The following is a 58588-nucleotide window of genomic DNA, read 5'->3' as shown; positions in this document are numbered from 1 at the left end:
AGTACTTAAATCAAGGATTCACAAACTTACACCTATAATATATCAAAATTGTTGTTGTATGGACACACTTTCTGTGGCAACATCACAGATGTAAAACTGAAGCGATCAGAGATTCCACATGAAAGAATTTAGGATAGAATGTACAACCCCTGGCAAAAATTACGGAATCACCGGCCTCAGAGGATGTTCATTCAGTTGTTTAATTTTGTAGAAAAAAAGCAGATCACAGACATGACACAAAACTAAAGTCATTTCAAATGGCAACTTTCTGGCTTTAAGAAACACTATAAGAAATCAAGAAAAAAAGATTGTGGCAGTCAGTAACAGTTACTTTTTTAGACCAAGCAGAGGAAAAAAAATATGGAATCACTCAATTCTGAGGAATAAATTATGGAATCACCCTGTAAATTTTCATCCCCCAAATTAACACCTGCATCAAATCAGATCTGCTCATTGACATTGACCCTATGTGTCTTTTTGCAAGGAATGTTTTTGCAGTTTTTGCTCTATGGCAAGATGCATTATCATCTTGAAAAATGATTTCATCATCCCCAAACATCCTTTCAATTGTCCAAAATATCAACATAAACTTGTGCATTTATTGATGATGTAATGACAGCCATCTCCCCAGTGCCTTTACCTGACATGCAGCCCCATATCATCAATGACTGTGGAAATTTACATGTTCTCTTCAGGCAGTCATCTTTATAAATCTCATTGGAAAGGCACCAAACAAAAGTTCCAGCATCATCACCTTGCCCAATGCAGATTCGAGATTCATCACTGAATATGACCTTCATCCAGTCATCCACAGTCCACAATTGCTTTTCCTTAGCCCATTGTAACCTTGTTTTTCTTTGTTTAGGTGTTAATGATGCCTTTCGTTTAGCTTTTCTGTATGTAAATCCCATTTCCTTTAGGCGGTTTCTTACAGTTCGGTCACAGACGTTGACTCCAGTTTCCTCCCATTCGTTCCTCATTTGTTGTACATTTTTCGATTTTTGAGACATATTGCTTTAAGTTTTCTGTCTTGACGCTTTGATGTCTTCCTTGGTCTTACCAGTATGTTTGCCTTTAACAACCTTCCCATGTTGTTTGTATTTGGTCCAGAGTTTAGACACAGCTGACTGTGAACAACCAACATCTTTTGCAACATTGCGTGATTTACTCTGTTTTAAGAGTTTGATAATCCTCTCCTTTGTTTCAATTGACATCTCTCGTGTTGGAGCCATGATTCATGTCAGTCCACTTGGTGCAACAGCTCTCCAAGGTGTGTTCACTCCTTTTTATGATGCAGGTGTTTGTTTTGGGGATGCAAATTTACAGGGTGATGCCATAATTTTTTCCTCAGAATTGAGTGATTCCATATTTTTTTTCCTCTGCTTGGTCTAAAAAAGTAACCATTACTAACTGCCACAATCTTTTTTTTCTTGATTTCTTATAGTGTTTCTTAAAGCCAGGAAGTTGCTATTTGAAATGACTTTAGTTTTGTGTCATGTCTGTGATCTGCTTTTTTTCTACAAAATTAAACAACTGAATGAACATCCTCCGAGGCCGGTGATTCCATAATTTTTGCCAGGGGTTGTAGATATATGTCACATGAGAGTTTTGCAGGATATCTGCGGGACAGGTAAGAGAACGCTCAGTCACAACTGCTGCGTTAGTTGTTAAAAGCAATGTTACTTGCAGTTACAGCTTTATTGCTTGGTTTCCCAAAGTGAGTCCAATGGGACACTTAACATTTTATCATAGCACTATTACATTCTTCATATGTCTTTTTCCGAGTTGTAAGTTACAAATTCCAAGTTCCCAGTTTGCATCAATTGCATGTCCTCTGCAAAAACTCATGGAGCAAACTTACTAAACACTACAGTACTTTTGAGATAGAAAAAAGGGTACTTTACAATAACTAAATTTCAACATGAAGTAAATTTTGGCAACTCTGTAAGAAAATTTAAAGGGGATGCACCTTTATGTAACAGTTTCAGTTCTTCACCAAGTTCCTTGAAACATTCCCCAGAGATTTTGGTCCATATGCCATGGCATTGTATGAGCACAGACCTCTGAGCAGAGCCAAAAAAGACAAAACAAAAATGAAGCTGAAGATAATCAGCCATAAGCTAGATGGTAGATGCTATTCAGTTGAGTAATTTCCTTTAATTCCTCTTTTTTTTTTTATTTGTTTTTGTTTTTTGAGCAGTGACTGTATTGTGTCAAGCCTGTTTAATGAGTAGCCACTCCTACCTCTGTCATTAATACCAAGCTTTCTCGTGCCATGCGAATCACCCATAAATATAAATTGCATACATTCTGTGTAAAATGGCATCACTCCATCTCCCCCTCTAAATGAATCCCATGATAATCAGGTTTAAGGGTGATTTATGGCCTGTACGGCCCTTCATAGATAACATAGCATTTGATAAATCACATCCTCTGTAGATAAGAATGAAAAACCTTGGTGTCATATCAATGGCATTCAAATACGCTGTTCTTCTGAACAATGTCTTGAACGTCCCATTTTCCTCAAGCTTTCAAAGAGAAAAGCATGTTCAACAGGTGCTGGCTTCATCCTTAAATAGGGGACACCTGATTCACACTTGTGTTACACAAAATTGACGAACTCACTGACTGAATGCCACACTACTATTATTGTGAACACCCCCTTTTCTACTTTTTTTTACTAATAGCCCAATTTCATAGTCTTAAGAGTGTGCATATCATGAATGCTTGGTCTTGTTGGATTTGTGAGAATCTACTGAATCTACTGGTACCTTGATCCCATGTAACAATAAGAAATGTGTGTGTATATATATATATATATATATATATATATACACACACACAGGTGATGAGGTGCAAATAGGAAGCAGGTGTGCGTGGAATGCTCCAGAATGGGGGAGTGGCCAGAGAGGTGGAGCTGCCCACCACCAAGAGTCAGAGGGGACAGACAAGAGAGGCAGAGACAGAAAGACCAAAGCAGAAAAACCCCAACGAGGGAATACACACACAGAAAAGCAACATAACTTAATCAAACCATGAAAATAAAACTAGACCCCAAATCCTGAAAGAAACAAAGAAAAATGTTTTGCCAAAATGGATATCGGGTATATCACATCTGTCACATTCATTATTTCATGTACAGTAGTGTTCAGAATAGTAGTAGTAGTGTATATATATATATATATATATATATATATATATATATACAGTTTTCCTAGTCCTTCGCCAGATTGATGCACACTGTGCCTTCTTTCCAGCTCTGTATTGTTTTCTCATCTTGCTTGCCTCTAGTGTATTTTTGACCACCTGCTTGTTACTTCGACCACACCTTAGCCTGATGCTCCCTGTACTGTTGCTCATATTGGACTGCCTAAATGTGTACCGGACCCCGTTTACTTCCACAGTAAACCATTTTACCTACAGAGCTTTGTGCCCGAGTCCTGCATTTGCGTCCTGTCAAACCCGTCAGCCAGACCTGATAGTTTCTTTGTTTTTATGTACTGTTTATCATTTCAATTCCAAAGTGATGCAGATGGTTGAGATTACATTTTGTCTTTGAGTCCTAGAAATGTGAATTCTATCAGCACAACAAATGATTACCAGTAAGTAATTTACATCATCTTCCACTATAAACAGCTTTGTTCATTTTTCTTTGATTCAAGTGGCTTTTATTTTTCACCCTTTTTTTGGAAACTACAAGCATTTCTTGGAACCTCATGTGCTATATGGACTTGAAATGGGCTGTAATCCTTTCCTGCACTGTCATGTGATATCTGCATTGCATTTATAGTGATCAAAATATATCACAAATCCTGTTCTCTGTGATGAATGTATTTAATCAGTGTTTTGTATATTCAGACATAAATGTTGATTGTCCTGCAGTGTACATACACACAGTATTCCAAAAGTTGTTGTGTGTTGGGGGGTTTGGCTGGATATTTTGGTGTTGTTTTCTTTTCTTTGCTCTCCAGGTGGTATGCAAACTGGTTTTTTGTCTGTGGAGAAGGTGCTGGCAGAAGAGTCCTTCACCCTCATCAGCATGATTTGCAGCACCTGTGGATGATGCTCACGTGCAACCTTAAAGACTTTCAGCTGAGGCAGATAATGAGATGGCGTTCTGCATTTAAGCCATGAGTGATTCGAGCAGAATTGCCGGGAACACGACCTTGTGACGTTTGTGAGACGCTGAGGACCGCGCCTGGGTTTGACACATCGTGCCTGTGAAGGAGGACGGGTGAGGGACACATGCTGTCAGCACACATCAGAGGTGATTGATCGTCTGAATAAGTGTTAATAGTAATTTGGTATTTTGTTACGCAGTATGTTTGAACATTGATGAGAATTGTGCAGCTCGCTTCTCACGGCCGTGGCGTGCGGACTGATGATCCTCCACCTGTTGTGAGAAGCTGCTCATTTACATAAAGCTTAAATTCAGACCTGAATGTGTTGCTGATAGTGTGTGCCTTTGAAGGATATTAGTTGTAGCTGTTGACTTACCTCACCTCTTCTATCCTTCACAGAGTCAGTTTGTCGTGTCCACCTGGGGGGTGTTTGGCGGTGAATGTGAGTCCAGAAGCGCCGGGCTTCGATCCCTTTGGGCGCTGGAGAGCGCGCCGTCCTTCACTCCGCCAGACAAACGCACTTTTATGTTGTACACCGAGTATTGCACAAGAGGGGGATAATAAAATTGTTTTGTTTTTTGGAACCGCTTTCTGGTTATTTAGCGCTGGGTTCAGTCAGACGCAGGTCCGCTCCTCAACCCGCGTCGGCACATAACAGTAGTTCCCGGCCATTCTAAAATGGACCCAGTGGCTCCATTTGCCGAAAGAGTTCAAGAACACTTGAAGAAAATATGGGAGCAATTACAGCATCTCGCAAACCAAATTAAACAAACAGATGCCCGCGTTACGGAGCTTGCAGCGCAAGCCATTCCGCTTCCTGCTGCTCCAGCTGCGGCACCGTCGATACCGGTGCAGGTAACTCCGTCACCCAGAGATTCGGCTTCCGAACCAATTATTTGTCATCCGGAGCCTTATGCGGGAAATGTTGAAGCTTGTACTCCGTTTTTGATGCAATGTTCTCTGGTTTTTGCTCAGCGACCGGCTTCCTTCTCATCTGATGGTAGCCGTGTCTCATATGTGACAAATTTGCTCCGAGGTGACGCCTTAGCTTGGGTCACTGCGTTGTGGAGTAATAACTCTCCATTGTTAGGATCCTTTAAGGATTTTTCCTGGGAGTTCCGATTGGTTTTTGACCATCCGCTGAAAACAAATACCATTGCCCAACAGTTGCTGAATCTCAGGCAGGGGAGGCGGAGTGCGGCGGATTATTCTGTGGATTTCCGAATTTTTTCTGCTCAGTCCAGTTGGAATGCCGCAGCTTTAAGAGGAGTGTTTGTGGATGGTTTAAACAATTCATTAAAAGACGAGCTAGCAGTCCGTGACGAACCAAAAGATTTAGATGAGCTAATATCTTTGGTTATTCGTCTAGATGATCGGATAAAGGAGCGTGGACGCGAGAGAGGGCGGACATCAGAGCGGGTCTTTTCATCTCGGGGCTTTCCCCGACACAGATCTGGGCTGCCTCTTCTTCGCCCCACTGAGACTCCTCCGAAGGGACCTCTGGCTCCTCTTGCGGATGAGCCCATGCAGCTCGGACGAGCTGAAGCCGCCATATTGCCCCGTCACATAAGCGTCAAGAAAAATAGTGATGACGTATCTCCAGGTGTTCTGGGACAGGCATAATAATGGACACAAAAAAAAAAAAATTTATTTGGGCTGTTTTTGTTTTCTTGTAAGGGGTTATAAATTGTTTGGGGATTTAGAGGCGGTTCTGGTGAACGACTGGCAGTTCGGAGCTCGGCTGGACTCAGCCAATCGTTGGTTTTTATTATTTGAATTTAGGTATTTTCTGTTTGGGATTGGGTCGTTTTGTTTTGTTGTTTTTTATTTCCCTGCTTCCCTAACCCCAACCTCACTCGCCCTAAGACCGTTCGTCTTGTGGGTTGTGGGGTGGTGCAGGTTGGTCACGCTGAGTGTTTCTCAGAAGACCTCTGCACCTGGGGGGGGGGGGTTGTCAGGGGCGTTTTTTTGGGTTTGGTTAGGGCCCGGTTCCACTCCAGCCTCGGTGGGCCTTTCACTGTTCGTCATTGGTGTTACCGGGGTGTGGTGCAGCGGGAACATACCTCAGTTGGAGGGGTGGGCCGATCTGTTGCCGTTCGCCATTTCGGTAGTTCCGCCCCTCCCGATAGGCTGGTGGTATGGTCGGGTAGGGGCACCGGACGTATTTCCGGTTTTCCGCTGCGCTTCGGGGTTGGGACCGGGTTAGTTTTTCCTGTTTCCTTCCCCGGCTTAGTAATTTTGTGCCGTTCGCCAAAATAGGGCTAACGACTGGCTCTGGGAGTGATCTGGGGTCTTTCGGGGTGCTGGGGGAGGTAACAGGGTTTGCCGGTTGTTTTATTTGCCCCCGGGGTGGTTTAATGAAGTCCGCCGGGGGTTGGATTTTTGTGTTTCTTATGTTTCCTTCCAGGTTCCACCTCCAGGGTTGATGGGACGGTCCTCTGGGGGGGAATTGGCTTGTGGGGCCGACTAGCCAAGTGTGGCCAGGTCTGGGGTTCCTGGGTAGTGGGGAGGGTGCCTCCTGGGGTTGATGGTACGGTCCTCTGGGGGGCGCTGTTGCTCCATGTGTACCTGGGGACCTCTGTGGGATTCCGGCTTTGGCTGTTTTCTCCTGGAACTGGCGGTAAAGGTCTTCTGGGGGGTGTTGGGCTCTGCAAGTCGTTCTGGGGGGGTTGTTTGTTATTTTTCTTTGTGAATTTATGTTTGTATTGTGTTATTGGGGCTGTGTTGGGTTGTTGGATTTGGGTGTTTTTCGTTTCTTCCCGGGGTTGGATGGGACTGGGCCCTGGGGAGGGTTTGGGTGGGTTTTGTGTTTTTCTTGTATGTTGGGTTGTATATGGGACTTTTTTGGGGTTTTGTTGATGCCAGCCGGCCTTCCAGCCGCGGTGCCCTGTACTGCCGTCTGCGGTGGACCTTGGGAGCGTTACGCCGTCTGCTTCCTGACGTGGACCCCGGAGGGAGGTGCTGTTCTCGGGCCTGGTCTGTTCGGTCGCCGGGAGGCTTCCCGTTGATGGGGGGGTACTGTTGTGTGTTGGGGGGTTTGGCTGGCTATTTTGGTGTTGTTTTCTTTTCTTTGCTCTCCAGGTGGTATGCAAACTGTTTTTTTGTCTGTGGAGAAGGTGCTGGCAGAAGAGTCCTTCACCCTCATCAGCATGATTTGCAGCACCTGTGGATGATGCTCACGTGCAACCTTAAAGACTTTCAGCTGAGACAGATAATGAGATGGCGTTCTGCATTTAAGCCATGAGTGATTTGAGCAGAATTGCCGGGAACACGACCTTGTGACGTTCGTTTGTGAGACGCTGAGGACCGCGCCTGGGTTTGACACATCGTGCCTGTGAAGGAGGACGGGTGAGGGACACATGCTGTCAGCACACATCAGAGGTGATTGATCGTCTGAATAAGTGTTAATAGTAATTTGGTATTTTGTTAGGCAGTATGTTTGAACATTGATGAGAATTGTGCAGCTCGCTTCTCACGGCCGTGGCGTGCGGACTGATGATCCTCCACCTGTTGTGAGAAGCTGCTCATTTACATAAAGCTTAAATTCAGACCTGAATGTGTTGCTGATAGTGTGTGCCTTTGAAGGATATTAGTTGTAGCTGTTGACTTACCTCACCTCTTCTATCCTTCACAGAGTCAGTTTGTCGTGTCCACCTGGGGGTGTTTGTCGGTGAATGTGAGTCCAGAAGCGCCGGGCTTCGATCCCTTTGGGCGCTGGAGAGCGCGCCGTCCTTCACTCCACCAGACAAACGCACTTTTATGTTGTACACCGAGTATTGCACAAGAGGCGGATAATAAAATTATTTTGTTTTTTGGAACCGCTTTCTGGTTATTTAGCGCTGGGTTCAGTCAGACGCAGGTCCGCTCCTCAACCCGCGTCGGCACATAACAAAAGTGTCTGAATACATCATTATTACAGAAGTGAGTCATAAATATAAGATGTGAAGTTTTCCAGTTCATACACTATAAATATTTTTTGTACAAAATATTAAGACATATTTGTGCTTCGAAAATAATATTAATAATATACAAAGTGACAAAACACAAATTCTGGCCCTCTGCAAGAAATGGATGGATGGATGAATGGCCCATTTCCTTAATGACTCAGAGTGTTACTGATATTCCAGCCTTTTTAGCACAGGTGCACTTGCATCTCCTACAAGGCTGAGTGAGTGATGAGTTCAGGTAGAAGTGTGTAACGGGGATAGAAACCGTGGATCTGAGCGGGTACTGTCCAGTGTGACGGAGGATCCCAATGATCTCAGTGGAATTCGAGCTGATAGGTCGGGGGGGGGGGGGGGGGGTTATGATTGACAGGTCTGGCCTGCCTGCTCTTGGAGAACCATCTCATCCTTACGGAGGGGGAAAGTGTCGATTGTTGTGAATAGTTCGGCCGATGTGATTGGGAATGGGTAGCGCTGCTTGTCCATACCATGTTTGTCCACCAACACCATCTGAAACGACCTTTGAGAAATCTGCAGCAATAACCTGCAGGAACACACATGAACATACATGTTATGTGTTTGTGTTAAAAAGTGATTCATTTCCTAAAACTGCTTATTCCAATTAAGGGTTATGAGGGACTGCAGCCTATCCCAGTGATCACTGGACAAAAGGGGAGGTACGCCCTGGACAGGCCATCAGTCTACTGCAGGACCGATACACATTAGACAAACTCAATCACATACACTGACAATGTAAAGTCACAAATTCACTGAACCTGCATGTCTTTGGAAGTGGGAGGAAGCCACAGCAGGTCTGATTCAAACCCAGGACCTTCTCACTGTGAGGCAACAGAGCAAACCACTAAGTGGTGCTCACATTGAGGAAATCAGAGGGCTGCAAATAGGCACTGCAGAGGGACCACATTACCCCTCATCCCATGGTAATTATTGGCAATTTACAAATTAAATTTATGCTACAAATTTTTTCCAGTCACTTTAACTTTCTGATCTTAAAATCTGCTTAGTTCTTGATCTTGGTGTATGTAACATACATACTACGTTTGGGAACAATATGGTACATGGGTCGGGTCTGGGAGCGTGCACAAATGCCACATGTTGCAGCATCCACCACACTGTGGAGCAACTCAGCTCCTGGATCACAACCACCCAGGCAGACATTGAGCTCCTCCTCATGTCTTGAAAGTAGCCATCTGTCTGCTGCAGCCAAGTGAAACATGGTCATCCTCTTGGCCATTTTCCAGTTGCTGCGTCATGCCCAGAGAAATGCATGACGTGGCCAAAATATGGTAGCTGACATTTGTTCCTTCTCTACACAACTGGTGTGCCTCACCCGAGTCTCCCAAAGTGACCATTCAATCATTTGAAGAAGAAACCAAGTACCAAAGACATCTCCTCACCCCCTTTGGTTATTGGTTAGCATCAAACTGTCACAACCATACAGTAAGACAGGAAGCACCAAAACCTAAAAGACTTGGACCTTCATTCTTCTCTATAGATATTGATATCACCAAACACCTCTGTCCAGTGACCTCAGGTCTCCATAAGATAATCCCAGGCATTGCTCAACTGAAAGGATGAGGACCCAGACATATGAACATCACTGCTAAGTTAAGTGGAAGAAGATGAAGAGGAACCTTTATTGTCGCCGTGCCATTAAAAAAAAAAATGACTCATTGGATGAACTCAATTCAATTATGTGCAGGATTTCCATCTAACTTAAAAAACTTAAAAAATACACATCCATGCAATTTAATTTAATTTAGTTGGGACTACATATATTTTTTACAAAGAAATCCAAGCCAAACCATCAATTTTTTTTGAGTGAAATTGGTCCTCTGCATTTAACCCGTCCTAATTACAGTGTGACACAATCCAACCACTAGGGGCAGTGGGCAGCCACAGTCTGGCACCTGGGACCAACTCCAGATGTAGAGATGCTGCCTTGATCAAGGAGCAGAGAAAGGAGCAGATCCTAAATAAGTATGTTTTGTCTCTACAAATTTGACTCTTTCACTGCATACAGATAAGCTTCTGATGTCTTTATCCAGGACAGCTGCAATTACATATGCTACAATTGTTGTGGCCTGGAGAATTGGTCTGGTTTCTTTTTGTTTTTCTCCCCTCCTTCCTTTGCTTTTCCTGCCTGTTGAAGTGATCGTTATCTACACTTGTGGTTGCGGCACACCTGCATCAATCAGCGGCATCCTACTTCAGCCTCACCTCAACAGGAGGACATCACTAGATCTTTCCGTCTCCAGAGTGGTAACACTGGCCTTCTGTTTAATCTCAGCCCATGATTGTATCTTCACTTCCAGATTGTGTTTGGGATATTTTATTCAAATTTTTGTGTTTCTTTTTCTGCAATCCATAGCCACCACCACCAGCTCCAATGACCCACCCGGCTTCCCGCGCCTGCAACCCCTCCTCCAGTGCCTCCACCACATTCACCATATCCTCAGCATCATAAAAATAAACTGTCCTTTATCATTACTGCCTCGTTGCATTTGAGTCCATTTCAGTTCCCGGTTCTCTTGTAAAAACAATTCCACACCCAGCTTCACAAGAGCCACAATCAGATTGTGAAAAGGTCACAGCATCACAGCACCTTGTGAAGTCAAGGTTAGTAAAACTTCAAATCTCTAAGAAAGTACAACCCTGGCCAACACCCAGTCCACGTAAACACTGAACAGAGTACAGGCAGCCCAGTCTCACGGATTGTCGTGATTCAGCAGCACGAAATATACATTAATCAATTGGTTCGTCATGTCACGAAAAGTGCAAAATGTTCATCATGGCAGCACGAATTCATTATAATTCATTCCGTGATGGCTGCAGATAATTAAAAGTCCAGTGGGGGGGGGGGGGGGGGGGGGGGTTAGGGTTAGGGTTAGGGGTAGCAGTAGGGTTAGTAATAGTGAGTAAAAAAAAAAACAAACCCCGTCACGAAAATTTGAATCATTTCGTGATGGAAGGACAAAAAAAATGTGAGACTGGGTTGGTGTAGGAGCCACAACACATCACTGAGAAATGCCAGTCAGAGGCTGTGCCCCCCCCCCCCCCCCACTCTGCACAGCATTCACATCAACCGGGTATGGGCTAGCCATGATGTTCAGCAGCTTGTTGGGGATCCTGCAAACTTTCAGGAAGTCCCAGAGAGGAGAATCTGGTGTGCACATCAAACGATATGTTCATAAGCAATTTTGGAGGAGGGATGGGGGTGGGGTGGGGGGGGGCAGACACTCACTTCCAGTGACCGTAACCTTTGACTTTGCCAACCTTCAAATATAGCTTCAAAATTTCACATTTGATTGGTTTACCTGTTTTCCACCAAATGTGCAGAAAAATGTGTATGTATGTGAAACAACATATGACATATGGATATGACAACAACACAGCTTAAGACGTATTAACTAAAATACTAGACTTCTCAGTGGGTCCTGCCAATGACATGCTGCGGATTTGACAAAGCAAAAACTAGAGGTGGACTCCTTTGTGTGCATCCCTCTGCCATTGCTCAAAACACCAAACCCAGAGATGAGAGGACTGTTGAATCTAACTGACAAGTCATCAGGGTGGTATGTCTTAGTAGATGTCATATGAAGACTGAAACTGAAATAAATTGGACTGAAATAAATGCTGGAAGCTTGTTTTTTGTGTCCGTGTGTGTATGGACTCTTGAGTACCTGAGCTGCAGAGCCAGGCCTGGGGTAAGAAGCCTGTGTTGAATACGGCCAACCTGCGCTGGATATGTCCCAACCAACTCAATGACGCTCACGTGCCTCAGGTCCAGTCCACACTGAGCATGCTGTTTGCAGGAAACACATGTTTTATTGATTTTCCTCCATGTAAAACAAAAGGAGCACAACCCATAATCACAGAGACTTTATATACACTCAACAAAAATATAAACGACAATATCACCATTTCCCTCAAATATTGTTCACAAACCAGTCTAAATATGTGATAGTGAGCACTTCTCCTTTGCTGAGATAATCCATCCCACCTCACAGGTGTGCCATATCAAGATGCTGATTAGACACCATGATTAGTGCACAGGTGTGCCTTAGACTGCCCACAATAAAAGGCCACTCTGAAAGGTGCAGTTTTGTTTGATTGGGGGGGATACCAGTCAATATCTGGTGTGACCACCATTTGCCTCATGCAGTGCAACACATCTCCTTCACATAGAGTTGATCAGGTTGTCAATTGTGGCCTGTGGAATGTTGGTCCACTCCTCTTCAATGGCTGTGCGAAGTTGCTGGTTATTGGCAGGAACTGGTACACGCTGTCGTATACGCCGGTCCAGAGCATCCCAAACATGCTCAATGGGTGACATGTCCGGTGAGTATGCCGGCCATGCAAGAACTGGGACATTTTCAGCTTCCAAGAATTGTGTACAGATCCTTGCAACATGGGGCCATGCATTATCCTGCTGCAACATGAGGTGATGATCTTGGATGTATGGCACAACAATGGGCCTCAGGATCTTGTCACGGTATCTCTGTGCATTCAAAATGCCATCAATAAAATGCACCTGTGTTCTTCGTCCATAACAGATGCCTGCCCATACCATAACCCCACCGCCACCATGGGCCACTTGATCCACAACATTGACATCAGAAAACCGCTCACCCACACGACGCCACACACGCTGTTTGCCATCTGCCCTGGACAGTGTGAACTGGGATTCATCCGTGAAGAGAACACCTCTCCAACGTGCCAAACGCCAGCGAATGTGAGCATTTGCCCACTCAAGTCGGTTACGACGACGAACTGGAGTCAGGTCGAGACCCCGATGAGGACGACGAGCATGCAGATGAGCTTCCCTGAGACGGTTTCTGACAGTTTGTGCAGAAATTCTTTGGTTATGCAAACCGACTGTTTCAGCAGCTGTCCGAGTGGCTGGTCTCAGATGATCTTGGAGGTGAACATGCTGGATGTGGAGGTCCTGGGCTGGTGTGGTTACACGTGGTCTGCGGTTGTGAGGCTGGATGGATGTACTGCCAAATTCTCTGAAACGCCTTTGGAGACGGCTTATGGTAGAGAAATGAACATTCAATACACGAGCAACAGCTCTGGTTGACATTCCTGCTGTCAGCATGCCAATTGCACGCTCCCTCAAATCTTGTGACATCTGTGGCATTGTGCTGTGTGATAAAACTGCACCTTTCAGAGTGGCCTTTTATTGTGGGCAGTCTAAGACACACCTGTGCACTAATCATGGTGTCTAATCAGCATCTTGATATGGCACACCTGTGAGGTGGGATGGATTATCTCAGCAAAGGAGAAGTGCTCACTATCACAGATTTAGACTGGTTTGTGAACAATATTTGGGGGAAATGGTGATATTGTGTATGTGGAAAACGTTTTAGATCTTTGAGTTCATCTCATACAAAATGGGAGCAAAACCAGAAGTGTTGCGTTTATATTTTTGTTGAGTGTATATTGCTCAAAAAAAAAAAAAAAAAAAAAAAAAAAAAATTAAAGGAGCACTTTGAAAACACATCAGATCTCAATGGGGGAAAAAATACCTTTCCAGATATGGACTGGGTAATGTGTTTGGAATGAAAGGACGTCATATCATTTAATGGAAATGAAAACTGTCAACCTACAGAAGGGCTGAATTTAAAGACATCCTGAAAATAAAAAGAAAAAAAAATGTGGCAGGCTGATCCATTTTGCCAAAATTTCTTTGCAGCAATTCAAAATGGTACTCAGTAGTTTGTATGGCCCCCATGTGTTTGTTTGCATGCCTGACAACACTGGGGCATGTTCCTAATGAGATGACAGATGGTCTCCTGGGGAATCTCCTCCCAGATCTGGACCAGGGCATCACTTAGCTCCTGGACAGTTTGAGGTGCAACCTGGTGGTGTCAGATGGATCGAAACATAATGTTCTAGAGGTGTTCTATTGGATTTAGGTCAGGTGAGCTTGGGGGCAAGTCAGTGGTATTAATTTGTTCAACCTTCAGGAACTGCCTGCATACACTTGTCACATAAGGCAGAGCATTGTAGTGCACCAGGAGGAACCCAGAACCTACTGCACTAGCGTAGGGACAGACAATGGTTCCAAGGATTTCACCTGATACCTAATAGCAGTCAGAGTGCCTTTGTCTAGCTTGTAGAGTTCTGTGCGTCCTTCCAGGGATATGCCTCCCCAGACCACCACTGACCCACCACCAAACCAGTCATGCTAAATCATGTTGCAGGCAGCATAACGTTCTCCACAGCATCTCCAGATGCCTTTCATGTCTGTCATGTGCTCAGGTTGAACCTGCTCTCATTTGTGAAAAGCACAGATCGCAAGTGGTGGACCTGCCAATTCTGGTGTTGTACGGCAAATGGAAATCAAGCGACATGGTGCCAGCCAGTGAGCACAGGGCCCACTACAAGATGTCAGACCCTTGGGCCACCCTCAAGTCTGTTTCTGATTGTTTGGTCAGAGACATTCACACCAGTGGCCTGCCGGAGGTCATTTTGTAGGACTCTAGCAGTGCCCATCATGTTCCTCCTTGTACAAAGGAGATGATACTGGTCCTGCTGATGGGTTAAGGACTTTCTACGATCCTGCCCAGACAGCAAATAGATCCGGGCCAGATGTAGTCCAACATCTGGTACCAATCCTGAAAACAGATCCGGTCCAGACAGTTTTTGCACCCTGGCCCAGATCTGGCACGGCTCCGCTTTACAGTTCTGGAACAGATCCGGACCAGATCTGAACTGGAACCGCAAAACACCAACCGGGACAGATGTGGTCTGCATCACAGCACCGTGGCAGGAACATGGGGCATAACGATAAGCAATTTTATCTGCACTCGGTACAAACTATCCATTAGCGGTTGTAAACTCAGTACTCTGTAATCGTGATCGTCACTGAGGCTTTTTTAAATGCTTATTGCAAAGCGGTTTTTTTCTTTACGACAATCAAGTTTTATAAGTCCATGGACACTGATCTGTGTGTTATAGATACAAATCAGTTTCCTCTGATCCACGGAACTTACCCCTGTAAAACTTGTTCCTGCCACGGTGCTGTGATGCAGTCCACATCTGCCCCAGGGCCATGCCAGATATGGTCTGTAAACGGTTGGTCTTTTGCGGATCTAGTTCAGATCTGGTCCGGATCTGTTCCAGAACTGTAAAGTGGAGCCGTGCCGGATCTGGGCCAGGGTGCAAAAACTGTCTGGACCGGATGTGTTTTCAGGATTGGTACCAGATGTTGGACTACATCCAGCCCGGATCTATTTGCTGTCTGGGTGTCCAGCTCTCTTGGAATAACTGCCTGTCTCCTGGAATCTCCTCCATGTCTGTGCTTGGAGACACAGCAAACCTTCTGACAATGGCACGTATTGATGTACCATCCTGGAGGAGTTGGACTACCTGTGCAACCTCTGTAGGGTCCAGCTACTGCACCATGCTACCAGTAGTGAGACTGACCCTAACCGAATGCAAAACTAGCGAAAAATCAGTCAGAAAAGACGAAGAGGGAAAAATATCACCTGTGAAACCATTCCTGTTTTGGGTGTTGTCTCATTGTTGCTCCTCTAGTGCACCTGTTGTTAATTTTGTTAACACCAAAGCAGCTGAAACTGATTACCATACCATATATATATATATATATATATATATATATATATATATATATATATATATATATATATATATATATATATATTTAAATTTTATAATTTCATTGCACGTTCTTGAACTGTCCATTTGGTGCCAGTGTTCAGCAGGTGGCAGTACAGCACACTGTGTTCCTTTTCATATGAACTCCGGAACAATGTTCAAATCATGGGTGTTTCAAAGTTTGCTGTGAGTATAATATGCAGTTGCTAATTGTATCATCCCCATTCACACATTAAAACATTATTTCTGGATTCTGGTTTTACTTTCCCATTATTTTAAATATTTTGTCCTGCATTTGGCAAAGCAGTGAGCATTATGCTTCTCCCTGTGGTTGCTAGCTTAAGTTATTAGCTCATGGGAAGTGCTGAGTCACATCCAGAAGGTGGCAGACCTACACAACCTCTTTGGGCTAAACAAAGTTTTTTTTATTATTATTATTATTATTATGATTATTATTATTGATCTGTTGCATTATAGTAAACTAAATTTTATCCATTTTTCCGTGTTATGCCCTTTTAAGTGGAGACATACAATTTGTACAAGCTGGTTTGGATGTACTCGTCTACATTTTTTTTTTTTTTTTTTGCTGTACAACTTCTAAGCCGTTACGCAAGGAATAAAAATGTCTTTTTTAGGTACTTGGCAGAGCATTTGAGGCACATACCACATGCCACAGAATGCAGATTGAATCCCGGCCTGGGTGATCTTTGCTACATATAACTCCTCACTCCTCGTCATTTCTTGTCTGTCTCACTGTTGCTACAATAAAGGCAGAAAAATAGCCAAAAAGTATATTTAAAAAGTGTTCTTTTTTTACATTTATAGAAAAGGCATTTTTGGCTAATCTTTAGCCTGCTACCATGCTAAGAACCCCTGGTTAGCATGTATATAGTTTAGCATAGTAGTACAGTTATGTCAAGATGTACAATAATTGCACAGTCCAAGACAGTAAGGTTCTCCAGCGCGTGATGAAGACCTCACAGTACATCTCTGGGGCAGCTTTCCCCTCACTGCAGGACATTTACCAAACCAGAGTCCTACATAGGACACAGAACCTCATCAGAGACAGTACACACCCCCAACACTCACTCTTCACACTCCTACCATCAGGCAGACGCTACAGGAGTCAGGTCCAGGACTACTAGGCTGGTGAACAGCTTCTACCCACAGGCCATTTAGCTTCTCATTAACTCTCTTACACACTGACCCCTCCACCACCTGAGTGACTGTTATTTCACAGTCATCCATGCACCTAATGACTCCTGCACAGTAGGAATGCTGCTTAAAACTACACACTATTGCACAAAATTGCCAATACTGCATAAACTGCACAGCCACACATCCTCTAAACTGTACATCCTTTAAATTGTGTAGTATATAATACATTCTTCAGTCTAATAATGTACATTTTATAATGTGTTTTCTTTTTTAAAATCATCTGATATGAACTTTTTACATGCAAATTTTCTAGGGAGAATGAACAGAGTAAGAATGTCATTGTGTGGTATAACTAACTGCCTGTTTTTACTGTGCAAATGACAATAAAAAACTCTTATCTCTTAAGTACTCTTAGAGCTAAAGCAATTGTTCCTAATGTTCCTAATATCAATAAAAGCAGCATTAAAAGTTAATTGAATAACTGGATAATTTAATAGTTTTTTGAATCACTGGGATTTGTTTTATATAGTTAGACAATGCCTCATTTCAACCAGAAGAGTGTTGTAGCCTGAAAGAAGATGAAGCAGCTTAAAGTACAAAAGACGGCCTAACAATGGCAAAACAATGCAGTACTAAAAGTGCTAACTAAACTAAATATGCTGTCAAGTGCACTATATGTAAAGTGGGGAAGGAATACCACGAAATTTCACCAAAAAATAACCATGCATGTTAGACTATGGTTAAGACTGTGCAGAATAGAGGGGGAGAGTTCAGCTTGCTGACAGTCTGGTGGATAAAGTTGTTCTTCAGTCTTGTGGTGTGGACACAGAGGCTCCACAACCTCCCAGATGGAGGCTGAACAGGTCGTGTGAGGAGTGGTAGGAATGATCACCCGCAATGCCAAGTGCTTTGTGAGCCAAACAGGTGTTGTTGATGTCCAGGAGGGAGGAGGGTGAGACATCAGTGATCATTCCTTCTGCATTCAATGTGGGCTCCAGGGATTTCTGGTTGAAGGTGAAGCAGTTTCCAAACCACACAGTGATGCACCTGGTCAGGATGCTCTCAGTGATGCCTCCGTAGAAGGAGCACACAATGGCTACCGGGGCTCTGGTTTTTTGCAGTTGGCAGAGAAAACAGAGGCGCCCATGGGGCTTCTTGGCAAGTGATGCAGTATTGTTGGTTCAAGAGAGGTTCTCAGTTACTTGCACCTCCAGCAAGTGTTGATTATCAAAGAAGGGTGCTGGGAGTGCGCTTTCTGAAAGTCAACAACAATCTCCTTTGTCTTCTCCGTATTTAGAGAGATTATTGTTACTGTACCACCTGGTTAGTTGGCTCACCTCATGTGGTTTGTCTCACCATTTTTGGTGAAGAGACCCACCAGCCACATCGTCTGCAAACCTTATGAAGAGGATGTTGCTGTACTTTGGTGAAGAGCAGGGGGCTGAACACACTTCCTTGTGGGACCCCAGTGCTCAGTGTGATGGTGCTGTGGTGGTGGATGTGTTGCTGCAAACCCAAACTACCAGTTTCAGTTTAATAAACTAAAGTTAGCTAGCTAATGCTAACATTTGCCTTATGTATTAGCGAATATAAGGAGGCTTGACCTACCTGATCCTACCGTGGAGTAGCAAGCTCATTCTAAGGAACAGTTCTACTGCCAAAATCCTACCAGGAGTAAGTTAACCCTCTGGGGCCGACGCCATCCTATACGACGGCTAAGACCAAGCTTTACTACATTATAAATAACTTTTTAATGATATGAGATAGAAACTTGCTTTTTTTTGCAGTTAATTCAGCGGACTTTCGAGCCAGCCATTGGCCATCTTTGTACTCCTCATAGAAGCTGTGTGATGATGTGCACAATGTGAGTGTCCAATCGGAATTGGTTCACCGTCACATGGTTTTCCAAAATCCAATTATAGGGCAGATTTACCTCACGTGAAAAGCCAAAGATCGTTTTCAGGAGTGATAGTTGGCCCATTTGAATAGCCCCCTGGGTGCTCCAATGAGTACATACTATTAGTACATACTCAGTGCACCCTGCGCTATTACGCACAGTGATCAGTGAAAGCAGGAGCAAACGGTGAGCCTCTGATGACAATCTCACGTGCTCAAACAAAGAGTGTGTAACTATCAGGATTGCTCCACTAGTTTGCATGTGAATGTTACTGGATAACTCTGTTGCTTTCTCTGCGTAAAGCACTGTTTACCATATCAATGGACAACAAAACGCATAGACAATTTTGTATATATTGTTTAAAATGTGCATTTGTGTTTATTGTTTGAACCTTTTTGTTGTACAGGCTTTCACACAAGACCTCAAATTACCTTTATAAAGTGTCAAAACAGTTGTTTATTATAGTTTGCTGTGTGTTTTGAATAAATGTGTGTGGAAAATTATTATTTGCTTTATTTTTTCTTTGCCTATTTTTGATTGTAAACCGTTATTACACTTATAAAACACAACAAAAACATATATATTCCGAAAGCACAGGTTGTCCTGAAAAAAAGAGACATAAAACTTGATTGTGGGATGCAGGGAGAGCTGTTAACAGCAATAATAAAACATTTATGCCAGGCGAGTGAACTGTCCAAAAAATGCCCTCGGACCCCAGAGGGTTAAGGCTCACCTGATATGTCTAGATGACACTGACCAGTTGGGGCTGGATTATGCACGATTGTCTGAAAATGGTCGCAGGCTTGTACACAGCTCTGACTTAATGCTTTCTGATGAGTTGGTGTGATATTCAGACCCAGAATAGCCTTATCAGAGTAGGTGTCAGCATAGTTTATTCATGGCCTTGACATTTTCGGTTCATTAGGAGACCGCATCGTTTATTTGTCCCAGTTAGGCAGACAGACAGGGACACACACACACACACACACACACACACAATCACACACAATCAGCAGTCATCCATGCAACCGGCAAAAGACAGGACATAAATCACTGCAACATTGACTTTTATTGCGTCATTATGTCTTCACCTCTGTCCCCCTCACCCCAGCCCCAACGCAATCAGACACTCCACACACAACCGTTTCTCTGTCTGTGAGTCGTGTCTCACCTGTAGGTTAGTCATCTGGAAGCGGTAATTATGATTGGCAGCTGTAGGAGCTGAGATGATGAGGAGCCGTCGTTTCTCATAAAACTGGTCCAGAAGTGCAGCAGCGGAACGCACGCCCACATTAATGTTCATGGCTGTGATGAGACAAAAGTGACAATGTGTGACGCAGAGTAGATGACGGCCAGCTAATGGAAGAATGATTTAATATAACACATCGCATGAGACACGGTTGTGTTTCATTTTCAGGATGCTAAGCAGATGGATTCAAATGACTGATTCACCAGCTACACTGACATGTTCAAAAGTAAGACAACGTTTCATATGGGTCATGAATAAAACTGGATTCACTTGCTTAACACTAATTCATTGGTCCAGCATTCACCGAAGAAAAACAGAGCTGTAATAACATTTATTTATTCATTTATTCCATCTTTTATTATAAAATAATGCTGAATTTATGTGGAAATGATTGTTGTTAAAAAGCTTCAGATATCTGTCGTTGAGATAGATGATGACTGGAGTGCAGTTTGAAGCAGAAACAAGGTGATAATCGTTGACGCACAGAAATGACGCATACGCAGCGGTGATTCATTTTGAAATTATTCCGACCGGACTCTGTCTCGACAGAGAGATGCTCAGCATTTCAAGCTGTGTGAATAGAACGGAGGACGATTCTCGTTTCTTGGCAAGCCAAGCCAAGCCAACAAGCCAAGAGTCCCAGTTAGTGACTTTAATACACACAAAAGTGACTCATGATATTTTAATGGCTTTGCGAGGGGTTAAGAAGCGGACTTACCGCTTCTGAAGAGCAGCGAATCAAAGAGCCACGAGTCATTGAATCGAAGCATTGCTTCAATGGTTCACGGCTTCAAAGTGGAGTCGCGCTGATTACAGAGCCACTGCAGATCAAACCCTGAATATCCGACTTTATTTGTACGTCCGTATGACTCTGAAACTCAAAAAAGCCGTATAATTTACGGACTATAGGTTAACATGAAAACCAAAGCTGTGTTCACCGCGGGGACACGTTCGGCACTATTCGGGATTATTCAAGATTTTTTTTTTTTTTTTTTTTTACCAATGATGAACGATGCGTAAAAAAATTTGACCGATGCAACTGCATCGGTCCAAACCGGTCTGGATCCGGACCTGTATACACTAGTAGAGTTCTACCTTTGAAATGGAATGTATTGTAGAAGACATATTTTCATGGGTCTTTTGAAAAGTTCTCTGCTTCACCAATTAATAAAATATATCACAGAACAATGTGTTGTTGCACTCTTTTTCAAAATAAGCCTCCCCCAACCCCCTAACGTCAATACAGGTGGACAGCCAACATCGCTGTCACACCCTGAACCTTTGAATAATGCCTCAATAACATCATCACCACGAGAAAAAGAAAAAAAAAAACAGCTCTGCAGGCCTGATTTCAGTTTAGGAAGTCAGATGAAGCCATTTCAGGTGATTAAGATTCAGGAGATGTCTACCACATGTGGGATATGGACGGGGCATTGGCTTGGCAGCACACCCACTCAGCACTCTGTATGTCTTTAATTGCTTTTTCCAACTGTCCAAATTCTGACAGATGAGTGAGTTGATTCATGGCTTTTGTTCTACCTACTAATGTTCAAAGGGACCCCAGCCAGAACTCTCAATTTTCCCTGACTTTCCTTGTTTCTTAGTGAGGCTGCAGACCCATTAGTTGTAGTTAGTCAGATTTTGATTATCTTGTGGTGTTTCCAAGGCTCCTCCTCCAGCACGAGTATCCCAGAATCCTTTGCGCGCAGGGGAGGGAGGCTTGATAATGGCTTAGCTTAATGCTAACTTTAACATTGAAAATGCTATAGACATGCTAACGTGTTAGCATCCGTCCCATTTTTAATAAGTTATAAAATACATCTATCAACTGTTTCAGAAGACCATAACAGGTCAGTTTAACATAAAAAGGTAAATATTACTCACAGACATATGCTCTTTAGGTTTTCAGCAGGGAAAAATTAAGATAAAGTGAATTAAAACAAAGAACCAACGAAGCAGCAGACCAAAGATCGAAGCACTGCTTCATTGGTTTAAATTTCAAAACAAAGCTGTGCTGCAGAAACGGTTGATTATACAGACCCGTTGCAGAGTCTGTAATCAATGTAGAAAAATGATCATTTTCCTGACAAACACCTCCAAAAACAACAACCACTCTGAAGGACCGATAAGGGAATCACTAAGCAAAGAGGCTGTTGATGTCGATGGATCTACTCATTTCTTAACGATACCCGAAAAGAACCGGTTCCCGACACACAACCCTAAAAGCAACACGCTTTATTTAAAAAATTAAAACTCACATTAAAGACTCACGATTATCTTCGTTAAACACCTAAATACATATTTTGGTTGAACTCACCTCCATAATGACACAATGTTGCAAACAAGTTGCTGCAAACACTTCTTTACACTGACAATGAAATCTCAGCCTCCCAGCGAGAACGTGATTACGTGCGACATTTGACACTGTAAAGGCATCAATGGAAAGCTCACATGATTTGTATCTACGTGTAAACGCGTTCACCTGTATGCCGTACTCACGTGCACAGTTTGTGTCAGAGCCGGACCAGGTGAGGCTGGACTGGCACACTCGAGCAGCGCTGCCCTGCAGTTCATAACCTCCAGTGCACGTGAATTCACACATGGCACCGTAGTTATCTCCGTCACTGTCACATTTCATGTAGGCATTGTCTGGCGGAAACAGCGGACTGCAGCGGCGGACTGGAAAGGAGCAGAAAAAAAAGCACATGAGATGCACAACAGAGGAAAAGAAGAGTGACCACACTCTGGATGTGGTGGCTATCTGGTGTAAATGCACAAAATCACAACCGCCATGGGCCGTTCAACAATGGAGGAGCAACAAGAGAACAGTGGCGGTGATGCAGAAGCACTTGTGTGCAAATTAGCAAACATTAGCCCAGAAATGTTTGATAAACAATGTAATGTGAGCCTAACATGACTAATGCTGATGTTAGTTCACTAATCTTATTGATTTTGGATAGACAAGTCTGGCAGCATGTGCTGGTGCCATGCATCACCGCATCTACCACACCATGGCACCGCCCTGGCACCTGGATGGTAACCATCCTGACAGACAACCAATCCATCCCCATCTCTCCACAGTAACCATCTACCCACCGCAGCCATGTGTTTGTCTGTCTGTGTGTTGACCCAGCGATAGACTGGTAGCCTGTCCACGGTGTACTCCACCTCTTGCCCAGTGACTGTTGGGATAGACCTCAACAGCCCCCCCCCCATGGACACACTTATAACATTTAATTGGAATAAGCAGGTATAGAAAATTAGTTAAAGATATCTGCTGCAACCAGGTGAAACTTGAGCAGCCCGTTGACCTTCTCCAAGCTCCATATTTTGTCTGGCAACACTTAAAGACTTAGTCCTGATTTGATACTTGTATTTTCTGAGATAATACACTTGCACAGGCCACACTGCAAGTACGCTGATGTCAAGTTAAGGCAAGTTGCCACATCGACCACAACACGGAACCACCCCGGGTCATGGATGGCAACCACCCAGGCAGACAACCGGGCCATTCCCACATCTCTAAAATAGCCATCTATCTGAGTCCAAGTCTCACAATCACTCATTAAGTCAGGAAGCACCAAGACCCTAAAGACTCGGATATTTGTTCCCCTGCAAAGATAGCAGCATCACCATAAACCTCTGTCCAATGACCTTATGACTCCATAAGATCTTCCCAGGTGTCTCTCAGTCTCAAAGGCCGACATACCCAGAGATATAAATGTCACTGCCAAGATAGCTGAATGCCTCAAGTTCAACACATTACACGAAAAAGTCAATCCAATATACGGTGCATCCAGAAAGTATTCACAGCGCTTCACTTTTTCTGCACTTTTTTTGTTATGTTACAGCCTTATTCCAAAATAGAGTAAATTCATTTTTCTCCCTCAAAATTCTACTCACAACACCCCATAATGACAACATGAAAAACTTTTTTGAAAATTATGCAAATTTGTTTAAAAAAAAACCCTAAGATATTATGTGTACGTAAGTATTCACACCCTTTGCTCAATACTTTGTTGATGCACTTTTGGTAACAATTACAGCCTCAAATGTTCCAAAGTAACTGGAACTGCAGGCTCGTGTTGTTTGATCATTAAACACAATGCGAGTGCAGTGTGCAAAGTTCATGTCAAAATGACCAAGATCTCTCAAACAAGATAAATCAAATCAATTTTATTTATATAGCGCCAAATCACAACAAACAGTTGCCCCAAGGCGCCTTATATTGTAAGGCAAGGCCATACAATAATTACGGAAAAAACCCAACGGTCAAAACGACCCCCTGTGAGCAAGCACTTGGCAACAGTGGGAATGAAAACCTCCCTTTTAACAGGAAGAAACCTCCAGCAGAACCAGGCTCAGGGAGGGGCAGTCTTCTGCTGGGACTGGTTGGGGCTGAGGGAGAGAACCAGGAAAAAGACATGCTGTGGAGGGGAGCAGAGATCAATCACTAATGATTAAATGCAGAGTGGTGCATACAGAGCAAAAAGAGAAAGAAACACTCAGTGCATCATGGGAACCCCCCAGCAGTCTAAGTCTATAGCAGCATAACTAAGGGATGGTTCAGGGTCACCTGATCCAGCCCTAACTATAAGCTTTAGCAAAAAGGAAAGTTTTAAGCCTAATCTTAAAGTAGAGAGGGTGTCTGTCTCCCTGATCTGAATTGGGAGCTGGTTCCACAGGAGAGGAGCCTGAAAGCTGAAGGCTCTGCCTCCCATTCTACTCTTACAAACCCTAGGAACTACAAGTAAGCCTGCAGTCTGAGAGCGAAGCGCTCTATTGGGGTGATATGGTACTACGAGGTCCCTAAGATAAGATGGGACCTGATTATTCAAAACCTTATAAGTAAGAAGAAGAATTTTAAATTCTATTCTAGAATTAACAGGAAGCCAATGAAGAGAGGCCAATATGGGTGAGATATGCTCTCTCCTTCTAGTCCCTGCCAGTATTCTAGCTGCAGCATTTTGAATTAACTGAAGGCTTTTCAGGGAACTTTTAGGACAACCTGATAATAATGAATTACAATAGTCCAGCCTAGAGGAAATAAATGCATGAATTAGTTTTTCAGCATCACTCTGAGACAAGACCTTTCTAATTTTAGAGATATTGCGCAAATGCAAAAAAGCAGTCCTACATATTTGTTTAATATGCGCATTGAATGACATATCCTGATCAAAAATGACTCCAAGATTTCTCACAGTATTACTAGAGGTCAGGGTAATGCCATCCAGAGTAAGGATCTGGTTAGACACCATGTTTCTAAGATTTGTGGGGCCAAGTACAATAACTTCAGTTTTATCTGAGTTTAAAAGCAGGAAATTAGAGGTCATCCATGTCTTTATGTCTGTAAGACAATCCTGCAGTTTAGCTAATTGGTGTGTGTCCTCTGGCTTCATGGATAGATAAAGCTGGGTATCATCTGCGTAACAATGAAAATTTAAGCAATGCCGTCTAATAATACTGCCTAAGGGAAGCATGTATAAAGTGAATAAAATTGGTCCTAGCACAGAACCTTGTGGAACTCCATAATTAACCTTAGTCTGTGAAGAAGATTCCCCATTTACATGAACAAATTGTAATCTATTAGACAAATATGATCCAAACCACCGCAGCGCAGTGCCTTTAATACCTATGGCATGCTCTAATCTCTGTAATAAAATTTTATGGTCAACAGTATCAAAAGCAGCACTGAGGTCTAACAGAACAAGCACAGAGATGAGTCCACTGAGGCCATAAGAAGATCATTTGTAACCTTCACTAATATAGATACTTGTCCAAAATTCTGTATCACTTTCTAGGAACTTACTCTGTTAAAATGTCAAACAGCACAGAAATCATGCAGTCTTTTTTATTATTATAATATACTATATACAGTATATGTATACATACACACGGTGCATCGGGAAAGTTTTCACAGCATTTCACTTTTCCCACATTTTGTTATGTTACAACCTTGTTCCAAAATGGAGTAAATCCATTTTTCCCTGAAAATTCTACTTCCAACAAACCATAAAGACAATACAATAAACTTTTTTTTAAAGTTTTTTAAAAATAAAAAACTAAGAAATCACATGTACATAAGTATTCACACCCTTTGCTTAATACTTTGTTGATGCACCTTTGTCAGCAATTACAGCCGCAAGTCTTCTTGAATATGATGCCACAACCTTGGTGCACCTATCTTTGGGCATTTTTGTCCATTCCTCTTTGCAGAACCTCACAAGCACCATCAGGTTGGATGGGGAGCGTCGGTGCACAGACATTTTCAGATCTCTCCAGAGATGTTCAATCAGATTCAGGTCTGGGCCACTTAAGGACATTCACAGAGTTGTCCTTAAGCCACTCCTTTGATATCTTGGCTGTGTGCTTAGGGTCATTGTCCTGCTGAAAGATGAACCGTCGCCCCAGTCTGAGGTCAAGAGCGCTCTGGAGCAGGTCTTCATCCAGGATCTCTCTATACATTGCTGTATTCATCATTCCCTCAATCCTGATTAGTCTCCCAATTCCTGCTGCTGAAAAACATCCCCACAGCATGATGCTGCCACCACCATGCTTCACTGTAGGGATGGTGACTGGTTTTCTCCAAACATGACGCCTGGCATTGACACCAAAGAGTTCAATCTTTGTCTCATCAGACCTGAGAAATTTGTTTCAGCTGCCTTTTGACAAACTCCAGGTGGGCTGCCATGTGCCTTTTACTAATGAGTGGCTTCCATCTGGCAATACAGGCCTGATTGGTGGATTGCTGAAGAGATGGTTGTCCTTCTGGAAGGTTCTCTTCTCTCCACACAGGAATACTAGAGCTCTGACAGCGTGACCATCGGGTTCTTGGTCACCTCCCTGACTAAGGGCCTTCTCCCTGATCTCTCAGTTAAGATGGGTCACCAGCTCTAGGAAGAGTCCTGGTGGATCTGAACTTCTTCCATTTACAGATTGTGAGGCCACTGTGCTCATTGGGACCTTCAAAGCAGCAGAAATGTTTCTGTACCCTTCCCCAGATTTGTGCCTCGAGACAATCCTGTCTCGGAGGTCTACAGACAATTCCTTTGACTTCATACTTGGTTTGTGCTCTGACATGCACTGTCAGCTGTGGGACCTTAAATGTAGACAACTGTGTGCTTTTCCAAATCATGTCCGATCAACTGAATTTACCCCAGGTGGACTCCAATTAAGCTGTAGAAACATCTCAAGGATGATCAGTGGAAATAGGATGCACCTGAGCTCAATTTTGAGCTTCATGGCAAAGGCTGTGAATACTTACGTACATGTGATTTCTTAGTTTTTGTTTTTTTTTTATAAATTTTCAAAAATCTAAAAAACCCCAACTTTTTTACATTGTCATTATGGGGTATTGTGTGTAGAATTATGAGGGGGAAAAAAATGAATTTCATAAATTTTGGAATAAGGCTCTCCCCTTTGGTTGCTCCCTTGCTTGCTCTCGGAGTTGCCACAGCAAATTCGAGGTGGGTCTGCATGTTGCATCGGCAACACGTTTTACACCAGATGCACTTCCTAATACAACTCCACATTACGTGGAGAAATGCGGCAGGTGTGGGGTTTGAACCCGGAACCTTCCACACTGAAACCAAGTGCACTAACCACTTGGTCACCACAACGTGGAAAAAGTGAAGCGCTGTGAATACTTTCAGGACGAACTGTATACTGTATGTTTAACAGCTGAAAATGTCAATGCATTAAAAAAATATATACCTGCAAACCAATGTGACCTCCTTGCACAAAAAGAATTTCCTCATGTCTCATTTAATAATCATGAAAGCCAAGACTGGCATCCGTCTTATGATCAGAAAGCTTTTATATTTGCTTTTAGACACTCACCTCGCACTCTGACTGTGAAACGGCAGCTTCCTTTGTTGCCTGCTCTGTCAAAAACTGTATAGGACAACTTATGAAGTCCCTCTGGGAAGTCTGATTTTGGAGGTTTCCCTTTCAGTATAACACTGGGGTAAAAATAAAATGGCACCTTAATCAATACTGAACTGTGACCAGAATGTCAAAGCATTCAGAATAAGGGATTAAAACAAGTAAGCTGAAGCAAAGTGACAGGACCGACTCTGTAAGGATGCCATCTGCAGTGTCCACACCCTCTGGTGTGTTCCAAGTCACCCTTGCTGTCAGTTTCCCAGGTTCTGCCCACTTATCCTTCACACTAGGGCACTTTATTTTTGGAGGATCCATATCTGGAAAGACAGAACAAAAGCTGTCACAAGAAACAAAAAGAACTACAGGGATTCTTACATATCTTTGACTTGTGTTTCATTGCAGATGTTATGAACCCAAAATTTTTCAGGTTTTGTGTGATCAACTTCATTTCATTTGTTAATATACATTCATTCATTCTTGCATTTCAGACCTGCAACACTTTACAAAAAAGTTGTGATGGAAGCAATTTAGGGCTAGTAATGAGTTAAAAAATTTAATTATGTTATTTAAACTGGTGATGTCAGCAGGTGATTGTAATCATGACTTGATATAAAACAGTATCCATGAAAGGCTGAGTCTTTGAGGAGTAACGGTGGGCAGAGGATCTCCAGTTTGTCAATAAATTTGAGGGGAAATTCTTGAAATATTTAAAATTATGTTCCTCAAATAAAGATGGGAAGTGATTTGTATATTTATCCATTTACATTGCATAATATCATTCAACTATTCAAGGAATCTGGAGGAATTTATGAGCATAAAGGGCAAAGGTGTAAGCCTAAACTGAACACCTGTGATCTCTGATCCCTCACATGGCACTACATCAAGAACCGTCATTCATAGCTGACATAACCGCATGTGTAAGGGATTACTTTGGGAAACCTTTGTGAAGCACTACAATACATAGATACATTCACAAATACTCCCTAAAACCTTATTGTGCCAAAAAAAAAAAAAAAAAGAATCCGACAACATCGGGGTTGGACAAGTGACTTGTGGTTAGCTGAATCAGTATTCCAGGTCTTTTTTTTTTATTATTATTAAGAAATGATCACCTGGTGCTCTGGACCAAAGATGAAAATGACCATCCAGACGGTTATCAGCAACAAGTCTAAAATCCAGGGTCTGTCATGGTTTGGGGTTGTTTCAGTGCCCTTGACAAAAGTAATTTACAAAAAAAGGAAGTTGTCTACGCTTCTGCCAAGCACAAAAATCCGGTGCAAGTCAGGTATGGACAGACCAGTAGAAAAGGAGAACAGCTGGTGCAACACAGAAGTAAGTGCAAAAAAATTTATTAAGGTGCCAAAAACATCCTATTACGACGGCGTTTTAGGGCCACATTGAATTTCTTTTTTTAAACTTCAAGAATAAAGTCATATTATTACAAGAATAAAGTCTTAATTTTAAGACTTCAAAAATAAAGTTGTAATATTACGAGAATAAAGTTGTAATTTTACAAGAATAAAGTCGTAATATTACAAGAATAAATTCATAATTTTACGAGAATAAAGTCATAATATTACGAGAATAAAGTCATAATATAATATTACGACTTTATTCTCATAATATTACGACTTTATTCTCGTAATATTACGACTTTTTTTAGACTTCGAGAATAAAGTCGTAATATTACGAGAATAAAGTCGTAATTTTAAGACTTTGAGAATAAAGTCATAATATTACGAGAATAAAGTCATAATATAATATTTCGACTTTACTGCCTTCAAGATGACATCTTTTGCAGGGACATCCCAGTATTTTTCAATATTGCTATGCAAAACCACATTCTGCGCACATTAGAGAGGTATGGCTGCAGAAGAAGGTGGTACAGGTACTGGATTGGCCTGCTTACATCCTGACCTGTGCCCAATAGAGAATGTGTGGAGAATTTTGAAATGAAAAGTGCAACAATGACCCTGAACTGTTCCACGCCTTAATATGACTGCAGTAATAATGAGACAAAATAACACCTAAAAAGCTTCATCGCTTGGTCTGCTCAATGTCAAAACATACCATACCAAAATTATTTATGAAGCACTTGAACACAACCACTGCTGACACAAAGTGCTGTACATTAAAACATCCATTAAAACATACATTTAAATAAATGAACATGAAATACAGTTTAAAAACTAAGTCTCGCTGGGGCCGAAAGCCAAGAAGAAAAAATATTGGTTTTTAAACGAACTTTACAAATGGGCAGTGAAGGAGCCTCTGTAACAGACAAGGGCAAGCTGTTCCATAATTTAGGAGAAGCAATAGAGAAGGCCCTGTCCCCTCTGAGCTTCCTTCTGGATCTTGGTACTTCTAGGAGCACCTGGTCAGCTGACCTAAGAGACTGACACGGTACATAAGGATGAAGAAGCTCAGAGAGGTAAGGCAGGGCAACACTGTCAATTTTTCAATTTTCAGTTTCAATTTATTTTCATTTATATACCACCAAATCACAACAGAGTTGCCTCAAAGCGCTTCACACAAGTAAGGTCTAACCTTACCAACCCCCAGAGCAAGCACACAGGCGACAGTGGTAAGGAAAAACTCAAGCAGACCGGACTCAAAGGGGTGATCCTCTGCTTGGGCCATGCTACAGACACAAATTACAGAACAATTCACAAAAAAAAAAATATATATATATATACAGGACTGTGAAGAGATTTTTAAAATGTACCCTAAAATATACAGGTAGCCAATGAAGTGAGGCTAATACAAAACATCTTTTAAGTGTTGTGAGAAGGACTTGCAAAATTACAAAGTCTCAAAAGCTTACCATCCCAATTTTTCTTGGAATGTGTTGCAGGTCTTAAATGAAGGAACGGATGTATATAAATGAAATTAAGTTGACCAGACAAAACATGAAATATCTTTAGTTCAGGCTGTCTGCAAAGAAACAGAAGTCAGCATAAATGTAATTTTCAATTTGCATTTTCCATTCCATCCCAGATTTTTTTGAGAGTGAGAGAGACGGTTTACATTCGACAGTGTGTGCTTGAACTAAAATCAGTATGTTTGTGCATGCACTCTTACCCACACATGTGCTTTCTCCAGCACTCCAAACCTTATTATGCAGGCAGATGGCTGTTTTGTGGCCCTTCAGGGTGAATCCAGGAGAGCAGAAGAACTCACAGCGAGAGTTGAAGTAGCTGCCGTCTGAACACTTGTAGCCGCCGTTAACGGGCATATTGAGTTTGGGACAGCGGATCTCTATCAGAAAGAGCTCAGTCTTATGGAAGTGCTTATGTACTGCCCATTTGATATATGATTACAGTTATCCCTTATCATGAACAGAAGAGCACTCTGTAGAATGCCAAAACCACAAATCACTCCTTGAAATGTTAAGATTTCTTGGTTTTGCACTCAAATTTTATACTTTCTGATAGGTAGAAGTATCTTTTTCAGTTCGCCCTATTGGCGTATCCCATAATGCCTTGCGCGCCAGAGAGACGCTGCAGTCAAACAACATAGAGAATCCACATGACGACAATTGTAAATGAATATTATACTACAAAAATGTAATTTTTTATGCTTTTCGTCATGTTAATAAGAGACTGCATGCATGATACCCTGAAAACTTGCTAAAACAATTATAACAAATAATCCGTGTCTGCTACATTTAATCTGTGTGGAATTTAATAAACGCAAACTGAATTTCAGACATATTATATATATCAGTCTGGAACAAAGAGGACAAACAGTGTTGTAAAAAACAATAATCAAGACATTAAAGAGCAAATTTCACTTTCCCCCAGAACGACATGATCAGGAAGCGAGCGTAGCTCACAGCAGCTCCCATTGAAAATAACGGAGAGACAGCCTGTGATTCTCACATGTTTACATAAAATAAACACAATAACAACGTCTATAAACCCAGAGAATATATTCATGACAGTTTTAGGCACAATATAAAAATAGTTTTATGTTGTGATGTTAATGCTGTTGTCCGTGTGCAGCGGTTAAAGTGCAGCCTGATCAGAGCATCTCAATGCAGTTCTCAGTGTTACTGAGATCTCGCAGCGCGGCAAACTCTCTGAGGTTTTGCGAGATTTGAAACGTAAATAGGGCGAATATGTTTTGTCAAAATTCATTTGATAATAACTTATGATAGAGAATGGCCATATGCTAATTATCTGATGTGAAATTCTCAGAGATAAATACAGTGGTGTTGAAAGTTGTTGAGATGTTTGAGCTGCATGGGGAACAGCTTCTTTCATACTGCTGCACCACAAGCGGTGCACAGATAATATAAAATATTAAACAATGATAGAAGGACTAGGTAGAGGATCTAATGAATGCAGTTTGTTTTGTTATGGTTTCTGTATAATAGCTTATGGTGTTGACCTTCATATATTGTAATCACATTTTGTGCTATCTACTAATATAAGCAGCAGATTGGTCATCATTTGATCATTGATGGTTTTGAGTATACACTCAAAAAAAAAAAAAACAGACTAATTGGATTGGAGTTCCATCTAATAAATATATGTAGTCTCAGGTAATTTAATTAAATTACCTTGTATAGGTGTGCTTTTTTTGTTGGGGCTACATATATTTAGTAAGTAAGTCCCTTTGGTTGCTCCCTTGTTTTTTCACTCAGGGTTGCCACAGCAGATTCAAGATGGATCTGCATGTTGAATTAGCACACATTTTACACCGGATGCCCTTCCTGACACAACTCAACATAACATGGAGAAATGTGGCAGGGGTGGGATTTGAACCAGGAACCTTCCGCACCAAAACCAAGTGCACTAACCACTTGGCCACCACCCCTAGGGATGGGCTACAATGACAAAATACCCCTCATCTGGGGAGAGATGTGAGCAATGTGAGCGGAGTTGGGGATGAGCCGGAGGCGAAGGTGATCCTCCGCCATCCTCAACAAACTGGATCATCCGCTCATATCGCTCCCCAGATGAGGGGCGTTTTGTTTTTACCTCAGCCGGTTAAAGTATTTTTTCGAAAATGATATGTTAAACAAGACTGGGGATCCATTTTGTGTGGAACTGTTGTCCTTCCACCGGCAAAGATGGCCGAAGGAAAGTAGTTCGGCACAACATGGATTCACTACAATGGATATGGGGGTACTGGATCTCATAGTAAACCCGTGGATCCACATCCGGCTGAGGTATAAATATATTTATTAGATGGAAATCCTGCACATAATTGAATTGAGTTCATTCAGTGAGTTGTTTTTTTGTGTGTGTGTGTGTGTGTGTGTGTATACTCAAGGTTCTTGAAATGGAGCAATGCTTCCAGCTAGTGGACATTTCCTATTAATGCAGATTCCTCCAAGAGCTCTATTATTGATATATTTGGACATCGGAAAACACCAGGAAGAATAGCTTCTGTTTTAATGTAGCTAATGGTTGAGCCATATGCATAATTACATAATACAAATCAGTGAATTTGTCCTGTGGTCTAAACCTGTCTAGCAGTCTTTATAAAAGTGTTCTCACTCTGTGACGAATAAACTTCTATTTGTTATAAGGCTTTAATGTTAAAGAACATGAACATTTCTTGACATGTTCCAGCTCCAATAGCTACTTTTCCTGCATTCATTGAACTCAACAGTCAGACAGCCCTGCTGCAGTGGACACACACCTGCATCGCATTAGCAATCCACAACATTTTAAATTCTCTGTGTTCCTCTCCTTTTCTTGCTGAATCATTGATTGTTCATGGAGTCCATGTGTTTCTCCTGTTCATGGTTTTCCTCCCTGTTTTTATTCTCTGTCTGTACTAGTTCCTGCTCCTATATTTACTGTATGTCTGCTTTGCCTTTGTAGTGTGATGGATCTGTTTGTTTTTCTGTTTTGTTTTTAATACCCTGTTTCTTTAGCGTGACTATACATTCAAATTTTGTATTCAGGATTTCATGAGACCTTTGTCCTTTTCTTGTTATCGTCCCTATTGATTAATAAATATTTTGACAGGAATAGTCCATAATTTTCCCTGAAACCACATTACTAACAAACCGTAATGTAGCATATGTAGAAATTATAGTACTTTTGCAAGTGTGGGTATTTAGATGGCGTGTTATTCACACAAACATCACCTTTGTGGTCTAATAAAATCAGCCCTACAAGGGAAGCTTAGTGACCTCTTGTAGCTAGTATTGTGTTGTCACTCTGTAATTTGTCCAAATTATACCTTTTTGGAATCATTATGATCAGACAAGTAATGTGATATAGTTTTCAACATGATTGGAGCATTTTTTTTTTAAAGTTTGACCTCTGTGTAATTCTTCATTGATCCCTACCTGGTTACAGCTACCACTCTGGGATGGCTATCATACATTTTTGTGTAGGCCATGATACACTGAGGCTGGATTCAAAGTGTCTTTTTTTTCCCCCTTAAGTGGTACCGAAAACCTGTTTGGCCCATGGACTATCTGGGTCGGGAAGAGTTATTGCACCAAGTGGACTTGTACATGAGTGGGGGTAAGTTGGAACATGAGATCAATAGACAGATTCGGGCTGTCTGACATTTTTAAGGACGCTGTACCGGACCATTGTGGTTTAGAAAGAGCTGAGCCAGAAGGCAAGCGTCTTTATTTTTCACTTGATTTATGCTCCTACCATCACCTATGTCCATGAGCTCTGGGTAATGACCGAAAGAACAAGAAATGTGATTCCTTCATTGGGTATCTGGGCTTATACTCTGTGTCAGGGTGTGACGCTTAAACATCCAGGAGGGACTCTGAGTAGAGCATCTGCTTCTTCACATCAAAAGGAGGCAGCTAAGGTGGTTTGGGCATCTGGTGAAGATGCCCCCTGGTTGTCTCCCTAGGGAGGTCTTCCAGGCATGTCCTAGTGGGAACACGCAGGACATGCTGGAGGGGTTATATTTCCTAGATGGTATGGGAAGGCCTCGGGATCCCCTGGGAAGAATTAGAGGACTTGGTTGAAAATAGTGAAGTGTGGACTGAGCTCCTTGTTCTACTGCCACTGCGACCTGGATCCAGATAAGCGACAGAAAATGAATGAGTGATTATCAGTTTCCTTGTACCTCTCTGGCTTGAAAATAAGTGGTCGTTGCGGTCCTACGTACATGTGATATCATCTCAAATGGATGTCCGTGAAGACACTGCAGTAGATGAATTGCCAAAATCTAACTACAACAAACTATAAAAATCAGAATTAACCAACGTTGGAAATACTACACAGGTTGCTGATATCAATCACCATGACTGTGACAGGAGGTCAGACTTGCGGAAACTCAGTGTATTAAGACATTCATGTTTCTGGAGGCTTCTCTGAATAATCCCATGCCATAATTTACTACTAAAAGTGCATTTGTGTAACCGACCCCTGAATCCTCACCTCGACAGGCGGAGTTTGCAGACCAGCGTTTGTTGGCCATGCACACCACCTCCGAGCTCTGGGCCTCATATCCTCTCTTACAGCGGATCTTACAGCGTGTGCCCATTACATTTTTGTAGTGCTCTCCTCTGGGGGTGTGACAGCCAATGTCACCATGCTTGACCTTCAGAGGCGCACACCACGGGGTCCCTAAAATGCAATGGTAACATTTTTATGCTTTTAGTGTACATCCTTGAACTCACAATCAAAGTGGAAGACAACTTTGTTAACATCGGTATTCAGACTGTAATGCCCTTGAAAAGCTGCATCACTCAAGAACTTACCTGAAGAGCGTAACAGCCTAGAGAGAAAACCTTTTTTAAGTCGAAACCCACCCATCGTCTGAATACAGACAGATACAGTGGATTTCCCATTACCTTATCCGTGACTCCTCATAATCCAACAGTGTCTCATGAGGCAGAGGAGATAGTCTTGCTTGAGGAAAAGGCAGATAATCATGTTTAGAGAGTACTCAGGTTAATGCAGTCTACACAGATAAGACTGTGCAACTCCTTATTTCCACTTACAGTAGTGTTCAGAATAATAGTAGTGCTATGTGACTAAAAAGATTAATCCAGATTTTGAGTATATTTCTTATTGTTACATGGGAAACAAGGTATCAGTAGATTCTCACAAATCCACCAAGCATTCATGATATGCACACTCTTAAGGCTATGAAATTGGGCTATTAGTAAAAAGGGGGTGTTCACAATAATAGTAGCATCTGCTGTTGATGCTACAAACTCAAAACTATTATGTTCAAACTGCTTTTTTAACAATCCTGTGAATCACTAAACTAGTATTTAGTTGTATAACTACAGTTTTTCATGATTTCTTCACATCTGCGAGGCATTAAGTTTGTTGGTTTGGAACCAAGATTTTGCTTGTTTACTAGTGTGCTTGGGGTCATTGTCTTGTTGAAACACCCATTTCAAGGACATGTTCTCTTCAGCATAAGGCAACATGACCTCTTCAAGTATTTTGACATATCCAACCTGATCCATGATACCTGGTATGCAATATATAGGCCCAACACCATAGTAGGAGAAACATGCCCGTATCATGATGCTTGCACCACCATGCTTCACTGTCTTCACTGTGAACTGTGGCTTGAATTCAGAGTTTTGGGGGTCGTCTCACAAACTGTCTGTGGCCCTTGAACCCAAAAAGAACAATTTTACTCTCATCAGTCCACAAAATATTCCTCCATTTCTCTTTAGGCTAGTTGATGTGTTCTTGGGCAAATTGTAACCTCTTCTGCACATGTCTTTTATTTAACAGAGGGACTTTGCGGGGGATTCTTGCAAATAAATTAGCTTCACACAGGCCTCTTCTAACTGTCACAGCACTTACAGGTAACTCCAGACTGTCTTTGATCATCCTGGAGCTGATCAATGGGTGAGCCTTTGCCATTCTGGTTATTCTTCTATCCATTTTGATGGTTTTCTGTTTTTCTTCCACGCGTTTTTTTTTTTTGTCCATTTTAAAGCTTTGGAGATCATTGTAGATGATCAGCCTATAATTTTTTGCACCTGCGTATGTTTTCCCCTCTCCAATCAACTTTTTATACAATCTACGCTGTTCTTCTGAACAATGTCTTGAATGTCCCATCTTCCTCAGGCTTTCAAAGAGAAAAGCATGTTCAACAGGTGCTGGCTTCATCCTTAAATAGGGGACACCTGATTCACACCTGTTTGTTCCACAAAATCAACGAACTCACTGACTGAATGCCACACTACTATTATTGTGAACACCCCCTTTTCTACTTTTTTTTACTAATAGCCCAATTTCATAGCCTTAAGAGTGTGCATATCATGAATGCTTGGTGGATTTGTGAGAATCTACTGAATCTACTGGTACCTTGTTTCCCATGTAACAATAAGAAATATACTCAAAACCTGGATTAATCTTTTTAGTCACATAGCACTACTGTATAACGACTGATTGAAGGTATCTGCTGTTCTTTATTGAGCATTCCCTACCTCCATTTCCATCACTCCAAAATTGCCTTTTCATTGTGTTGTATTTGAAACCCAAAAGGTGATTTTAGTTAGATGAAACCACCGACGGCAGTCTTACTATAGTTGCAGCCGTGAGGAATTCAATTCTATCAAAGCACAGAATGTGCTTTCAACTCTCCTCCTCCAGTGCTGGATATCTCCACCCATCACGGCAAGGCTTGTTTTAAAAATTCCCTGTTTGATGCCAAGTTTGAGGGACCACAACGGTTCATACTGCAATAATCGAAGTCTGCAGTTTATTTTCTCTTGGCTCGGGACAAACGTTCACCCCTGTGGACTGTCATATGCACACACTCCAAGACGGGAACAGCAGGCTAATTTCCAGTTGGAACAGAAATTAGTATTCATAGCACAGCAAACCTCCCTCGTTCTCTCTCTCTGTCATTCTCTTTGTGAATATGTGTGCATTGGCAAAGTCCCCACAATCACAAAGAGTTTGGTTTTGCCTTGAGTGCAAATGTTTGTGTATTGAACTGATGCAAATTTAAAGATGATGGTTTGCCCAGTTAAATGCATAAATCAGCTGGTGGTGAACCTCATCAATTAAATAGATGCCGTATATTTTTTGCCTAAAATGCTGCAGTCTGTGTACTTCAGTGTGTACTTTTTTTTTTTCCCTTTTTTTTTTCTTTTTTTTTTAAATCTGGGGGGAAACATGATTGTCTCCCGGTTTGCTTTGTTGCTTTTTCTAAGAACAAAACTCTCAACAACAAATATGTTCTTCACCTAACTGAAAAAACAGATGAGAGAAAAATGGTACTTTGTCTAACTTTATACATCAAGAATGGAAGAATAACAATGTACGCCAGCAACGTGCTGCTGAGCAAATGTTATGGAATAAAAAATTTTCTTGAGTTATTCTTTAATCCAATATCATTTAGGGAATGGCTTAAAATGTGGAGTTGGCAAACCTTTCCCTAGTTACTGAGTCTGAATTTAGACTTCTCAGTTTCCAATGCGGCAATTACTGGGAACATGGGATTGTATCAATTACAACCTCCATCCATTCAAGCTAGCTAGTTTTTAAAAATCCATGCTAACTTTATTTCTTTAAACCTCCTCTGTGATAAAATGTAGGAGCTGCTAGCAACTTCGATTGCAAGGACTATCTTGTGGCTTGCTAGCTGGACTAGCTAGCTTGGATTTGTTAATGTTTTTTATGCCCTGCGTGGCGCTTGCGAGGCAGGGCATGTAGCATCCGGGTTGTCCGTCTGTCTGTCCGTCTGGCCGCAATTTGTTCGCCACAACGTAGCTCGGCACCTATTGCTCGCAAAAACTTCATATTTGGTGGGTACATGCCTTGGAGGAGTACTTTGCATGGGTTTGAAGGCCAGTGACCATGACCTACTTTTGAAATGCACCAATGGTCTCAACTGTCATATCCTTTGCCGCAACATAGCTCAGCTCCTTTTGCTCACAGAAACTTCATATTTGGTGGGTATTTGCCTTGGAGGAGTAGTTTGCAAGGGTTCGAAGGCCAGGGACCTTGACCTACTTTTCAAGATCACCAATGGTCACAACTCTCATATCCTTTGCTGCAACGTAGCTCGGCACCTTTTGCTTGCCGAAACTTCATATTTGGTGGGTACATGCCTTGGAGGAGTACTTCGCATGGGTTCAAAGGTCGGTGGCCTTGACCTACTTTTCAAGGTCACCAGTGGTCACAACTGTCAAATCCTTCGCCTGAAATTTGTTCGCCGCAATGTACCTCGGCACCTATTGCTTGCAAAAACTTCATATATGGTGGGTACATGTCTTGGAGGAGTACTTTGCATGGGCTCGAAGGCCAGTGACCTTGACCTACTTAAAAAAAAAATACCAATAGTTGCATTTGTTCGACGGCTACCGACTTTTTATGATCATGTTGGCCACATCCTCTAAATAAATATAATGTCAATCTCCAATTTTTCCGCTGTGTATCCCAGTTTACATCAAACACATGAGGGTTCAACCAAATACCTACCCCACACATGTACATATTACTGCACTTTACATGGAAAATAGTACTGCGCGTGGGGCATTTCGTGATGAATGTCTCTAGTTTGATTCTCCTGTTAGAACAGTTAGATGTTTTGACGTAATAGGTTTAAACAATAGCTCAAAAGCATATATTAGTTTGTTTTACGGTAAGTGCCAATTCACTATTGAATGCACAATTCTTATATGGATACTGACAAATTCAAAGCTGGGGTTAATTTTTGAGGTACCTCATAGGTACAAACAAATGTCAAAGATGCAGTCTGTTTACTACGTGACCTATTTAGTATGTCAGCATGATCAAGTGGTACAATTATATTGTTCCAGTTTTTGTTTGTTTGCTTTGTTTGTAAAGTTTTAGGTGTTGATGGCTCCACCTTGCAAAATTTGGATATTCAGTTTCAAGGCACGTGTACGTCAGTTTATTCTGCTCATACTTTGTAGACTCCATACATACATATATATATGTACTTTTGACATGCGTGTACAAAGTGGGTGAGCACTTAGCATGTAGTCACCTTTATATCTACGAGAATACCAGTCCTCATCGCCTTCATAAGCGTACTGTCCTGATCCTGAAAAGGAAAGAAAATAAGAAAAGCAACTGCAACAAAGAAAAGAGCTGCATCCAAGATGTTTAGCAATGCCTGAAAGCATTTTGATTTTTACTGCCTAACAGCAGAAACCAAGACCAGCTTTGAGAGTATTGCTAAAAATCAAACCCGGAGGGGCTGAGCTGGATCTTTTGGACAGGACACATGCACAGATGAGCCTCAAAGGATCCTTTCTTTGCAGCTGGTTTGGAAAAATGAATCTGCTTAACACAGTCATTTTTTTGTTTTCACTAAAACACCTTTAAACAACATATAAACAAATAGCACAGATTCAATAGGAAGACCATTGCAGGTCACAGCAAACTCATTTGTGCCTAAACTAAATTCATTCATGGGTTTAAGATTCAAAATGGCATCTAAAATGGCCACCAATCGACCCTTATCATTAAAATACATAGTAGGAAGTTGTTTAAAGGTGTTTTAGTAAGAAAAACCCTATTTGGGCGGCCATCTTGGACGCCATCTTGGATAACTGGCTTGAGGCCAGTTTTATTTTTGGGAGCATCTTGATTGTGTTTTAGGGTCATCTAAGGAACCTAAAAAAGTTGGTTTTGTTTAGTCCTGGGGGGTGCAATGGTAGTGGTTGTAGCTCCCCTAGTATTTGCAGGTCCACATATGGAAAGACAGTTTCACACCTGCATGCACACCTACGGCTAATTTAAAGTTTCCAATTCATTTAACGTGCATTTCTTTAGATGTGGGAGGAAGTCGGAGGAGCGGGAGGGAACCCATGCAAACAGAACATGCAAACTCTACACAGAAAGGCCCCAGGTGGGAAGTGATCCCATGTCCTCTTGCCTTTGGAATGTGCTCCTCCATGAGGACAGTTTGTGCTGTGCCCCAGTGATGACACCCTGCATCCCACGGTGCTGGGCGACCCACTGCCTGCAGCTCCGATGACTGCGTGCTCATCTCAATAATGCACTTTGTTTTTGATGCTATTTTGGTTTTTCTGTTTCTTGTTTCTTCAGCCTGGTAAAAACGTTGTAAAAACCTTGTAACTGTTAGAATGACCTAAACACTAGGTCACCCCTCTGAGTCTGGTCTGCTTGAGGTTTTGTCCTCAATAGTATCAGGGGAGGTTTGTCTTTACCACTGTCACCTGTGCGCTTGCTCTAAGGGTTGGTAAGGTTAGACCTTACTGATGCGAAGTGCCTTGGGGCAGCTTTGTTGTGATTTGGCGCTGTGAGGCAAGAGTGCTAACCGCTTAGCCACTGTGTTGCCCTCATTAGCATGTATGCAACAGTGAGCTGATGCGTTTTCATAAGCTTAGAATGAGCCCTTCATATCTACACTGGAGCAGGTCCCCTCATGGAGGCCACCGTGTTGCAATGCCATGTTGATACAGTGGGACAAAATTACTCCAATTTTCACATTTTCAGTGAGGCCAGATAACTGAAGAGGAATCAGTGTCTGGTTGCTAATGCAGGCTAACAAGTTTGAGAGCCCTCATTTTTTTGTGAAATGGAAGATCATGACATGAGATGGCAAGAGAGCATGAATTATCTTCGCTAAGAAACAAAAACGTGACCGGCAACGGCATAATGTAATCTGCAACTTCACCACTAGATGAGACTAAATCCTGCACACTGTAGCTTTAACAGTGGGGGGGAACAAATGTAAGAAAACATTTTTGAACTACAAAAGCTGAAGCATCTGAAAGAGAAGTGATTCCCAGTGGTGGCTCGAATGTAAGTCTGAGGAGGACACAGAGGAGTGGATCTGGTAAGACAAATGTGAGGGGAATTGTAATGAGTCAGAGGGATTATCTGAGGAAAACGGAAGGGCTGTATGACACAGATCAGGCCAACAAGCAATAAAAGTGAGAAGAAAATATGACAAGAAGAGGTTAAAACAGGAGGCTTTAAAAAAAAAAAAAATCCTTGGCCCTGTAATATTTCAAACCTCAATGTGAATGTGTCCTCTGTTAATGTTCCAGAGTGGACACAAGAGAAGACTGTTCCGCCCTCCTGGAACTTCCAGTGTCCTATATCAGCCACATGTTGATCAGTGAACCTGATACCATGAGTACATACTTACCCTTCTCATTCCTGATTTGTCATCCTGGCTTTTGTGTCCCTTTTTTACTAAAAGCATTCTGGACCAAAATCATTCGATGCAGATTCACAACCAAATCTGAGAGGTTTCAGTAGTCGGCTCACACAGCATAAAATCTCCCGAGCAAACCCACATACCAAGTGAGACAGATTTAACTGTCGAACGGGGGAAAACTGTGGCGTCTGCCTCTTGATGGATGGAGAGCATCAGAGAAAGGCATGAAAACTAATTACAGCTACGTGTGAGACTGGAAGTGTCTCCACTTCATAGTGAACATTACTTACAGCTCAGTGTGCCAGCAGCAGAAGAAAACCTCACCTTTGTAACAAATTACAGATGTTCCAAGTAGACAGGAAAAAATCACTTACACCAGGGAAACTACTCATTTTTGACAGACCGACTTCATCTGTTACTATGACACATCAAATGAAGATTTAAAAGCGCCCGCCCTCATGAAAATGCCTCGTAACTCACAGGCTGAGTCACTCATATTTAGCAAACTTTAGATGTTCCACAGGGGGAATCTCTAGCTTTATAGTCCAATCTGAGAGACCTGAAACTAGAGGCTTGTGTCTAGAGGATCCTTGCATGGCAACACACTGACGTGGTGTGAATGTGAGTCATCATTGTAAAACACTTTAGTCCAATTACCATTTTGATCATATCCATCTACTCATATCAGTGTACATAAATGGGAAGCACACATTCATCCAAAATGGTATGGCTGCAGGCACGAGAGGCTGCAAGTATGAGATTTTTTTCATGCGTTGGTGCTACAACCCCTGGCAATAATTATGGAATCACCGGCCTCGGAGGATGTTTAATTTTGTAGAAAAAAAGCAGATCACAGACATGACACAAAACTAAAGTCATTTCGAATGACAACTTTCTGGCTTTAAGAAACACTATAAGAAATCAGGAAAAAAATTGTGGCAGTCAGTAACGGTTACTTTTTTAGACCAAGCAGAGGGAAAAAAATATGGACTCACTCAATTCTGAGGAATAAATTATGGAATCACCCTGTAAATTTTCATCCCCAAAACTAACACCTGCATCAAATCAGATCTGCTCATTAGTCTCCATCTAAAAAGGAGTGAACACACCTTGGAGAGCTGTTGCACCAAGTGGACTGACATGAATCATGGCTCCAACACGAGAGATGTCAATTAAAACAAAGGAGAGGATTATCAAACTCTTAAAAGAGGGTAAATCATCACGCAATGTTGCAAAAGATGTTGGTTGTTCACAGTCAGTTGTGTCTAAACTCTGGACCAAATACAAACATGGGAAGGTTGTTAAAGGCAAACATACTGGTAGACCAAGGAAGACATCAAATCGTCAAGACAGAATACTTAAAGCAATATGTCTCAAAAATCGAAAATGCACAACAAAACAAATGAGGAACGAATGGGAGGAAACTGGAGTCAACGTCTGTGACCGAACTGTAAGAAACTGCCTAAAGGAAATGGGATTTACATACAGAAAAGCTAAACAAAAGCCATCATTAACACCTAAACAGAAAAAAACAAGGTTACAATGGGCTAAGGAAAAGCAATCGTGGACTGTGGATGACTGGATGAAAGTCATATTCAGTGATGAATCTCGAATCTGCATTGCGCAAGGTGATGATGCTGGAACTTTTGTTTGGTGCCGTTCCAATGAGATTTATAAAGATGACTGCCTGAAGAGAACATGTAAATTTCCACAGTCATTGATGATATGGGGCTGCATGTCAGGTAAAGGCACTGGGGACATGGCTGTCATTACATCATCAATAAATGCACAAGTTTATGTTGATATTTTGGACACTTTTTTTTATCCCATCATTTGAAAGGATGTTTGGGGATGATGAAATCATTTTTCAAGATGATAATGCATCTTGCCATAGAGCAAAAACTGAAAACATTCCTTGCAAAAAGACACATAGGGTCAATGTCATGGCCTGCAAATAGTCCGGATCTTAATCCAATTGAAAATCTTTGGTGGAAGTTGAAGAAAATGGGCCATGACAAGGCTCCAACCTGCAAAGCTGATCTGGCAACAGCAATCAGAGAAAGTTGGAGCCAGATTGATGAAGAGTACTGTTTGTCACTCATTAAGTCCATGCCTCAGAGACTGCAAGCTGTTATAAAAGCCAGAGGTTGTGCAACAATATATTAGTGATGTGTTGGAGCATTCTTTTGTTTTTCATGATTCCATAATTTTTTCCTCAGAATTGAGTGATTCCATATTTTTTCCCTCTGCTTGGTCTAAAAAAGTAACCGTTACTGACTGCCACAATTTTTTTTTCCTGATTTCTTATAGTGTTTCTTAAAGCCAGAAAGTTGCCATTTGAAATGACTTTAGTTTTGTGTCATGTCTGTGATCTGCTTTTTTTCTACAAAATTAAACAACTGAATGAACATCCTCCAAGGCCGGTGATTCCATAATTATTGCCAGAGGTTGTATGAGCGGGTAGGACACCCCAGCAGCACCATGTTGTTGGTGTTAATATTTGTAATGGAACAGAACGACTTCATGACAGGTTTCATAAAACAAACTCTACCAATGTAAAATTCTTGATTTTTTTTTTTTTTTTTTTGTGCAACTCAAAGTCGGCTTTATTGTCAAATATGTTATACATACTCGACATACAGCACAGATGAACTCATGCTGCCATTTTGAATTTTGGCAGAAATCACCCGTAACATGATGTAAATCCTACAAGATCTTCTGTATCATAGTCACAGAGAGTAAAAGTACAGATATGATATGAGTAATCATCTTATGGCGCTACTGAACTGAAGGAGAGTCGTCAGCAGAGCTGTCAGGAGAGGCATCAGTCCCATCATTAGGAGGGACAGCTGCCCTGTCATTAGGAGGGTGCTAACTAGAACACAATAGGTACTAATTATAGCAATTAGTCACTAGCCAGTAGCAGTCTGCCTCTCAGTAAGAGGGGTCTGGCTAGGTTTAAAACTCCAGGCTTCTGTTATTCTTCTCTACAAGAGTCAAGACAGAAGTCAGACGACCTGAGCAAGAATTTTAGCTGAGGAAGCTTCTGCGATTTGAAGCGAAACGTCCTTGTGTCAAGCAACCCAGTCCAGTCGAAGATTCAAGCTTCTCTACTATGGAAACCACCTGGACAACTGAGAGCCTTCACAGAAATACTACTGCAATACATTTATCATGGGTCACATTTTGGCTCTGGTTCTGTTTTTGTGGTTTTGGTTAACTGTTGCAAGTCATTCTGAGTTATTTCTGGTTAGTTTCCCTTCATGTCAATTAGTGATGTTAATTGGGCAGCACAGTCTTGTTTGAGGGCGGACGCTAAAGGGTAAAAATATGACACAATAATCCTACATCCTGGGACAGCCAGCTCAGAGTTTTAGGGCAAATTACACAGCAAACAAAGTGAAAATGCAAAGGAAAAAGTGATGATGTCTTGGTTGTGTACTGTTGACTGTTGGGTTGTTGAACTTCACATTCATGTGTCCTCTGGGTTTGAGCAGCATCTTTTTATAATCACTGTTAGAAATATTAAGTCATTCTCAGTTATTTGTGGTTATTTTCCCTCTGTGTCATTTAGTGATATTTACTAGTCAAGCTCTTGTTTTGATTGATATTGTGACTTCAGGTTTTTGTCTTACATGTTCACATGTTCCCAGTCTTCTGGGTTTAAGTGGTCAGCTGCCACTGGAGCGACTCCTACCTTCCAGATTGTATTAGGTTCCGCCCTGCTTTCTAGCGTTCCAAGTGACTGTGTTTCTTGATTCCACGTTACTGATCTTTGCTTCTGTTCCAGACTCCTCTTTCTTTCTGACTATTTTGGCTCAGATATAATGTTTTGACTCCATATTACAGACCTTCAACAATAAAGGAATAAATCCATCAAAAATATTATTTAACCACAGACATCATATTAAAAGTAGAGATGGGTAACCCCGTCTCCCACAAGTAAAAGTCCAACCACTTATTTGTTCCATCCACCCACAAAACCAGCTGATTCTAATTAGTTCAACTCTATGGGCAGGTAGAAGAGCTAATTAGTGAAATCACTAATTTTAGGTACACAGGTAGAAACAATACATGGTAGGACTTTTACCCACTGAAAGCTGGATTACCTCTCATTGAAAGCAATGCTACTTTTTTTCAGGCACGTCTTGGCTTGTTCAGATTAACTTTCCTGGGCTTTATGAAGGGTGTGTTGTTTCTTCAGGACAATGCCCCAGCTCACAAGTGGTTGCCATGGCTGCTGTGTTGGACTATAGCTTCAAATTGATTGACCACCCACCATGCTCTCCAGATTTCACCCCATCTGACGTCTGTCTTTTTCCAAAAATTTGACTCCGAAGAAAGATCAGAATGAGGTTGTCATATCTGCCACCAAAGACCTTTTAGGACCATAATGACGAAAACCGAGTGTGTTGATCTCAAAGATGACCATGTTGAAAAATGAACCATCTCATCCTACAAGAGCATCATGGTTTGGAAGAAGAACATTTCAGCTGACCCTAGTAAAATACCATCCAAACACTCTCAAAGCAGCTACGGATAATGCAAACCTGCTAACATCAATCTGTTAGTTTTCTTTGACTGTAGATGGTGCACATCTATACTTCTGCAGTTTCTTTTCTTGCCTGTATGGGGTCAGTGCTGCAGGTCTTCATCTTGCGGCAGTATTGATATTCACATCAACAGCGTTGTTTCCTTCTTACTTTAGCGAAGACTTTATCCAGGTGGAGAATCGGTGATGATCTGAGGTTAATTGATCTCTGAACACACTGAGGTGAGAACCGCAGTGTGTTCATTATTATATTCACCTTCATCTCTCCTACTTCAAAGGACTTCCTCAGCAAGAAAGGATCAAACTGTTAAAACAGGCCGGAAAGAAACTCATCTTTTTGGCAACTCTCAGGGAGTGAATAAGCTTTAAATTACAGCGCCTGGTATTCCAATTAGCTTTTGCCTCCAAGCGTGTAATACAAAGTGCCATCATTTGGGGGCTTATTATATGTAAATGTTGGAGTATAGCTTCAGGCACAAGAGAGCAGAAAAGAAAATACAGTGTTTTCCATCTCTCAGTCATCATACCAAGATGTTTCTTGCTGTGGTTATTTCAAGCCTGTTTATATACCAACAGGGCTTTCAACCATTAATCACTATTTTACAATGAACAAGCACCTCCTTGGGTTTTTAGAAACTTTACAGTAAGGTACATAAATATCTGAGTGTCTACATGTTAGAACACATCAAGAAATAAATCATACTGTACAAAGAAGATAGTGACGAGTGGTTCCTGCACATTATCAGCTAGATAATTTGCATTAAGTCTTGGTTAAATTGGATGACCAATATGTACTCCGGGGTTCATTTAATTTATTTATGATATAGGACTTATTGTTAAGGATTTAAGGCAAGTTTAAGTTGAACTACCAGTATGCAGACCTGGGTTTGTTTCCTGGTCACACTGTCTGCATCTTAGTACTTCATGTAACACCCCCCCCCCCCCCCCCCCACCACCACCACCACCTCTAAAAGGGTACCAGCCTTGGCTGCAAGTAACCTGTGATGGATTGGGGGAGTCATCTACTCTCACCTGCTTCACAGTCCAAAGACAAGCACCAGCATCAAAGGGTCTTCCAAAGGACTTCTTTTTAAGGCTATTAAGGATCTATTAAGTTGGTCTATGAGTATAGAGACCTGGGTTCATTTCCCAATCATGCTATTTGTCTGCATCCTTGGATAAGATATTTCATCTCCATTGTCCTAGCCCCCCCTCCCCCAGCTGTAAATGGGAACCATCCTTGGCTGGGGAACTACCCTGCAATGAACTGGTATCCCATCCAGGGGGAGTCATAGATTCACTCTATGGAGTGCCTGCAGACTTCTAGACCTTATCAACTCTGAGTTCAGTTCTGTTGTGATTCTACACTACATAAATACGAAAAAATCCTTTTATGACCATAGTTCTAGTTCTTGAACACATGTCAAGGATACCTTTCACCACTAAATTTAAGATTTTTATGTCAGGACCATTAAGGAAACCTCATACATACATAGATGAAATATATAAATAAAATCACACATCGCATTTCTACCGATTACATCACCTCATGATTCTTGACCGTCTGTGACCTTGATGGGTTAAATACAGCCAATATGGATTAGAGATCTGTGTGTCAAAGATAAAGTGGTTTAATCTGGGACAGATTTGGTCAAATTGTGAAGGCTGCACAGAACCAAATATCATGGTATCACTAAATCACGAAGAAATAATTTATACTAAAGTTGCAAAGTGCAGCTGTTGTATTCTGAGTGTCTGAGTTCTGTTTCTCTCAATGAAAGTCCAGATTTCTTGCTACGTTAGGGTTTCATTGCCCTTCGCTAAGTGCCATGTAACTGGGGCAGACAGAAACATGCAAAAAAGAACTTTGATATTACAATATAAGTGTCTTTTTTTAATTTTATTTTTTTTTTTGTCTATTATTCTTGCTTTCGATGCATCTAAAACCAGTCAAAATGACTCACAACATGCGCCCCACGGGTAATAATTGAAATAATTAAATATTTTTTTGTGTATCATTCCTCTTAACGTGTTCATACAATTATAACAATTACATGCTTGAATTGCCTCAGATTGCAGGAAAATGCACCTTCAATTTTGAAATTTTCAAGGGGGGCATGCCCCCCCCCCCCCCCCCCCAGTCAGTCCCCTTCTTATAAGAAAGCTGGATCCACCCCTGCTCTGACATGGTGTAACTAAAGACTTACAGTAAGTTGTCTGCCACAGTACTTAATGGCACTTCCTCAGGTTAATCGCTGTATTTGTATCTGCTCACATGACCCACATCAGTGCCAAAAATATGCACCAAACACGATGTTGACATGTTAACCACAAAGAAGGAATGCAAAATACAATGCTATCTTAAATATGAAATCCCCAGAGATTCCAACAGTTTAAAAACCTACTTCACCAATGACCAATTCTTTCAATTCATTCTAAACATTCTGGGATGTTTAAGTTCACAAAATTATTGACATACAAAATGCATAACCCTGTAAAGTAAACTCAAAAATGTGCACACACATTCATATATTCTCAGAAGCGCAGATCAGGGTGCTAAGTGACGGTTTTTGAGCTGTGTGCATCTGCTTGGCGGCTTGTGTTCATGTTGCAGCCTGTAAAGATAAAATGACGGCGGTGATCCGCACACAAAAATGTGACCGCGCTTACACAAACACACATTACCATCGAGGCTTTGAACACAAATCTGAGTATAGGATTAAATTCATGTTAAAACTATCATTATTTGTTTTAAATCAGCAGCGTGGCAAAATGTAGTTAGGGAAGCTGCAGGCTGCAGTTACGCTCCACATTTGTTTAAAGAAGCTTCTACAAGCTTATGCAAAAAGCTGCTTCACACTTTGAGTGGATTTCAGTCAAACGTTACAGGACCTTAGCCAAACATAATGATACATTTACATGTTACTGGAGCATCTCCAAGGACATTTCAGGCACTCATTTCCCAACATGAACACCAAGTCCCTCAATGTAACCCAGAAACCCTGAGCTAACTGTCCTGTACTAAAAGAAATTTGGCTTTTGCTGCAGTGAAGAAATACGAGGTCTGTTAGAAAAGTTTCCGACCTTTTTCTTTTTTCAAAAACTCTATGGATTTGAATAATGTGCGCATGCATCAGCCAAGCTTGAACCTTCGTGCGCATGCATGAGTTTTTTCACGCCTGTCGGTTGCGTCATTCGCCTGTGGGCAGGCTTTAGCCCCGTTTACACAGACGGTAAGAGCTCCCGGAAGCGTCCCGGAAGAGTTTTTGGCTTGGTCTTAAGGATCAAACGCCGTTGTTAACGCCGGCACTAGGGGGCGTGGCTTAGTTCCGGCTTTACCGGGAATCGTCGAAAAAATTATTCAACATGTCGAATAATTCCAGGAGCGCTCCCGGAGAATTCGCGTGACGACGGAGACAACGCGAACAACGGTGTTTGATACTTTTTAATCGCTGTTTCATCCTGCCCCTTCCTGTAGTGCCGCAGTTTACACCGCTGTAATTGGCGGCCGGCATTGGATCCCTAATCAACGGTGTGTAAAATGGCGATAGAGCCCACATCGGCGTCCTCAAGGGCGTTTTAACCGGTGACAGAGGCAGACAAAACGGCGGCGTTAGCAGACAGTACGCCGTTCTAAACACCACCTCCCGGTTAACGGCGTTCCAAACGGCCGATAGGTGGCGGTCAGTATAAAAACGCTAGCGCGCTGCATGCAGGCCTGTCACTTGCGGCCAGCTCCAGATATTTTTGCAGAGAAGCTCCAGTATGCCTCCTAAAAGAAAATTGGCAGCGGCAAGGACTTACCAAGAGGTCTGGTTCAGAAGCAGAGGGTAGCCCTGTGGTGGAGACGAGTAACACGTTGAGGAGGGGAAAAGGAAGGAGAAGAAAAGGCTGAGGATGATCTCCCTCCCCCTGCAGTGACAGAGGCATGTATTCCTGCAGTTTCAGCCTATTATACTCTGGGGGCGTTGCCTATATGCAAAAGTTCCTGGAGTAATGCAGGATTTGCCTGGATAAAACCAGCGGTACACAGGGCATTATCGGCGGCAGCAGAACACCGCCGTTCTCACGCGCGTCTTAACCTGCGATTGTAAAGGATAGAACTGGGTATTAACCCCCGTTGCCTGATGTGTGCCGGATGCTACGGCGTCAAAACGCTGCTTTATTAGGCGGATTTAGCGGCATTTTATCCGCGTATTTGCGGCTAGTACGGCGGTCAAAACGCCGGCGAAATGCTCCACCCCTTTCCACCGCAAAAACAGCCGGAACTACCGCGAACTTCGGTCTACGTACTACCCGCCGACAAAACCGTCTATGTGTAAACGGGGCTTTAGAGTGAGCACTGGTCCACCCCCCCCACCCCCCCCATCGGATTTTCATTGTCAGGGAAATGGCTGAGCGACTGCCGCTTTGCTCCATGAAAATTTTTTCAGAAACTGTGTGAGACAGCCAGGTGGAAACCATTCGGAAAATTCAGATGGCTTTCAGTGAAGATTCTATCGGCATCACACAGATTAAGGAGGATTACAACTGGATTAAAGACGGCCCACAGCGGCGGAGAGCGCACCTCGCTTCGAGCAGCCATCGACAGGCTGAAACAACCAGATCATTTCCAAAGTGAAGGCTGTGTTGATCTGGGACGTCGTGTGACTACCAGAGAAATCGCAGAAAATGTGGACATCAGCACTTTTGCGGCACATTCCAATGTTACAGGACATTTTGTAATGAAAGACGTGCGGAGGAATTTGCGCGTCAGGACGGAGCCGCTCATGGCGCACAACAAAAAACACCTCCGTGTTGGAAACCATTCGGAAGATTCAGACGGCTTTTGGTGGCTTTTCAGTCGAGTGAGTATCCGAGAAATTGTGTAACAGCTGGGCATGCCACAACATGTCCTGTGAGACTTCCAACACGGAGGTGTTTTTTGTTGTGCGCCATGAGCGGCTCCGTCCCGACGCGCGAATTCCTCCGCACATCTTTCATTACAAAATCTCCTGTAACAGTGGAATGTGCTGCAAAAGTGCTGATGTCCACATTTTCTGCAATTTCTCTGGTAGTCACACGACATCCCGGATCAACACAGCCTTCACTTTGGAAATGATCTGGTCGTTTCAGCCTATCAATGGCCGCTCGAAGCGCGGCGTGCCCTCCGCCATTGTGCGCCGTCTTTAAACCAGTTGTAACACTCCTTAATCTGTGTGATGCCCAGAGGATCGTCACCAAAAGCCGTCTGAATCTTCCGAATGGTTTCCACCTGGCTGTCTCTCAGTTTCTGAAAAAATTTTCATGGAGCAAAGCGGCAGTCATTCAGCCATTTCCCTGATAATGAAAATCCAACGGGGGGCTGGACCAGTGCTCACTCAAAGCCTGCCCACAGGCGAATGACGCAACCGACAGGTGTGAAAAAAACTCAAGCATGCGCACAAAGGTTCAAGCTTGGCTGATGCAAGCGCACGTGATTAAAATCCATATAGTTTTTGAAAAAAATAAAAAGGTCAGATACTTTTCTAACAGACCTCGTATGAGACTAAGGCTTCGTTCAGATTGCCAGTTCAAATGAGATTTATTGCATATCTGATTCAAATCTGAATTCACTGATTGGCTGTCCACATTACATACAGTAGAGCAAGTGACCAGATCCGATCTGTGTGTCCTTGTTGCAGTCCTCATCATCACTTTAAACTCTCTCTCCAGTTTCTCGTACCAGACACACTCACACATCATGGCTCTGAAGCTTGAAACGGAACCCAGAATGCATTCATTTATTTTTAAGCATGAAACTAACTGCAAATGTCACGATGTACTCGTGTGGCACACGCTCTGACCGAAGCGTGTAACAATAAGTGAAGCTGTCTTTGGCTGTGAGCAGCGATTCAAATCAGATATGAACACAAATCAGATTTTCACTGGTAATCTGAATAAAGCCCAAAATCTTTCCCATTGTCAGCTAAAGCATCCAATAAAGGCTTTGCCTGTTTTTTAAATTGTTTTTAATTCATTTTGTGTTTGTCGTATTTCTGAATATTAATATATTATATAACAATTGTGGCCTTTATACCAACTTTATACCAAGACGGCATGTTGAAACCAAATATGATGTGCGCACAGACATGAATGCAATCTGAAAGAATTACATAAGAGTGCAGTCGAAACAAGTGAAAGCAGGTCTGCTTCAGCAGGTTGTGCACCGTGACTACAATAAAGGTTAGAAAGTTTGAAAACTCGTCACATGTGACAGAGTTTGCATGAAGTCTACTTTAATTAGACACTGGTTTTAATCACCAGAATGAGGCTATCCAAAGTGACACAAGTTTAAAAACTCCCACAAAATGGAACCCACAGGTGCACGAATGAAAAATGTTTGATTAAAGCTGAAGCACAGTAAGTAAAAAGTGCATTCATATTCCAGTCAGCCACACTAACATTTGACCTGCAGGGAAGATTGTGTAAGATTCTGCATGTTGCAGTGATCACAGAATATCATTCAAATAAAAGAGAACAACAGTTATTATTTTCTGGTTCTCTCTCTCTCCATCAGAGGACACAACTGTGTGTGTGTCTTTGTGCATGCTGTACATGTGAAATAATTGCGCAGACTCCATTTTCACTTTAACGTGTGTCTTCGGGCCACTGCACCCGCTGCTGTGTTTATTACGCAGATGTGTCTTCATGCTGCATTCTGCTGTGCAATCACAACTAAACTAAATCTCCTAATGTGGTGAGGTGATTTTATCAGGTCAACACTGAGTCGCATCAAGGGGACACAAACACACTACGACCATTTTTTCATATGGAAGTTGCACTGAAGTGGCTAAAATGGCTTTTATCGCCCACCTCAAAGTTTCTGGTACAGCACTGGTTGTAAACGGTGGACTGCTTGTGTTCACAATTTGTTCATGTTTACACACAGGGATGATACATTTGTTTATTTTGCTGTTGCAATAGGGCAGCGCAGTCTCGTTTGAACCCTGTGTGATATCGTGGGATTTGACCACTTATGGGGACCGCCCCTCCCATTGTGCAATATATACACAGCATAACTTCATATGGAAAAATGGTGTACTGTTTTGTTTTCGGCTGCGATCATCAAAGCAGTCCTGAGAAGTGTTTTGTTTTTTTTCGGTTCCCAGTGGAGAAGGGAAGATGGGGAAAATGGGAGACGCCGTGTCGTTAAGTATTAGCCTACACAGCTAACCAGAGTAGCTGCATTCTCTCGCCTGCAAAACCGCCTCAACACGTTTGTGCTCCGGGTGATAAACAAACCGCAACACTTGTCCACTTCTCACCGCATCGTCACTTTTTCTTTGCATTTTCACTTTTTGCATGTAATTTGACCAAAAACTCCATGAAAATGCCATGTTTTGGTCCTCAAAAGGAGAGAAATTACATCATATGCATCATATTTTACGCCTTTAGCGCCCGCCATCAAATGAGATTGCTCTGCCCAATTCTTGGCAATGAAGATGTATGTTATGAACCACATTTCTGTCACAACAATAACTGAGAAATCCAGCCTCGAATGAAACATCTGGATGTAACGGACAGATTCTGATTGATTAAAACGGAAACAAAGACTAACTTTTATGTTTGTTTGTTTCAACGTTTTCCTCATTTCTTAATTTTATTAAGTTTAATATAATTTTTTCATGAATTATAATTAACAGGGGCCAGACGTCGGTTTTGGAAATGAAGGACACTGACGAGCTGATTTTAAACTGCATGTAATTTCAACCACGCGTTACTAATGTTCCATTATGCAAATAATGTTATGATTATTCCCAGTAACAGTCCTACATATAGTCTGTCTAGCAGGTGATAGACAGGCCAAATGTATATTACATCAGCCAAACAATCTTACTTTTGTTAATTCTACCCAGTTCTTATTGTAATCCTTACAAAATCAAACTATTCCTCAGACTGAATTCATTCAAAGTCACATTGGAAAAACAGGCCTGGGTTCCCAGAGATGTATCTTGTGAGAGACCACGAACAAAGCAAACAAGTAGTTTTTATAAAAGACAACATAGGCGGTACAGTGTATGGGTTTTATTCCCTCAACATCTAACCTTATTGGCTCGCGTAGACTGAGGGGAAACCCCACCCCTTGTCTTCAGCCCTCAGTTGTCCAGTACCTGGTGGACCCTAACTCCTTGGTGTGCTGGACTTTTGACATGCATACTCAAACAAATAACTAAAACTCACTTAACATATAACCATTTAAGGATAGCAAATACTTGATATAGTAAAAAGAAAATATAATAACAAAAACACACAGATATATCTAACACTTTCTAGTTTAGAATAGTGTTATATATATTTTTGACATAACACACTGGTGGATTTGGCGAGAGGGGGATTGAGGGCATTGCATCCCACCCACTAAAGAGAAGAAGGACCTTTTATTGTCATTGTTCATACATACAACAAAATTTATCTTCTGGATTTAACCCGTACTAATTACAGTTAGACACAATCCAACCCCTAGGAGCAGTGAGCAGCCACAGTCCAGCACCTGGGGACCAACTCCAGATGTAGACATGCTGCTTTGGTCAAGGGCTATGGGAGGAAACCGGAGCACCCGAAAGAAACATACACAGACACAGGGAGAACATGCAAACTCCACACAGAAAGGACCAGGCAGGAAGTGATCCCACGACCTTCTTGCTCCATTGCAACAGTGCTAACCACTAAGCCACAGTGCCGCTTAGGTGACCAAAGGTGGGATAAAATATAGCACAGGTGTCTCATAAACGAAGGTTGATTGGTGAACAATGTTGCATGCAGAATTAGATTTCCAGTGTTTCAAAATGAAAATAGTGTTTAAAAATGGTGACTGACTAGAGAGTCTCTATTTAGCGTCACAGATTTTCGTAGAATGCAAGAAATAGGCCTTTTTAATTTTTCAGAGGAGACATGACCCCAGACAACCCCCCCCCCCAAAAAAAAAAAATTAAAAAATCTAGATCCGCCCCTGAAAAATGTTAACTCTACAAATGGAAGTCGTTTCAGCACCTGGTTGCAGAACTTCTGCTCTCTCAGCCTTTTGACCGAGATGGACACAAAGACAAAACCCGAGACGGTGAAACTGTTTACTCAAGGGTACTAAAAGTAATCCACAGACTTCTAGTCAGGCCAGATTTCACAAGATGATAAAGTCCTGCTGCAGCTGAGGTCAAAGGCCGTATTCAGCTCAGTGTCTTCCTACAGAGTGTCAAAAGTCAGACCACAAAGAAAAAAATCTGAAAGTTGCTCTGCATTTAAGTTGCAGAGCTTTCACTGGTCCACAGACGGAGTTCTGTGCAGGAAAAACTCCCCCAGATGCACACTGCACTCCCCCCGCTTCAAACCCCCTCCACATATACACAATTCACCATTCAGCATAAATCAGCAGCCAACAGGAGAAGCTTTAAATGCAGGAGAGAGAGAGAAAAAAGATAACCTGCAAAAACTGCACCTACAACAAAGAGGTAAAACTCTCACAAGCAACCTGCATATGAATCAGTCGGGATAAAGAAAAGCTGTTCCGTGATTTATCATTCCGAGTCCAGTAATGTCACAGAGGTGGAGGTGAGCCTTTAGTCCTACCTTCATACCCCGAGCAGAAACAGAGCTGCACAAACAGCAGCACCAGTGGCCACATGTCCATAATCAGACAGAACGCTCCTCAACATGTGAAAAGAGTCTGCAGGAAAACTTCCAGAGCATTCCAGCTTTCCAAAGGCCCGCCTCTTGCTCCAGAAACAAGGGAGGATTCTCCCAGCTCCTACAAATAGGCTGGCATGGAACAAGTTAGGGAGTGAAGCTCTGCCAAACCTGGAGGTAAACTGTGACGTGCAGGATCATCACCATGACACGCACACATACTACAAACCCAAAGTTTTAAACTAAAAACCAGAACTTTTATGCACCAGAGATTAAGTTCCATTATTCATATATGTATACTGTGTGTGTGTGTGTGTGTGTGTGTGTGTGTGTGTGTGTGTGTGTGTGTGTGTGTGTGTGTGTGTGTGTGTGTGTGTGTGTGTGTGTGTGTGTCTATATACTCAACAAAAATATAAACGCAACACTTTTGGTTTTGCTCCCATTTTGTATGAGATGAACTCAAAGATCTAAAACTTTTTCCACATACACAATATCACCATTTCCCTCAAATATTGTTCACAAACCAGTCTAAATCTGTGATAGTGAGCACTTCTCCTTTGCTGAGATAATCCATCCCACCTCACAGGTGTGCCATATCAAGATGCTGATTAGACACCATGATTAGTGCACAGGTGTGCCTTAGACTGCCCACAATAAAAGGCCACTCTGAAAGGTGCAGTTTTATCACACAGCACAATGCCACAGATGTCGCAAGATTTGAGGGAGCGTGCAACTGGCATGCTGACAAACCTCAGAACAGAATATATTAGCTTTGCAGCACTAATATATTAACGGAACAAGCAGTTGCTTCTCTAATCTTGTCTTCCTCTTCTTCTGTTACAACTTGATCTTTTTTTTTTCTTCTTTTTTGAGGCCAATCTTTCATCAGTTCTTCCAGTTTTTGAGGTTTTCATTGCAGCAAACCTTCAGGTGTAATTTTTATCTGGATTTGTTGACTTTGATGTGGATGTACCCACTTCCTGGAGGGTGTTCTTGATCTGGCCAAGTATTATGAAAATCCCAAATGGGCACAGTAAAGTTTGCAGTGTTAATTTAACACTGTAGTGGGTGCATGTGGTGATCACATATTTGATTAGTGTCCATTCACTTGACTTTCAAGAAGTGGGTCATTCTCAAAAATCTCTGTGAAATGCTGGAGAAGGTTTGGTCCACAGGTCCAAATTTCCTGTCTTCAAGGCAGGCCGCCGTAGCTCAGCGGAGGGCAACAACGTATTGGCGGAGTTCAGCATTTGGTGACGGTCTGTTGATTTATAATAGGACATAGTTCAACTTTTTCCATCAGAGGGCAGGCGCATTGGTAGTGCACTCTGCAGAACAGTAGCGTAGCTTAGCAGAGCTGATCATCGATTCAATGTTTGAGATGTCACATGATGTACAGTAGTTTATATCCCATCTGCTTAAAGTGATATTAATCAGTGAAATCACCTGGTGGAGTTGGTGGTTCCAAAGAAAACCTGCACCCTCTTGGACATTTCTGGAATCAGTTTGACACCTATGCTCTATACCCACTTTTCTCCACTCAAGGGTCACCGAGGCTAACTAGTATGTCTTTGAAAGTGGGAGGAAGTTGGACAACCTGGAGAGGACCCACACAAATACAGGGAAAACATGCCAATTCCACACAGAAAGGCCCAGGCGGGAAGCGATCTAATGACCTTCTTGCTATCCACCACATTTCTTCATATTTCTGCATATTCATTCATGCCCATACCCTAACCCAAGGGACACAGAGGAGGTGGCGCATCCAATCATGCCTCTGACGTTAGCTAGCGGAGCCCGGCAAAGACAAAAGGAGCAGTAACAGTGTACTAGCGGAGCTGATGTAGTGGTAGCGGCGCTCAACTGTCTCTAGCGTTTTAGCATGAACGATGAAGATTTTAAACATGTTGAAAACTTTTCCAGGACCACAACGAACATCAGTGTTCCCTGACTGAGGTCGAGTTAGCTCCTGCAGAGTCTGGCGACAGAGCCGACTTGTCATTGTGAATGCACCCTTATCAAAAAAAGAAAGCAAAGGAGCACAAACTCCTGTCACCAAAGAAGGAAAAATCGTAGCCAGTGATGTATAATGTAATCTGCAACCTCACCACTATATGACAGTGAATCTTACATGCTGTCTTTTTCATTAATGGAGAGTTAACAAATCACTTTTTTTCTGGATTTTGCAGTTCACACTTGGAACAAAAACTGCTTTGATTTTTTTTCCTACAATCCTTATGACACACCACATCATTATTTTTGATTGTAAATTGTTTAGCTTTATGAGGGTGTTTACACACAATCCACAGAACTGAAACTGATAGAATGAGGGCTAACTTGAACTACATTAGACTGATGCAGCCCAGATCCCAACTCAAGACCCAGCCAGAGCATCATTTACTAGGAACTGAGCAAGCC

General features: G+C 42.2%; 1 protein-coding gene across 1 annotated transcript; it reads right to left on the bottom strand.

Annotated features, from left to right (window-relative positions):
• Positions 1–8020: 8020 nt before the first annotated feature.
• On the bottom strand, positions 8021–56264 carry srpx (sushi-repeat containing protein X-linked). Its single transcript, XM_034186292.1, has 10 exons — positions 56114–56264; positions 39829–39885; positions 35274–35462; positions 30982–31158; positions 28091–28217; positions 27856–27977; positions 22516–22695; positions 19939–20072; positions 11770–11891; positions 8021–8609 (listed from the first exon to the last, which is right to left on the bottom strand). Exons 1-10 carry the CDS (start codon positions 56172–56174, stop codon positions 8426–8428), a joined length of 1353 nt encoding a protein of 450 aa, XP_034042183.1. The 5' UTR covers positions 56175–56264; the 3' UTR covers positions 8021–8425.
• Between the last annotated feature and the right edge of the window lie 2324 nt (positions 56265–58588).

Source organism: Thalassophryne amazonica, chromosome 14 (genome assembly GCF_902500255.1).
Source record: "Thalassophryne amazonica chromosome 14, fThaAma1.1, whole genome shotgun sequence".
Taxonomy (NCBI): Eukaryota; Metazoa; Chordata; class Actinopteri; order Batrachoidiformes; family Batrachoididae; genus Thalassophryne; species Thalassophryne amazonica.
This window is presented reverse-complemented; position numbering and strand designations above follow the sequence as displayed.

Excerpts from the sequence above, each read along its gene's own strand:
- srpx (XM_034186292.1), bottom strand. The coding sequence starts at position 56,174 with ATGGACATGTGGCCACTGGTGCTGCTGTTTGTGCAGCTCTGTTTCTGC. Across the intron at positions 39,886-56,113 it reads TTTCTGCTCGGGGTATGAAG|GATCAGGACAGTACGCTTAT; the intron begins GTAGGACTAAAG and ends TTTCCTTTTCAG. Across the intron at positions 35,463-39,828 it reads GTATTCTCGTAGATATAAAG|GGACCCCGTGGTGTGCGCCT; the intron begins GTGACTACATGC and ends ATTGCATTTTAG.